This window comes from Somniosus microcephalus, unplaced genomic scaffold (assembly GCF_052327205.1).
Source record: "Somniosus microcephalus isolate GS21.2 unplaced genomic scaffold, FLI_Smic_1.0 unresolved_chr5, whole genome shotgun sequence".
NCBI classification, from domain to species: domain Eukaryota; kingdom Metazoa; phylum Chordata; class Chondrichthyes; order Squaliformes; family Somniosidae; genus Somniosus; species Somniosus microcephalus.
The window spans coordinates 465246-534679 of record NW_028225183.1 but is presented as its reverse complement, the minus strand read 5'-3'; the positions used below and the strand labels follow the sequence as shown (position 1 = coordinate 534679).

Below are 69434 nucleotides of genomic sequence, written 5' to 3'. Positions count from 1 at the left end.
CGTGCGGTGATAAAGAAGGCTCTGGCTGCCAAAGGCGTCGATGTGCTGAAGCTCCGGTCCCAGATCAATTTAAGTGTCAAGAGGACAGTGTTAAACGGCTTCCTGGAGCAGACCAAGGGCACGGGCGCCACGGGTTCCTTCAGGCTCGCTAAGAAGGAATCCCAGTGGAAAGAGGGAAAGAAGGTGAAGAAACCAGCAGCCAAGAAATCTGCAGTAACGAAACCAGCAGCCAAGAAATCTCCAGCCAAGAAGTCTGCAGTAAAGAAACCAGCGGCCAAGAAATCTCCAGCCAAGATACCTGCAGCCAAGAAACCAGCAACCAAGAAATCGCCAGCCAAAAAACCAGCAGCCAAGAAACCAGCAGCCAAGAAATCTCCAGCCAATAAACCAGCAGCCAAGAAAAGGAGCGCCAAGAAGGCATCAACGTCACAAAAGACAGCGAAAGCGGCGGCTGGGAAGAAGACGGCGGTGAAGAAGACTAAGAGCCCCAAGAAGGCCACAGGCGGAATGGTGAAGGCAGCCAAGAAGGTGGAAAAACCCAAGGCCAATCCCAAATCAGCAAAGTCTCAGAAAGCAGCGACCAAAAGAAAATTAAAAGGACAACTTGTAAACATCTGAACACAAAGGCTCTTTTCAGAGCCACCCATGTCTTTCCAAAAAGAGCTGATCACAGAATCAGGTGATCCATGTCCTGGGGCCGGGCTCAGATTCCCGATTGAAATAATTTCAAATGAACCCCGGCTCCCTGGTGTAGGGGTTTCGCAAAATCCCTCAGCCCCGAAGATCAGGAAATATTAATCCACATCGTGGACGAAGACTTTGCGTGATTTAAATTGCCTCTGGGTTGGACAATGTTTTAAAACATACCCAGAATCGCAGGGGGGCTGCGTTGAGCTGGGAGGCGCATGGTGAACACCAGAATCGAGGAACTTTGTGGGAAAAATTCGCACACTCTTTAAGACAGCACATTTTATTTAAAAAATGTAGTCTTGAGTTTTGAACTGTGTAAATTGCCCAGGGCATAAAAAATGGCTGAACAGGAACAGAATTTTGAGAAGGAAAAAGGACAGACAGGCCATTAGCATTTGAATGGGTCCCGAGCTGTCAATCACCCTGTGGTATTGGGCGGGTCAGGTAACCTACAAGCTGTTTGTTTACAGAAACTGCTGCAAGAATGTTTACACAAGGAAGTAACCACTTGAGACTGCAGTTTCAGTGACCACAATGGGTTTCTGTTTACATAGTGATACAACCCCATTCAAACCCATCAGGATGAATGAAGACACATTCAAAACCCCTGCAGTTTTATCGACAGCCATCACAGATAATGGCAACTTTATTCAAACCCATCCCAGACAAGTGGATGGTTTGGATCCCTTTGTTTTAGCCCAGAAAGCTCCGGATGTGGGCGGGAACATTTCGGCCCCAAAATTGGGGTATATAGAGGTAGGTTCTCGGAGGCATCTCTCTCTCTCTCTCGCCTGCCTCCGTGTGCCTTCTACAGCGTGGGAGTCTGTCCGAAGAAGTAAGAACACCAGCGGTATACTTTTAAAACACTGGGGTGTTTCTTTACTTCAGGACAGTGAAGATCTCGTGGGGCACGGAGCTGGCATTATAGTGGTGAGCATACATTTTTCTGGCCTTCCACAAGGCAACTTAGGGTAGGCTTAGGGGTGGGGGTCAAGTGGTGATTTCGTTAAGAATTGTTATTTTAGTCGTTTTCCCTCGTTGTGTCCGTTTTTCCCCCCTCCCCTATTTAAGCCATTTTAATGTGATTACTTTAATCGTGTGGTGTAGTTTCTTTAGTTTAATAAAATTTGACTTTCTCTCATCCAGACCATTTGTCCGTTTTAATATATCATTAATTATAAGTTCCTCCAGTCAGAACTGGAAGGGGTGGTTTAGCGATTCGAAACCGCTGACTGGAATTGGTCACAGGTGAAGGCAAAGGCTGCCTGACCAGGTAAATTACCGTAAACCAGGTAAAGGAAGGTAAATTACCATAAACCAGGTAAAGGATGCCCCCCTACACTGCTGACTCGCTGACATTCGCTGGACCCACCCCTCCCCCAGTGTCTGCAATAAAACACAGTGTTACGGGGCGCTGTGGGTGCCCGTGTGTCACGCAGCACAAAAGCCCACTCAGAGTCCGGAAAGTACCTTCAACACAAATTTATTACAAGTTAACAGGGGAACTCCTATCCATAGACAGATGTTCCCCGATTGTTACAATCCATTGCCTTTGATACAGTTTTTGCTCTAAGTCGTGGCTTACATCAGACAGTTGGCTTCGGGTGCAAACTCTTGCGACGCTTGTGCACATTCTGACCTTTACATTAGTCTTGTGACCCCATACATTATCTTCACCTCATTCCTTAATTAGTAACTAATGGTTTGGGTACCTTACTCAATTCGTTACTCAGAGTATGACCATTTGACCACATTACACCACACTTCCCTCTGGGACATGTACAAAACAAATCTTTATATGGTTGGATGTATGCTCGGTTCCTTGATTCCCTTATTTTTAACTAATGAGCCCCTTTCTCCCTTTTAACCCTTTCAGTCCCCCCTTTTGGTCCTGATTAATTCCTTTTAATCATTGACCAACCCAATTATTTCTCCTATTATGGTGTCCTGCCGGGGTGGTGATCAAATCCAACCCATTGGGTCACCTTGTTTATATAATCATGTTATCCTGATTTCTATGCCTCCTACATCTTTACCATCTGCATATTATCCATCCACTTACATAGGTTTTAATCATTAAGTTTATTAGTACTATACATCCGTTAAGCAGTTCTTTCTCCCAAGCCTTCGCTCGTTCATAGTAATAGTCCGTCTGCTCGATGGGAATCTGCCCAGGAGGTTTCTGCAACAATCACCACCGAACAGCACACATTGCTATTTTATCAAGGCTGTGTACATTTCTTCCATCTCCTTTCTACGTTTTTTACAGGCGGTGCATGCTGCTATTCCTAGTCCTATTGCCAAAGCCAATTGTACTATCACTAATATGTGAGAAGTAATGCAGATCCATGGGTGGATGTTGACATTCATCCCCCAATCCCACAGCTTCTTATACCATGGGACTTCCTGTAGTTCTACTTCTATGTTCCTTTCTAGTTCCCCAAGATCCTTTTGCAACCTTACGTATTGTTTCACCATTTTACTTAAGCCCTCTTTTATCTCTTGCATATCCTCTTGCAGGCGAGTTATCGGAGCCCCCACCGGGTCTTCATAATTGACCAATTCGTCCATTAAACTATCTGGCACATTTAGTTTCATTTCTTCCCTTGAGTGCACATACACCAATCTGGATCTTTGGTGTGAAGCAGAAGTTAGGCATTGTGATCACACATACAAGGTTACTATCTTGGTACTCAGCCTCTGTGGTGGCTATACAATACTCCCCTCTGCCTCTATATCCCAAGCGGGTGTAATGGTGACTGACATGTGAAACTTCCAACATGCACCTCTCTGTCTTATTGTAGCTGCACTCATCCTTAGGGCCTTCTCCTACCGGATGCGGGTGTATCGTAAGCACACCTCTCCCATGGCATCCGTTTAGGGAGACTCCTCTTACAGTACCATTCTTCCTGATGGCATAGGTATCAATTGGATAGTATCGGAGGTATGTCTCACCCTTCACTAGGCCTATGTTTGTTACCTGGTATCGTGGGTGTGGAGCCATGTCTAGTCTCACCATTGGTATCATGAGTACCATGCCAATCATTGCTGTCACTTCTGCTTCGCATTTTTGCACACTGGATATACTCTAGTCATCCCCTTGAGGGTACAAGCACTGAGAGGGCCTGGATTCTGGCTCAGGCCATAGAGCTGTGTGCTGTTAATCCAGTCTGGTACCTCACCCCGCTGTATCTGTGCCAGATTATGTCTTAACCGTCCGGTGGTCCATTGGCCACAGGCATGGCATGAGCCTCTCCCTACATCATTTTTGCCTGTTACTCATCTCTATGGCTTAATTTGTTGATAGTGCTGGCATGGTCTTCTTCAACTTTGATTCCTTTGAGTAATTTCCTTATCGTATGTCCTCCCAACTCTGATTCTTGTTGGACCAAACCGGTTTCTTTCTCTAAAATCTGTTGTATTACCCTTTTTAATTGTTCCACACTACTCTGGACTCCTTATATATCTAGGGCATTAATGAATGACGTCCCGTATTTATTCCCATGAGTACATCATTTCCTAAGCCCCTCTTAATTCTTTGGTGGATGCAGCATGTCCCCTGAAACCAGTAGCCCCTGTTGCATCAGCAGCTTGGTTAATTACATCCCTTACCATATATGCATATAACTTTCTAACTTTAGTAAATCTTTCACAATATCCTGGCCATTGTAGCATGGTTAAGTTCATTAGTACCGGTACAATTTCATGTCTCACATTATCATACAATTGCTCTCCCTTGGTAAATAACACCAGTCCATTTTTGGGCCCAGGCGTCAATTTCGGACACCTTTGTTCTTCAGGTGTCATTGTGATTGGGGGTATTGTTGGTTTTAGGGTTACTTCTTGTGGTGTGATCCCTGTTGTTGTTGGTTGTGGTGCTGTAACAGTTCCTCGTGGAGTCTCCACTAGGGGATCTTAACTTGCAGTCCATTTCTTCCAGCCCGTTATTTGGACTTACAAGTGTTAGCATCAGAGTCGTTATAATAATCCATCTCACTGGATCCATGTTTATCTGTAATTTAAACCGAGGTCGGGTCATCTTCTGAGCTCTTTCCCCTAGAGGAGAGGGTGGAATGGGGCTTTTTAGTGTTAAACACATTATTTGACCCTTATGTCTCTGGGTCCTCCGGTTCCTGCGGATTTAAGGTTACTGGTTTCACCTGGGTCCAGTGTTTCCAACTGGTCCCTCCTTTTTCTTTGATACATACACTGGTTAATGTTTTGTATGCAATCTCATATGGACCTCCCCACCGTGCACCTAACCCCTTTTTATGCCAGATTTCCTTTTCACCCTTACTTTCTTCTTTTTGGACCTGGGCTATATCTATTGTACCTTTCACTGTCTGCAGGCTAGCCATTTGCTGTTCTGGTTGGTAGCACGGTGGCATAGTGGGCAGCACGGTGGCATAGTGGTTAGCACTGTTGCCTCACAGCGCCAGGGACCCGGGTTCGTATCCAGCCTCGGGCGACTGTCTGTGTGGAGTTTGCACATTCTCCCCGTGTTTGCGTGGGTTTACTCCGGGTGCTCCGGTTTCCTCCCACAGTCCAAAGATGTGCGGGTTAGGTTGATTGGCTATGATAAATTGACCCTTAGTGTTAGGGGGATTAAATACGTGGGGTTACGGGGATAGGGTGGGATATGTATTGGTGTAGGGGTTACGGGGATCGGGTGGGATATGTGTCGGTGCAGGCTCGATGGGCCAAAATGGCCTCTATCTGCACTGTGTGGTTTCTGTGATTTCTGTGATTTCATGTGCAGCCAAATTTGCTGCCTCGTCTGCCTGGTGATTACCTTCAATGTCCTTATCCCATACCCCTCTAAGGAACTGATGTGCGTTTACTTTAATTATGGTTACTTCTTCGGGTAATTCCACTGCTTCCTGTAGAGCTTTTACCCATTCTAAATTCTTCACTGGTTCACCGGTGGTCCCTATGTATCCACGATTGGCCCATGCTGTCATATAATCATGCACTATCCCAAAGGCGTACCGACTATCAGTATAAATGTTAACTCTTTTTCCTTGGCTAACCCTATGTCCAAGATATTGAACCTCTTTCCTTGCCACCTGGGCCTTCCCCGGCAATGCCTTCAATCCTGTTTTCTGCAGGGCTCCCAAGGTTTTGGCTAATGTTACCAGGTGATCCGTTATATTCTCCAAGGCTAATAGTATATCATCTACATACTGGAGGATAGTAAATCTTTCGGCAGTCAAGTCTATTCCTTCCACAATTTGTGCCATTGCCTTGTGGAATATTGCAGGGCTATTGTGGAATCCCTGTGGCAATTGGGTCCATGTATATTGTTTCCCGCCCACTGTAAAGGCTAATTTATTCTGGGCCGTCTGATCAATTGGTATACTCCAAAAACCATTCACTATATCCAATACTGTAAAGACTTTGGGTTCCGGAGGTATCTCGTACATTATCGTGTTTGGGTTGCTTACTATGGGATCAATTTTGGGTGTTACCTTGTTTAAAGCGGTATAATCTATCGTCATTCGGTGTGATGCATCTGGCTTTTTAACTGGCCATACCGGACTATTAGTGGTTGACTCAATTTGCTTTATTATACCTGTTTCTTCCAGCGTCTTTACTATTTCTTGGATTGCTTCCTCAGCTTCCTTTTTATAGGGTACTGTTTATGTGCCCTTTATTCTTCTCCTGGTATAGCAATGGGATCCATTTTTAATCTACCACAATCTTGCTTAGTCTTAGCCCAGACTCCCGGGAATAGGCTACAAATTAGTTCCCCAGCATTGGTTTTGTCCCATTGTTGCATCATTTGGGTGGCTGCTGCCACCCGGGCATGTGCTTTAAGACCCAGCCATGGTCTTCCCATCTCATTTTCCCACCTGATTGAATGTTCTCGAGGCCTTAAAACTATTTCTAACACCCTTCGGATATCCATTCCTAGGATTGTTCCTTCCGGGTTGGGGCATACCCAAAATTGCACTGGCACCAATCCTCCCAGCATTTCTACCTCGCTTTGTTTTCCTATCAATTTTCTATCCCCCACTCCACCAATTATTATTGTATTCTTATTTGTGGGTAATTTAATGTCGGTTATCGATACTTTGGCTCCTGTATCTATTAACATTTGGCGCTGCCTGCCCCCTAACCGTCCATTAATATACATTCATGGCGCCTCTGTCCCAACTCCGGGGGTTGCCCAGCCTCACTTTGAATGCATCGCTCTCCTCACCAACTGGACTACCTCGTCCTCGCTCCATCCTTGCGAGGGGCTATTCCCTAGGGCTCCAGTTTTCTGCCAAGGGGCTTTTCCTTCCGCACCTCCCCCCTTAGCCCAACACATTTCCCTTGTGTGGCCCTTTCTTCCACAATTCCTGCATTCTTCTGACCTCCTTCCACTTTCTGTTTCCATTTTCTTAGGGCAATCCTTAACCTGGTGGCCTTCTTTTCTGCATCCGTAGCATTGTCTTCCTGTACCTGATGCGGCCGCCACTCTCCCCTCTTTTTTTGCCCCTCTATCCTTATTTTTATTTTCTATTTCTCCTGCCCACTTAATTACTTTGGCATAATCCTTTCCCACTGGGAGTCCTAATTTCAGAACCTCCTGATGTTCTGGTCCTAATCCTTCTTTTAGAATTCGGAGGAATACTTCATCATCCTGAATATTCTGTACTTGTCATTCACATATTTCACAACTGACTCCCCTTTCTCCTGTCTTCAGCTTAAAATTATTCCCCAGTTATTATCTCCTTCACCCAGTTTCTCTTTTACCTGAGCCATAAAGTGCCTAATGCGGTTTGACCTTTCTCCCTGATCACTTTTCGTCCATATCCCATCCCTATAGTCTCCGGGCAGTTGCTCCAAATATGTCCCTGGTAATTTTGCTCTTACCATAACATGGACATCTTTCTCATGGAGGCTATGGACCATTATCATCTGTTCCAGTTTTTTCCAAAATTCCGTATTAGCACGTGTGGGTTTCAGTTCTGGCAATTGATCCAGAACCATTTTTTAACTCCATGGGGTTAAAAGGCCTATGATCTTCCACCATTCTGGTGGTTTCAGTAGGTTTTGCGTCTGCGCCTGCCTCGGCTGGTGGTGGAGTTTTTACTGTCACATGCCGACGACGGACTGGGGCAACCCTAGCTTCTTCTATTGCCTCCTTTTCTTCCTGACTATATTTGAATTCTTCTAATGAGGGATAGGCAGGGGGCTGACCTAGAGGTAATTCCGGGTTGCGTTCAACCACCCAGGACCATTTATCCTCAGGGTCTCCTGTATTAATGGCCTCCAATAAATGCTGTGCCATACCTTTTACTTGGGCTGCCTCTACCTGCTTCTTTAATAATTCTACCTGTCGTGTTAACTGCTGTATTTGTTCTTTCAGTTGTTTTTCTAGGTCTTCCTTATCCTTCATTGTTTTACGTAGGTCCTTACACCTCTCTTTCCATTTTTGTTTCTTTTCTCCCCGTCTTTTCCCTATGGCTAAACATACTACTATCACTTTTTCTTCTTTATTTCCTTTTTCTGCCTGCCACCATTGTTCTTGATATAGCTCTTTAGCGTTTTCATCAAACCCATGTTTTTCCATTTTCTTTAATATTCCCATGTTTTTCCACAAGTACCTCATCGGGGGTTTTACATCTTACTCCTTCTTTCAGTGGCTTCAGTTGCTTACGTGCCTCTGGCACTGTTACCTTTGCGGTCACCATCCCTCTTTCTTGGGTTTCGACTGGCTTCACAATCCCATGATCACGGCTTACGTTCACTATGCCCTTTTAACCCCTGGCCGTCACGTGGGGCTACTGTCATCTTAATTTCGGCTCAGGCTGGGTGTCTGAGATATGCCCTGTCACCCGATCTTGTCGATCAACCAGCTTCTGCCCAACTTTCTTTCCTGCTTATGGCTTCCACCTATCTGGTGTCCCTATTTTAGTTACAGTTCCTCGTAACTTTTACAACGGTCCTTTTCACCCATCAGTCACTCCCTCTAAGAGTACCTGACACTCATGCATGCACTTCCCCGTAAGTCAGTTTTTCTGCTTCCCTTTTCCCACCAGTTGTCTTTATGCTGTAAAGCACGTTCTGGACTCCTCCCTTATTTTCAGATTCTTTTGATCTCAAGTGGCGGTGTTCCATTAATGGACTGCTCGGGTTTCCCCCGATGTTCCCGGAGCCACTGGCAGGTCCTGCCAACTACGCCAAGTTGTTACGGGGAGCCGTGGGTGCCCGTATGTCACGCAACACAAAAGCCCACTCAGAATCTGGAAAGCACCTTCAGCACAATTTTATTACAAGTTAACAGGGGAACACCTATCCGTGGACTTTGCCTTTTATACAGTTTTTGCTCTAAGTCGTGGCTTACATCAGAAAGTTGGCTTTGGTGCAAATTCTTGCGACCCGTGTGCACATTCTAACTGTTTCCATTAGTCTTAGGACCCCATACGTTATCTTCACCTCATTCCTTAATTAGTAACTAATGGTTTGTTTACCTTACACAATTCGTAACTGAGAGTTTGACCATTTGACCACATTTCAACATACTTCCCTCTGGGACATGTACAAAACACTCTTTGTATGGTTGGATGCATTCTCAGTTACTTAATTCCCTTATTTTTAGCTAATGAGCCCCTTTCTCCCTTTTAACCCTTTCAGTAAAGCTCCATCTATATTGCCCCACCAAACACACCCAGGGCAGATACAGCACGGGTTAGATACAGAGTGAAGCTCCCTCTACACTGACCCATCAAAAACTCCCAGTGCAGGTACAGCACAGATGAGATACAGAGTAAAGCTCCCTCTACACTGTACCATCAAACACTCCCAGAGCAGGTACAGCACAGGTCAGCTACAGAGTAAAGCTCCCTCAACACTGTCCCATCAAACACTCCCAGGGCAGGTACAGCACAGGTTAGTGTAGTGTATGTACCTTTAAGAGGAACTATGTTTTTTTGAAGCCCCTGTGTACTGTAGTACCGGTAGTGACCACTCGGGTATATAAGCCTGTATAGCGTCTTGTATAGTTAGTTCACCTCCAGACTTTGTTCAGTAAAAACTTGTTAAATCAACTCCTGCATTCCGTGTCTCCATTAACACACAGATTCAACAGTTAGATTGAGAGAAAAGCTCCCTCTACACTGTCCCGCCAAACACTCCCAGGGCAGGTAGAGCATGGGTTAGATACAGAGTAAAGTTCCCTCTGCACTGTTCCATCTACACTCCCAGGGCTTGTCCAGCACTGGTTAGATAAAGAGTAAAGCTCGCTCTACACTGTCCCATCAAACACTGCTAGGGCAGGTACAGCATGGGTTAGATACAGAGTAAAGCTCCCTCTACACATTCCCATCAAACACTACCAGGGCAGGTGCTGCCCGGGTTCAATACAGAGTAAATCTCCATCTACACGGCCCCATCAAACACTCACAGAGCAGGAACAGCACGGGATAGATACGGAGTAAAGCTCCATTTACACTGTCTATTCAAACACTCCCAGGGCAGGTACAGCATGCGTTAGATACAGAGTACAGCTCCCTCAACACTGTCCCATAAAAAATTCCAAGTCCAGGTACAGCACGGGTTAGACACAGTGTAAAGCTCCCTCTGCACTGATCCATGAAACAATCCCAGGGCAGGTACAGCACGGCATAGATACAGAGTAAAGCTCCCTCCACACTGTCCCATCAAACAGTCCCAAGGCAGGTACAGCACGGTTTAGATGCAGTGCAAAGCTCCATCTAGACTGCCCCATCAAACACTCACAGGAGAGGTACAGCACGGGTTAGATACAGAGTAAATCTCCCTCTACACTGTGCCATCAAACACTCCCAGGGCACGTATGGCATGTGGTAGATACAGAGTAAAACTCCCTCGACACTATCTCATCAAGCATTTCCATTGCAGGTCCAAAACGGTGTTAGATACAAAGTAAACCCCCCTCTACACTGTCCCATTAAACACTCCCAGGGCAGGTACAGCACGGGTTAGATACTGAGTAAAGCTCCATCTACACTGTCCCATCAAACACTCCCAGGGCAGGAACATCACATGTTTGATACAGAGTAAATCACGATCTACACAATCGCGTTAGACTCTCCTAGGGCAGGTACAGCACGGGTTAGATACAGAGTAAAGCTCCCTCTACACTCTCCCATCAAACACTTCCAGGGCAGGTAAAGCACGGGTTAGATGCAAAGTAAACCTCCCTCTACACTGTCCCATCAAACACTCCTAGGGCAGGTACAGCACGGGTTAGATACAGAGTAAAGCTCCCTCTACACTCTCCCATCAAACACTTCCAGGGCAGGTAAAGCACGGGTTAGATGCAAAGTAAACCTCCCTCTACACTCTCCCATTAAACACTCCCAGGGCAGGTACAGCACGGGATAGATACAGAATAAAACACCCGCTACATTGTCAAATCAAACACTCCCAGGGCAGGTACAGCACGGGTTAGATACAGAGTAAAGCTCACTCTACACTGTACCATGAAACACTCCCAGGGCAGGAACAGCACGGGTTTGATACAGAGTAAAGCTACCGCCACACAATCGCGTCAAACTGTCCTCGGGCAGGTGCAGCACGAGTTAGATACAGAGTAACGCTCCCTCTACGCTGTCCCATCAAACACTCCCGGGGCAGGTACAGCAAATGGTAGTTAAAGAGTAAATCTCCATCTACATTGTCCCATCTCATACTCCCAGTGCAGTTACAGCACTGGTTAGGTACATAGCAAAGCTCCCTCTACACTGTCCCATCAAACACTCCCAGGGCAGGTACAGCACGGGTTAGATACAGAGTTAAGCTCCCTCTGCACTGACCCATCAAACACTCCCAGGGCAGGTACAGCACGGGTTCGATACAGAGTAAAGCTCCCTCTACACTGACCCCACAAACACTCCCATGGCAGGTGCATACGCTGGTTAGATACAGAGTAAAGCTACATCTACACTGTCCAATCAAAAACTCCCAAGGCGTGTTTGCAGGCTGACATGGCTGCACGATGTCACAAGGACACTCTGTATTACGACACCGACAATGGGACACACACAAAATGACACACAGGAATCCGGAATGGGTGTTTCTGGCCACACAAATGGAGGGACAGAGAAAGACACTGAAGAAACCAAAGAGAGAGAGAGACAGACAGAGCGATTAACACGAGGCAGAGACAGAGACTGAGGGAAAACCGAGGCTGCGAGAGAAACAGAGAGGGAGGTAGACAGCCAGGGAAACGGAGACTGAGATGAAGAGAGAGACTTGCATGATGGTGCGTTCTGCTGTGCAAAGAAATTCCCTGTAGTTCCCTGTTTCTAAAATTGTTCCCTCCTGTGTAAAGATGATCGCTGCTGATTATAGATTTTCCCTGTTGTTTAGAGATTTTGTCTGCTTTGTAAAGATGTCCGCTATTGAGTAATGTGTTTCCTGTTGTGTAAAGGTTCTCCGTGTTGTGTAACGGGGTTCCGTTTTGTGTGAAGGTATTGCCTGTTGTGTAAAGGCCAAGAGCACCATCTGGTGCTGGCGACACGGCGCTGCAGGAATGCGTTGAGAGAAAGGGGAAGGCCAAGGCTGCTCCAAGTTTGAAGCATTTGCAGCTTATGTTGGTGCGAATAAAATGTTTTGAAAGTTGTGTTGCAGGTTCTTGTGTTTTTTGCAAGAAGGAAGTTGCTGTAAGTAAAGCATAAATTGTGATAACAAAACCTGACGCACTGAGCCTGAAATTTATCATAATTTAAGAGAAGAGAACAATAGGAAACATTTGCCCTCCTAATCACAACTTCCCCAGACTAATGGTATGAAAAACACATTTGACTCTCATCCTGAAGTCAGAGTCCAGATCCCCTCCCCACCCTTTTCGTTTGCAGAATGGATCTTCTCTTAACCATGTCTTAATGTAACTTTCGCTGTCTGGATAGGTTCGATTGACAAAAAGATACTGGTGTTAAATTAATTGGATTGCAGCACAGGAACAAATGGGAGGTGCTGTTGAACCGGCAAGATTGGAAGGGCGAACGGGGAAACGACGGAGAGATGACAGCAATGGGGGGCGCGGTCGATAGATTGCAAGAAATGGAAGAAAGAGTAAACGTGGTGTACATCTGAATAAGTGAGAGGCAGCAGGTGTGGGGACGAGTGAGTGAACGGTCTGAACTCAGTTGGTTGGGTGACGGTGTTTGTAGTGTTCGGTGCGGGGTTCGGGCCAATTATGGAGCAGAGGAAATTCTGCGATTCGGATCTAGCCTGTCAATAGCAACTGAAGGAAAAGGTGACCCAAAACCGGCATGCCTGCCTGGTTTACTGCTGGTGGTGAAGCGACGAAATTTATAAATGTCGCAATATCTGGCAGCGGTGGGATTCGAACCCACGCCCCCGAAGAGACTGGAGCCTTAATCCAGCGCCTTAGACCGCTCGGCCACGCTACCACATCAGTGCGTTAAGGAATCTGAAACTAGTGACTGGTGATTGAAATGTGCCTGGTCTTGTAAATAGCAGGGGAAACAAAAGGAAATTAAATTCGTGGACGGCAAACTCACTTCTGATGCAACCCACTATATCAGAAGCAGCTACGTGTTCACAAGGCAACACTAATAAATAAAAGTTTGCTGCAACACACCCATTGTAAATTTCATTCAAAATTTATCCCTGTTGTGTGTTGCAAGCAGGAAGTTGGTGTAAGTAAAGTGTGATAAAATTAAGTGCGTTGGATTGGGGTAGCAATAGAGCATTTTATTGTTGGTGTATATAAGAATGCAACTAGCAGAAGAAGGCTTCACGATCAATCGACCTCTGGGTTATGGGACCAGCACGCTTCCGCTGCTACACTCTGCTGTCGGTTAACAAACAATCCCGGCTGGTGCTTAGGTTCCGATGCCCCACAGTGCTGTGTGTTAGCGAGACAAATTTCAGCATCCAGCCTGTGTTGAAAACTATAGCATGGCCCTGAAACCGCCCAGAGACCCGGACCCCGCAGCACCCGTGTTTGCAGGCTGACATGGCTGCACGATGTCACAAGGACACTCTGTATTACGACACCGACAATGGGACACACACAAAATGACACACAGGAATCCGGAAAGGGTGTTTCTGGCCACACAAATGGAGGGACAGAGAAAGACACTGAAGAAACCAAAGAGAGAGAGAGACAGACAGAGCGATTAACACGAGGCAGAGACAGAGACTGAGGGAAAACCGAGACTGCGAGGGAAACAGAGAGGGAGGTAGACAGCCAGGGAAACGGAGACTGAGATGAAGAGAGAGACTTGCATGAAGGTGCGTTCTGCTGTGCAAAGAAATTCCCTGTAGTTCCCTGTTTCTAAAATTGTTCCCTCCTGTGTAAAGATGATCGCTGCTGATTATAGATTTTCCCTGTTGTTTAGAGATTTTGTCTGCTTTGTAAAGATGTCCGCTATTGAGTAATGTGTTTGCTGTTGTGTAAAGGTTCTCCGTGTTGTGTAACGGGGTTCCGTTTTGTGTGAAGGTATTGCCTGTTGTGTAAAGGCCAAGAGCACCATCTGGTGCTGACGACACGGCGCTGCAGGAATGCGTTGAGAGAAAGGGTAAGGCCAAGGCTGCTCCAAGTTTGCAGCATTTGCAGCTTATGTTGGTGCGAATAAAGTGTTTTGAAAGTTGTGTTGCAGGTTCTTGTGTTTTTTGCAAGAAGGAAGTTGCTGTAAGTAAAGCATAAATTGTGATAACAAAACCTGACGCACTGAGCCTGAAATTTATCATAATTTAAGAGAAGAGAACAATAGGAAAAATTTGCCCTCCTAATCACAACTTCCCCAGACTAATGGTATGAAAAACACATCTGACTCTCATCCTGAAGTCAGAGTCCAGATCCCCTCCCCACCCTTTTCTTTTGCAGAATGGATCTTCTCTTAACCATGTCTTAATGTAACTTTCGCTGTCTGGATAGGTTCGGTTGACAAAAAGATACTGGTGTTAAATTAATTGGATTGCAGCACAGGAACAAATGGGAGGTGCTGTTGAACCGGCAAGATTGGAAGGGCGAACGGGGAAACGACGGAGAGATGACAGCAATGGGGGGCGCGGTCGATAGATTGCAAGAAATGGAAGAAAGAGTAAACGTGGTGCACATCTGAATAAGTGAGAGGCAGCAGGTGTGGGGACGAGTGAGTGAACGGTCTGAATTCAGTTGGTTTGGTGAAGGTGTTTGTAGTGTTCGGTGCGGGGTTCAGGCCAATTTATGGAGCACAGGAAATTCTGCGATTCGGATCAGCCTGTCAATAGCAACTGAAGGAAAAGGTGACCCAAAACCGGCATGCCTGCCTGGTTTACTGCTGGTGGTGAAGCGACGAAATTTATAAATGTCGCAATATCTGGCAGCGGTGGGATTCGAACCCACGCCCCCGAAGAGACTGGAGCCTTAGTCTAGCGCCTTAGACCGCTCGGCCACGCTACCACGTCAGTGCGCTAAGCAATCTGAAACTAGTGACTGGTGATTGAAATGTGGCCTGGTCTTGTAAATAGCAGGGGAAACAAACGGAAATTAAATTCGTGGACGGCAAACTCACTTCTGATGCAACCCACTATATCAGAAGCAGCTACGTGTTCACAAGGCAACACTAATAAATAAAAGTTTGCTGCAACACACCCATTGTAAATTTCATTCAAAATTTATCCCTGTTGTGTGTTGCAAGCAGGAAGTTGGTGTAAGTAAAGTGTGATAAAATTAAGTGCGTTGGATTGGGGTAGCAATAGAGCATTTTATTGTTGGTGTATATAAGAATGCAACTAGCAGAAGAAGGCTTCACGATCAATCGACCTCTGGGTTATGGGACAAGCACGCTTCCGCTGCTACACTCTGCTGTCGGTTAGCAAACAATCCCGGCTGGTGCTTAGGTTCCGATGCCCCACAGTGCTGTGTGTTAGCGAGACAAATTTCAGCATCCAGCCTGTGTTGAAAACTATAGCATGGCCCTGAAACCGCCCAGAGACCCGGACCCCGCAGCACCCGTGTTTGCAGGCTGACATGGCTGCACGATGTCACAAGGACAATCTGTATTACCACACCGACAATGGGACACACACAAAATGACACACAGGAATCCGGAAAGGGTGTTTCTGGCCACACAAATGGAGGGACAGAGAAAGACACTGAAGAAACCAAAGAGAGAGAGAGACAGACAGAGCGATTAACACGAGGCAGAGACAGAGACTGAGGGAAAACCGAGACTGCGAGGGAAACAGAGAGGGAGGTAGACAGCCAGGGAAACGGAGACTGAGATGAAGAGAGAGACTTGCATGAAGGTGCGTTCTGCTGTGCAAAGAAATTCCCTGTAGTTCCCTGTTTCTAAAATTGTTCCCTCCTGTGTAAAGATGATCGCTGCTGATTATAGATTTTCCCTGTTGTTTAGAGATTTTGTCTGCTTTGTAAAGATGTCCGCTATTGAGTAATGTGTTTGCTGTTGTGTAAAGGTTCTCCGTGTTGTGTAACGGGCTTCCGTTTTGTGTGAAGGTATTGCCTGTTGTGTAAAGGCCAAGAGCACCATCTGGTGCTGACGACACGGCGCTGCAGGAATGCGTTGAGAGAAAGGGTAAGGCCAAGGCTGCTCCAAGTTTGCAGCATTTGCAGCTTATGTTGGTGCGAATAAAGTGTTTTGAAAGTTGTGTTGCAGGTTCTTGTGTTTTTTGCAAGAAGGAAGTTGCTGTAAGTAAAGCATAAATTGTGATAACAAAACCTGACGCACTGAGCCTGAAATTTATCATAATTTAAGAGAAGAGAACAATAGGAAAAATTTGCCCTCCTAATCACAACTTCCCCAGACTAATGGTATGAAAAACACATCTGACTCTCATCCTGAAGTCAGAGTCCAGATCCCCTCCCCACCCTTTTCTTTTGCAGAATGGATCTTCTCTTAACCATGTCTTAATGTAACTTTCGCTGTCTGGATAGGTTCGGTTGACAAAAAGATACTGGTGTTAAATTAATTGGATTGCAGCACAGGAACAAATGGGAGGTGCTGTTGAACCGGCAAGATTGGAAGGGCGAACGGGGAAACGACGGAGAGATGACAGCAATGGGGGGCGCGGTCGATAGATTGCAAGAAATGGAAGAAAGAGTAAACGTGGTGTACATCTGAATAAGTGAGAGGCAGCAGGTGTGGGGACGAGTGAGTGAACGGTCTGAATTCAGTTGGTTGGGTGATGGTGTTTGTAGTGTTCGGTGCGGGGTTCAGGCCAATTATGGAGCAGAGGAAATTCTGCGATTCGGATCAGCCTGTCAATAGCAACTGAAGGAAAAGGTGACCCAAAACCGGCATGCCTGCCTGGTTTACTGCTGGTGGTGAAGCGACGAAATTTATAAATGTCGCAATATCTGGCAGCGGTGCGATTCGAACCCACGCCCCCGAAGAGACTGGAGCCTTAGTCCAGCGCCTTAGACCGCTCGGCCACGCTACCACGTCAGTGCATTAAGGAATCTGAAACTAGTGACTGGTGATTGAAATGTGGCCTGCTCTTGTAAATAGCAGGGGAAACAAAAGGAAATTAAATTCGTGGACGGCAAACTCACTTCTGATGCAACCCACTATATCAGAAGCAGCTACGTGTTCACAAGGCAACACTAATAAATAAAAGTTTGCTGCAACACACCCATTGTAAATTTCATTCAAAATTTATCCCTGTTGTGTGTTGCAAGCAGGAAGTTGGTGTAAGTAAAGTGTGATAAAATTAAGTGCGTTTGATTGGGGTAGCAATAGAGCATTTTATTGTTGGTGTATATAAGAATGCAACTAGCAGAAGAAGGCTTACGATCAATCGACCTCTGGGTTATGGGACCAGCACGCTTCCGCTGCTACACTCTGCTGTCGGTTAACAAACAATCCCGGCTGGTGCTTAGGTTCCGATGCCCCACAGTGCTGTGTGTTAGCGAGACAAATTTCAGCATCCAGCCTGTGTTGAAAACTATAGCATGGCCCTGAAACCGCCCAGAGACCCGGACACCGCAGCACCCGTGTTTGCAGGCTGACATGGCTGCACGATGTCACAAGGACACTCTGTATTACGACACCGACAATGGGACACACACAAAATGACACACAGGAGTCCGGAAAGGGTGTTTCTGGCCACACAAATGGAGGGACAGAGAAAGACACTGAAGAAACCAAAGAGAGAGAGAGACAGACAGAGCGATTAACACGAGGCAGAGACAGAGACTGAGGGAAAACCGAGGCTGCGAGAGAAACAGAGAGGGAGGTAGACAGCCAGGGAAACGGAGACTGAGATGAAGAGAGAGACTTGCATGAAGGTGCGTTCTGCTGTGCAAAGAAATTCCCTGTAGTGTAAAGATGTTCCCTGTTATATAAAATTGTTCCCTCCTGTGTAAAGATGATCGCTGCTGATTATAGATTTTCCCTGTTGTTTAGAGATTTTGTCTGCTTTGTAAAGATGTCCGCTATTGAGTAATGTGTTTGCTGTTGTGTAAAGGTTCTCCGTGTTGTGTAACGGGCTTCCGTTTTGTGTGAAGGTATTGCCTGTTGTGTAAAGGCCAAGAGCACCATCTGGTGCTGGCGACCCGGCGCTGCAGGAATGCGTTGAGAGAAAGGGTAAGGCCAAGGCTGCTCCAAGTTTGCAGCATTTGCAGCTTATGTTGGTGCGAATAAAGTGTTTTGAAAGTTGTGTTGCAGGTTCTTGTGTTTTTTGCAAGAAGGAAGTTGCTGTAAGTAAAGCATAAATTGTGATAACAAAACCTGACGCACTGAGCCTGAAATTTATCATAATTTAAGAGAAGAGAACAATAGGAAAAATTTGCCCTCCTAATCACAACTTCCCCAGACTAATGGTATGAAAAACACATCTGACTCTCATCCTGAAGTCAGAGTCCAGATCCCCTCCCCACCCTTTTCGTTTGCAGAATGGATCTTCTCTTAACCATGTCTTAATGTAACTTTCGCTGTCTGGATAGGTTCGATTGACAAAAAGATACTGGTGTTAAATTAATTGGATTGCAGCACAGGAACAAATGGGAGGTGCTGTTCAACCGGCAAGATTGGAAGGGCGAACGGGGAAACGACGGAGAGATGGTGGGTGCGAGAGTGACAGCAATGGGGGGGGCGCGGTCGATAGATTGCAAGAAATGGAAGAAAGAGTAAACGTGGTGTGCATCTGAATAAGTGAGAGGCAGCAGGTGTGGGGACGAGTGAGTGAACGGTCTGAATTCAGTTGGTTGGGTGTTCGGTGCGGGGTTCAGGCCAATTATGGAGCAGAGGAAATTCTGCGATTCGGATCAGCCTGTCAATAGCAACTGAAGGAAAAGGTGACCCAAAACCGGCATGCCTGCCTGGTTTACTGCTGGTGGTGAAGCGACGAAATTTATAAATGTCGCAATATCTGGCAGCGGTGCGATTCGAACCCACGCCCCCGAAGAGACTGGAGCCTTAATCCAGCGCCTTAGACCGCTCGGCCACGCTACCACGTCAGTGCGCTAAGGAATCTGAAACTAGTGACTGGTGATTGAAATGTGGCCTGGTCTTGTAAATAGCAGGGGAAACAAACGGAAATTAAATTCGTGGACGGCAAACTCACTTCTGATGCAACCCACTATATCAGAAGCAGCTACGTGTTCACAAGGCAACACTAATAAATAAAAGTTTGCTGCAACACACCCATTGTAAATTTCATTCAAAATTTATCCCTGTTGTGTGTTGCAAGCAGGAAGTTGGTGTAAGTAAAGTGTGATAAAATTAAGTGCGTTGGATTGGGGTAGCAATAGAGCATTTTATTGTTGGTGTATATAAGAATGCAACTAGCAGAAGAAGGCTTCACGATCAATCGACCTCTGGGTTATGGGACAAGCACGCTTCCGCTGCTACACTCTGCTGTCGGTTAGCAAACAATCCCGGCTGGTGCTTAGGTTCCGATGCCCCACAGTGCTGTGTGTTAGCGAGACAAATTTCAGCATCCAGCCTGTGTTGAAAACTATAGCATGGCCCTGAAACCGCCCAGAGACCCGGACCCCGCAGCACCCGTGTTTGCAGGCTGACATGGCTGCACGATGTCACAAGGACACTCTGTATTACCACACCGACAATGGGACACACACAAAATGACACACAGGAATCCGGAAAGGGTGTTTCTGGCCACACAAATGGAGGGACAGAGAAAGACACTGAAGAAACCAAAGAGAGAGAGAGACAGACAGAGCGATTAACACGAGGCAGAGACAGAGACTGAGGGAAAACCGAGACTGCGAGGGAAACAGAGAGGGAGGTAGACAGCCAGGGAAACGGAGACTGAGATGAAGAGAGAGACTTGCATGAAGGTGCGTTCTGCTGTGCAAAGAAATTCCCTGTAGTTCCCTGTTTCTAAAATTGTTCCCTCCTGTGTAAAGATGATCGCTGCTGATTATAGATTTTCCCTGTTGTTTAGAGATTTTGTCTGCTTTGTAAAGATGTCCGCTATTGAGTAATGTGTTTGCTGTTGTGTAAAGGTTCTCCGTGTTGTGTAACGGGCTTCCGTTTTGTGTGAAGGTATTGCCTGTTGTGTAAAGGCCAAGAGCACCATCTGGTGCTGACGACACGGCGCTGCAGGAATGCGTTGAGAGAAAGGGTAAGGCCAAGGCTGCTCCAAGTTTGCAGCATTTGCAGCTTATGTTGGTGCGAATAAAGTGTTTTGAAAGTTGTGTTGCAGGTTCTTGTGTTTTTTGCAAGAAGGAAGTTGCTGTAAGTAAAGCATAAATTGTGATAACAAAACCTGACGCACTGAGCCTGAAATTTATCATAATTTAAGAGAAGAGAACAATAGGAAAAATTTGCCCTCCTAATCACAACTTCCCCAGACTAATGGTATGAAAAACACATCTGACTCTCATCCTGAAGTCAGAGTCCAGATCCCCTCCCCACCCTTTTCTTTTGCAGAATGGATCTTCTCTTAACCATGTCTTAATGTAACTTTCGCTGTCTGGATAGGTTCGGTTGACAAAAAGATACTGGTGTTAAATTAATTGGATTGCAGCACAGGAACAAATGGGAGGTGCTGTTGAACCGGCAAGATTGGAAGGGCGAACGGGGAAACGACGGAGAGATGACAGCAATGGGGGGCGCGGTCGATAGATTGCAAGAAATGGAAGAAAGAGTAAACGTGGTGTACATCTGAATAAGTGAGAGGCAGCAGGTGTGGGGACGAGTGAGTGAACGGTCTGAATTCAGTTGGTTGGGTGACGGTGTTTGTAGTGTTCGGTGCGGGGTTCAGGCCAATTATGGAGCAGAGGAAATTCTGCGATTCGGATCAGCCTGTCAATAGCAACTGAAGGAAAAGGTGACCCAAAACCGGCATGCCTGCCTGGTTTACTGCTGGTGGTGAAGCGACGAAATTTATAAATGTCGCAATATCTGGCAGCGGTGCGATTCGAACCCACGCCCCCGAAGAGACTGGAGCCTTAATCCAGCGCCTTAGACCGCTCGGCCACGCTACCACGTCAGTGCATTAAGGAATCTGAAACTAGTGACTGGTGATTGAAATGTGGCCTGCTCTTGTAAATAGCAGGGGAAACAAAAGGAAATTAAATTCGTGGACGGCAAACTCACTTCTGATGCAACCCACTATATCAGAAGCAGCTACGTGTTCACAAGGCAACACTAATAAATAAAAGTTTGCTGCAACACACCCATTGTAAATTTCATTCAAAATTTATCCCTGTTGTGTGTTGCAAGCAGGAAGTTGGTGTAAGTAAAGTGTGATAAAATTAAGTGCGTTTGATTGGGGTAGCAATAGAGCATTTTATTGTTGGTGTATATAAGAATGCAACTAGCAGAAGAAGGCTTACGATCAATCGACCTCTGGGTTATGGGACCAGCACGCTTCCGCTGCTACACTCTGCTGTCGGTTAACAAACAATCCCGGCTGGTGCTTAGGTTCCGATGCCCCACAGTGCTGTGTGTTAGCGAGACAAATTTCAGCATCCAGCCTGTGTTGAAAACTATAGCATGGCCCTGAAACCGCCCAGAGACCCGGACACCGCAGCACCCGTGTTTGCAGGCTGACATGGCTGCACGATGTCACAAGGACACTCTGTATTACGACACCGACAATGGGACACACACAAAATGACACACAGGAGTCCGGAAAGGGTGTTTCTGGCCACACAAATGGAGGGACAGAGAAAGACACTGAAGAAACCAAAGAGAGAGAGAGACAGACAGAGCGATTAACACGAGGCAGAGACAGAGACTGAGGGAAAACCGAGGCTGCGAGAGAAACAGAGAGGGAGGTAGACAGCCAGGGAAACGGAGACTGAGATGAAGAGAGAGACTTGCATGAAGGTGCGTTCTGCTGTGCAAAGAAATTCCCTGTAGTGTAAAGATGTTCCCTGTTATATAAAATTGTTCCCTCCTGTGTAAAGATGATCGCTGCTGATTATAGATTTTCCCTGTTGTTTAGAGATTTTGTCTGCTTTGTAAAGATGTCCGCTATTGAGTAATGTGTTTGCTGTTGTGTAAAGGTTCTCCGTGTTGTGTAACGGGCTTCCGTTTTGTGTGAAGGTATTGCCTGTTGTGTAAAGGCCAAGAGCACCATCTGGTGCTGGCGACCCGGCGCTGCAGGAATGCGTTGAGAGAAAGGGTAAGGCCAAGGCTGCTCCAAGTTTGCAGCATTTGCAGCTTATGTTGGTGCGAATAAAGTGTTTTGAAAGTTGTGTTGCAGGTTCTTGTGTTTTTTGCAAGAAGGAAGTTGCTGTAAGTAAAGCATAAATTGTGATAACAAAACCTGACGCACTGAGCCTGAAATTTATCATAATTTAAGAGAAGAGAACAATAGGAAAAATTTGCCCTCCTAATCACAACTTCCCCAGACTAATGGTATGAAAAACACATCTGACTCTCATCCTGAAGTCAGAGTCCAGATCCCCTCCCCACCCTTTTCGTTTGCAGAATGGATCTTCTCTTAACCATGTCTTAATGTAACTTTCGCTGTCTGGATAGGTTCGATTGACAAAAAGATACTGGTGTTAAATTAATTGGATTGCAGCACAGGAACAAATGGGAGGTGCTGTTCAACCGGCAAGATTGGAAGGGCGAACGGGGAAACGACGGAGAGATGGTGGGTGCGAGAGTGACAGCAATGGGGGGGGCGCGGTCGATAGATTGCAAGAAATGGAAGAAAGAGTAAACGTGGTGTGCATCTGAATAAGTGAGAGGCAGCAGGTGTGGGGACGAGTGAGTGAACGGTCTGAATTCAGTTGGTTGGGTGTTCGGTGCGGGGTTCAGGCCAATTATGGAGCAGAGGAAATTCTGCGATTCGGATCAGCCTGTCAATAGCAACTGAAGGAAAAGGTGACCCAAAACCGGCATGCCTGCCTGGTTTACTGCTGGTGGTGAAGCGACGAAATTTATAAATGTCGCAATATCTGGCAGCGGTGCGATTCGAACCCACGCCCCCGAAGAGACTGGAGCCTTAATCCAGCGCCTTAGACCGCTCGGCCACGCTACCACGTCAGTGCGCTAAGGAATCTGAAACTAGTGACTGGTGATTGAAATGTGGCCTGGTCTTGTAAATAGCAGGGGAAACAAACGGAAATTAAATTCGTGGACGGCAAACTCACTTCTGATGCAACCCACTATATCAGAAGCAGCTACGTGTTCACAAGGCAACACTAATAAATAAAAGTTTGCTGCAACACACCCATTGTAAATTTCATTCAAAATTTATCCCTGTTGTGTGTTGCAAGCAGGAAGTTGGTGTAAGTAAAGTGTGATAAAATTAAGTGCGTTGGATTGGGGTAGCAATAGAGCATTTTATTGTTGGTGTATATAAGAATGCAACTAGCAGAAGAAGGCTTCACGATCAATCGACCTCTGGGTTATGGGACAAGCACGCTTCCGCTGCTACACTCTGCTGTCGGTTAGCAAACAATCCCGGCTGGTGCTTAGGTTCCGATGCCCCACAGTGCTGTGTGTTAGCGAGACAAATTTCAGCATCCAGCCTGTGTTGAAAACTATAGCATGGCCCTGAAACCGCCCAGAGACCCGGACCCCGCAGCACCCGTGTTTGCAGGCTGACATGGCTGCACGATGTCACAAGGACACTCTGTATTACCACACCGACAATGGGACACACACAAAATGACACACAGGAATCCGGAAAGGGTGTTTCTGGCCACACAAATGGAGGGACAGAGAAAGACACTGAAGAAACCAAAGAGAGAGAGAGACAGACAGAGCGATTAACACGAGGCAGAGACAGAGACTGAGGGAAAACCGAGACTGCGAGGGAAACAGAGAGGGAGGTAGACAGCCAGGGAAACGGAGACTGAGATGAAGAGAGAGACTTGCATGAAGGTGCGTTCTGCTGTGCAAAGAAATTCCCTGTAGTTCCCTGTTTCTAAAATTGTTCCCTCCTGTGTAAAGATGATCGCTGCTGATTATAGATTTTCCCTGTTGTTTAGAGATTTTGTCTGCTTTGTAAAGATGTCCGCTATTGAGTAATGTGTTTGCTGTTGTGTAAAGGTTCTCCGTGTTGTGTAACGGGCTTCCGTTTTGTGTGAAGGTATTGCCTGTTGTGTAAAGGCCAAGAGCACCATCTGGTGCTGACGACACGGCGCTGCAGGAATGCGTTGAGAGAAAGGGTAAGGCCAAGGCTGCTCCAAGTTTGCAGCATTTGCAGCTTATGTTGGTGCGAATAAAGTGTTTTGAAAGTTGTGTTGCAGGTTCTTGTGTTTTTTGCAAGAAGGAAGTTGCTGTAAGTAAAGCATAAATTGTGATAACAAAACCTGACGCACTGAGCCTGAAATTTATCATAATTTAAGAGAAGAGAACAATAGGAAAAATTTGCCCTCCTAATCACAACTTCCCCAGACTAATGGTATGAAAAACACATCTGACTCTCATCCTGAAGTCAGAGTCCAGATCCCCTCCCCACCCTTTTCTTTTGCAGAATGGATCTTCTCTTAACCATGTCTTAATGTAACTTTCGCTGTCTGGATAGGTTCGGTTGACAAAAAGATACTGGTGTTAAATTAATTGGATTGCAGCACAGGAACAAATGGGAGGTGCTGTTGAACCGGCAAGATTGGAAGGGCGAACGGGGAAACGACGGAGAGATGACAGCAATGGGGGGCGCGGTCGATAGATTGCAAGAAATGGAAGAAAGAGTAAACGTGGTGTACATCTGAATAAGTGAGAGGCAGCAGGTGTGGGGACGAGTGAGTGAACGGTCTGAATTCAGTTGGTTGGGTGACGGTGTTTGTAGTGTTCGGTGCGGGGTTCAGGCCAATTATGGAGCAGAGGAAATTCTGCGATTCGGATCAGCCTGTCAATAGCAACTGAAGGAAAAGGTGACCCAAAACCGGCATGCCTGCCTGGTTTACTGCTGGTGGTGAAGCGACGAAATTTATAAATGTCGCAATATCTGGCAGCGGTGCGATTCGAACCCACGCCCCCGAAGAGACTGGAGCCTTAATCCAGCGCCTTAGACCGCTCGGCCACGCTACCACGTCAGTGCATTAAGGAATCTGAAACTAGTGACTGGTGATTGAAATGTGGCCTGCTCTTGTAAATAGCAGGGGAAACAAAAGGAAATTAAATTCGTGGACGGCAAACTCACTTCTGATGCAACCCACTATATCAGAAGCAGCTACGTGTTCACAAGGCAACACTAATAAATAAAAGTTTGCTGCAACACACCCATTGTAAATTTCATTCAAAATTTATCCCTGTTGTGTGTTGCAAGCAGGAAGTTGGTGTAAGTAAAGTGTGATAAAATTAAGTGCGTTTGATTGGGGTAGCAATAGAGCATTTTATTGTTGGTGTATATAAGAATGCAACTAGCAGAAGAAGGCTTACGATCAATCGACCTCTGGGTTATGGGACCAGCACGCTTCCGCTGCTACACTCTGCTGTCGGTTAACAAACAATCCCGGCTGGTGCTTAGGTTCCGATGCCCCACAGTGCTGTGTGTTAGCGAGACAAATTTCAGCATCCAGCCTGTGTTGAAAACTATAGCATGGCCCTGAAACCGCCCAGAGACCCGGACACCGCAGCACCCGTGTTTGCAGGCTGACATGGCTGCACGATGTCACAAGGACACTCTGTATTACGACACCGACAATGGGACACACACAAAATGACACACAGGAGTCCGGAAAGGGTGTTTCTGGCCACACAAATGGAGGGACAGAGAAAGACACTGAAGAAACCAAAGAGAGAGAGAGACAGACAGAGCGATTAACACGAGGCAGAGACAGAGACTGAGGGAAAACCGAGGCTGCGAGAGAAACAGAGAGGGAGGTAGACAGCCAGGGAAACGGAGACTGAGATGAAGAGAGAGACTTGCATGAAGGTGCGTTCTGCTGTGCAAAGAAATTCCCTGTAGTGTAAAGATGTTCCCTGTTATATAAAATTGTTCCCTCCTGTGTAAAGATGATCGCTGCTGATTATAGATTTTCCCTGTTGTTTAGAGATTTTGTCTGCTTTGTAAAGATGTCCGCTATTGAGTAATGTGTTTGCTGTTGTGTAAAGGTTCTCCGTGTTGTGTAACGGGCTTCCGTTTTGTGTGAAGGTATTGCCTGTTGTGTAAAGGCCAAGAGCACCATCTGGTGCTGGCGACCCGGCGCTGCAGGAATGCGTTGAGAGAAAGGGTAAGGCCAAGGCTGCTCCAAGTTTGCAGCATTTGCAGCTTATGTTGGTGCGAATAAAGTGTTTTGAAAGTTGTGTTGCAGGTTCTTGTGTTTTTTGCAAGAAGGAAGTTGCTGTAAGTAAAGCATAAATTGTGATAACAAAACCTGACGCACTGAGCCTGAAATTTATCATAATTTAAGAGAAGAGAACAATAGGAAAAATTTGCCCTCCTAATCACAACTTCCCCAGACTAATGGTATGAAAAACACATCTGACTCTCATCCTGAAGTCAGAGTCCAGATCCCCTCCCCACCCTTTTCGTTTGCAGAATGGATCTTCTCTTAACCATGTCTTAATGTAACTTTCGCTGTCTGGATAGGTTCGATTGACAAAAAGATACTGGTGTTAAATTAATTGGATTGCAGCACAGGAACAAATGGGAGGTGCTGTTCAACCGGCAAGATTGGAAGGGCGAACGGGGAAACGACGGAGAGATGGTGGGTGCGAGAGTGACAGCAATGGGGGGGGCGCGGTCGATAGATTGCAAGAAATGGAAGAAAGAGTAAACGTGGTGTGCATCTGAATAAGTGAGAGGCAGCAGGTGTGGGGACGAGTGAGTGAACGGTCTGAATTCAGTTGGTTGGGTGTTCGGTGCGGGGTTCAGGCCAATTATGGAGCAGAGGAAATTCTGCGATTCGGATCAGCCTGTCAATAGCAACTGAAGGAAAAGGTGACCCAAAACCGGCATGCCTGCCTGGTTTACTGCTGGTGGTGAAGCGACGAAATTTATAAATGTCGCAATATCTGGCAGCGGTGGGATTCGAACCCACGCCCCCGAAGAGACTGGAGCCTTAGTCCAGCGCCTTAGACCGCTCGGCCACGCTACCACGTCAGTGCGCTAAGGAATCTGAAACTAGTGACTGGTGATTGAAATGTGGCCTGGCCTTGTAAATAGCAGGGGAAACAAAAGGAAATTAAATTCGTGGACGGCAAACTCACTTCTGATGCAACCCACTATATCAGAAGCAGCTACGTGTTCACAAGGCAACATTAATAAATAAAAGTTTGCTGCAACACACCCATTGTAAATTTCATTCAAAATTTATCCCTGTTGTGTGTTGCAAGCAGGAAGTTGGTGTAAGTAAAGTGTGATAAAATTAAGTGCGTTTGATTGGGGTAGCAATAGAGCATTTTATTGTTGGTGTATATAAGAATGCAACTAGCAGAAGAAGGCTTACGATCAATCGACCTCTGGGTTATGGGACCAGCACGCTTCCGCTGCTACACTCTGCTGTCGGTTAACAAACAATCCCGGCTGGTGCTTAGGTTCCGATGCCCCACAGTGCTGTGTGTTAGCGAGACAAATTTCAGCATCCAGCCTGTGTTGAAAACTATAGCATGGCCCTGAAACCGCCCAGAGACCCGGACCCCGCAGCGCCCGTGTTTGCAGGCTGACATGGCTGCACGATGTCACAAGGACACTCTGTATTACGACACCGACAATGGGACACACACAAAATGACACACAGGAATCCGGAAAGGGTGTTTCTGGCCACACAAATGGAGGGACAGAGAAAGACACTGAGGAAACCAAAGAGAGAGAGAGACAGACAGAGCGATTAACACGAGGCAGAGACAGAGACTGAGGGAAAACCGAGACTGCGACAGAAACAGAGAGGGAGGTAGACAGCCAGGGAAACGGAGACTGAGATGAAAAGAGAGACTTGCATGATGGTGCGTTCTGCTGTGCAAAGAAATTCCCTGTAGTGTAAAGATGTTCCCTGTTATATAAAATTGTTCCCTCCTGTGTAAAGATGATCGCTGCTGATTATAGATTTTCCCTGTTGTTTAGAGATTTTGTCTGCTTTGTAAAGATGTCCGCTATTGAGCAATGTGTTTCCTGTTGTGTAAAGGTTCTCCGTGTTGTGTAACGGGGTTCCGTTTTGTGTGAAGGTATTGCCTGTTGGGTAAAGGCCAAGAGCACCATCTGGTGCTGGCGACACGGCGCTGCAGGAATGCGTTGAGAGAAAGGGGAAGGCCAAGGCTGCTCCAAGTTTGAAGCATTTGCAGCTTGTGTTGGTGCGAATAAAGTGTTTTGAAAGTTGTGTTGCAGGTTCTTGTGTTTTTTGCAAGAAGGAAGTTGCTGTAAGTAAAGCATAAATTGTGATAACAAAACCTGACGCACTGAGCCTGAAATTTATCATAATTTAAGAGAAGAGAACAATAGGAAAAATTTGCCCTCCTAATCACAACTTCCCCAGACTAATGGTATGAAAAACACATCTGACTCTCATCCTGAAGTCAGAGTCCAGATCCCCTCCCCACCCTTTTCGTTTGCAGAATGGATCTTCTCTTAACCATGTCTTAATGTAACTTTCGCTGTCTGGATAGGTTCGATTGACAAAAAGATACTGGTGTTAAATTAATTGGATTGCAGCACAGGAACAAATGGGAGGTGCTGTTCAACCGGCAAGATTGGAAGGGCGAACGGGGAAACGACGGAGAGATGACAGCAATGGGGGGCGCGGTCGATAGATTGCAAGAAATGGAAGAAAGAGTAAACGTGGTGTACATCTGAATAAGTGAGAGGCAGCAGGTGTGGGGACGAGTGAGTGAACGGTCTGAATTCAGTTGGTTGGGTGACGGTGTTTGTAGTGTTCGGTGCGGGGTTCGGGCCAATTATGGAGCAGAGGAAATTCTGCGATTCGGATCAGCCTGTCAATAGCAACTGAAGGAAAAGGTGACCCAAAACCGGCATGCCTGCCTGGTTTACTGCTGGTGGTGAAGCGACGAAATTTATAAATGTCGCAATATCTGGCAGCGGTGCGATTCGAACCCAGGCCCCCGAAGAGACTGGAGCCTTAATCCAGCGCCTTAGACCGCTCGGCCACGCTACCACGTCAGTGCATTAAGGAATCTGAAACTAGTGACTGGTGATTGAAATGTGGCCTGCTCTTGTAAATAGCAGGGGAAACAAAAGGAAATTAAATTCGTGGACGGCAAACTCACTTCTGATGCAACCCACTATATCAGAAGCAGCTACGTGTTCACAAGGCAACACTAATAAATAAAAGTTTGCTGCAACACACCCATTGTAAATTTCATTCAAAATTTATCCCTGTTGTGTGTTGCAAGCAGGAAGTTGGTGTAAGTAAAGTGTGATAAAATTAAGTGCGTTTGATTGGGGTAGCAATAGAGCATTTTATTGTTGGTGTATATAAGAATGCAACTAGCAGAAGAAGGCTTACGATCAATCGACCTCTGGGTTATGGGACCAGCACGCTTCCGCTGCTACACTCTGCTGTCGGTTAACAAACAATCCCGGCTGGTGCTTAGGTTCCGATGCCCCACAGTGCTGTGTGTTAGCGAGACAAATTTCAGCATCCAGCCTGTGTTGAAAACTATAGCATGGCCCTGAAACCGCCCAGAGACCCGGACACCGCAGCACCCGTGTTTGCAGGCTGACATGGCTGCACGATGTCACAAGGACACTCTGTATTACGACACCGACAATGGGACACACACAAAATGACACACAGGAGTCCGGAAAGGGTGTTTCTGGCCACACAAATGGAGGGACAGAGAAAGACACTGAAGAAACCAAAGAGAGAGAGAGACAGACAGAGCGATTAACACGAGGCAGAGACAGAGACTGAGGGAAAACCGAGGCTGCGAGAGAAACAGAGAGGGAGGTAGACAGCCAGGGAAACGGAGACTGAGATGAAGAGAGAGACTTGCATGAAGGTGCGTTCTGCTGTGCAAAGAAATTCCCTGTAGTGTAAAGATGTTCCCTGTTATATAAAATTGTTCCCTCCTGTGTAAAGATGATCGCTGCTGATTATAGATTTTCCCTGTTGTTTAGAGATTTTGTCTGCTTTGTAAAGATGTCCGCTATTGAGTAATGTGTTTGCTGTTGTGTAAAGGTTCTCCGTGTTGTGTAACGGGCTTCCGTTTTGTGTGAAGGTATTGCCTGTTGTGTAAAGGCCAAGAGCACCATCTGGTGCTGGCGACCCGGCGCTGCAGGAATGCGTTGAGAGAAAGGGTAAGGCCAAGGCTGCTCCAAGTTTGCAGCATTTGCAGCTTATGTTGGTGCGAATAAAGTGTTTTGAAAGTTGTGTTGCAGGTTCTTGTGTTTTTTGCAAGAAGGAAGTTGCTGTAAGTAAAGCATAAATTGTGATAACAAAACCTGACGCACTGAGCCTGAAATTTATCATAATTTAAGAGAAGAGAACAATAGGAAAAATTTGCCCTCCTAATCACAACTTCCCCAGACTAATGGTATGAAAAACACATCTGACTCTCATCCTGAAGTCAGAGTCCAGATCCCCTCCCCACCCTTTTCGTTTGCAGAATGGATCTTCTCTTAACCATGTCTTAATGTAACTTTCGCTGTCTGGATAGGTTCGATTGACAAAAAGATACTGGTGTTAAATTAATTGGATTGCAGCACAGGAACAAATGGGAGGTGCTGTTCAACCGGCAAGATTGGAAGGGCGAACGGGGAAACGACGGAGAGATGGTGGGTGCGAGAGTGACAGCAATGGGGGGGGCGCGGTCGATAGATTGCAAGAAATGGAAGAAAGAGTAAACGTGGTGTGCATCTGAATAAGTGAGAGGCAGCAGGTGTGGGGACGAGTGAGTGAACGGTCTGAATTCAGTTGGTTGGGTGTTCGGTGCGGGGTTCAGGCCAATTATGGAGCAGAGGAAATTCTGCGATTCGGATCAGCCTGTCAATAGCAACTGAAGGAAAAGGTGACCCAAAACCGGCATGCCTGCCTGGTTTACTGCTGGTGGTGAAGCGACGAAATTTATAAATGTCGCAATATCTGGCAGCGGTGGGATTCGAACCCACGCCCCCGAAGAGACTGGAGCCTTAATCCAGCGCCTTAGACCGCTCGGCCACGCTACCACGTCAGTGCATTAAGGAATCTGAAACTAGTGACTGGTGATTGAAATGTGGCCTGGCCTTGTAAATAGCAGGGGAAACAAAAGGAAATTAAATTCGTGGACGGCAAACTCACTTCTGATGCAACCCACTATATCAGAAGCAGCTACGTGTTCACAAGGCAACATTAATAAATAAAAGTTTGCTGCAACACACCCATTGTAAATTTCATTCAAAATTTATCCCTGTTGTGTGTTGCAAGCAGGAAGTTGGTGTAAGTAAAGTGTGATAAAATTAAGTGCGTTTGATTGGGGTAGCAATAGAGCATTTTATTGTTGGTGTATATAAGAATGCAACTAGCAGAAGAAGGCTTACGATCAATCGACCTCTGGGTTATGGGACCAGCACGCTTCCGCTGCTACACTCTGCTGTCGGTTAACAAACAATCCCGGCTGGTGCTTAGGTTCCGATGCCCCACAGTGCTGTGTGTTAGCGAGACAAATTTCAGCATCCAGCCTGTGTTGAAAACTATAGCATGGCCCTGAAACCGCCCAGAGACCCGGACCCCGCAGCGCCCGTGTTTGCAGGCTGACATGGCTGCACGATGTCACAAGGACACTCTGTATTACGACACGGACAATGGGACACACACAAAATGACACACAGGAATCCGGAAAGGGTGTTTCTGGCCACACAAATGGAGGGACAGAGAAAGACAGTGAAGAAACCAAAGAGAGAGAGAGACAGACAGAGCGATTAACACGAGGCAGAGACAGAGACTGAGGGAAAACCGAGACTGCGAGAGAAACAGAGAGGGAGGTAGACAGCCAGGGAAACGGAGACTGAGATGAAGAGAGAGACTTGCATGAAGGTGCGTTCTGCTGTGCAAAGAAATTCCCTGTAGTGTAAAGATGTACCCTGTTATATAAAATTGTTCCCTCCTGTGTAAAGATGATCGCTGCTGATTATAGATTTTCCCTGTTGTTTAGAGATTTTGTCTGCTTTGTAAAGATGTCCGCTATTGAGTAATGTGTTTCCTGTTGTGTAAAGGTTCTCCGTGTTGTGTAACGGGGTTCCGTTTTGTGTGAAGGTATTGCCTGTTGTGTAAAGGCCAAGAGCACCATCTGGTGCTGGCGACACGGCGCTGCAGGAATGCGTTGAGAGAAAGGGTAAGGCCAAGGCTGCTCCAAGTTTGCTGCATTTGCAGCTTATGTTGGTGCGAATAAAGTGTTTTGAAAGTTGTGTTGCAGGTTCTTGTGTTTTTTGCAAGAAGGAAGTTGCTGTAAGTAAAGCATAAATTGTGATAACAAAACCTGACGCACTGAGCCTGAAATTTATCATAATTTAAGAGAAGAGAACAATAGGAAAAATTTGCCCTCCTAATCACAACTTCCCCAGACTAATGGTATGAAAAACACATCTGACTCTCATCCTGAAGTCAGAGTCCAGATCCCCTCCCCACCCTTTTCTTTTGCAGAATGGATCTTCTCTTAACCATGTCTTAATGTAACTTTCGCTGTCTGGATAGGTTCGATTGACAAAAAGATACTGGTGTTAAATTAATTGGATTGCAGCACAGGAAGGTGCTGTTCAACCGGCAAGATTGGAAGGGCGAACGGGGAAAGGACGGAGAGATGGTGGGTGCGAGAGTGACAGCAATGGGGGGCGCGGTCGATAGATTGCAAGAAATGGAAGAAAGAGTAAACGTGGTGTACATCTGAATAAGTGAGAGGCAGCAGGTGTGGGGACGAGTGAGTGAACGGTCTGAATTCAGTTGGTTGGGTGTTCGGTGCGGGGTTCAGGCCAATTATGGAGCAGAGGAAATTCTGCGATTCGGATCAGCCTGTCAATAGCAACTGAAGGAAAAGGTGACCCAAAACCGGCATGCCTGCCTGGTTTACTGCTGGTGGTGAAGCGACGAAATTTATAAATGTCGCAATATCTGGCAGCGGTGGGATTCGAACCCACGCCCCCGAAGAGACTGGAGCCTTAGTCCAGCGCCTTAGACCGCTCGGCCACGCTACCACGTCAGTGCGCTAAGGAATCTGAAACTAGTGACTGGTGATTGAAATGTGGCCTGGTCTTGTCAATTGCAGGGGAAACAAAAGGAAATTAAATTCGTGGACGGCAAACTCACTTCTGATGCAACCCACTATATCAGAAGCAGCTACGTGTTCACAAGGCAACACTAATAAATAAAAGTTTGCTGCAGCACACCCATTGTAAATTTCATTCAAAATTTATCCCTCTTGTGTGTTGCAAGCAGGAAGTTGGTGTAAGTAAAGTGTGATAAAATTAAGTGCGTTGGATTGGGGTAGCAATAGAGCATTTTATTGTTGGTGTATATAAGAATGCAACTAGCAGAAGAAGGCTTACGATCAATCGACCTCTGGGTTATGGGACCAGCACGCTTCCGCTGCTACACTCTGCTGTCGGTTAGCAAACAATCCCGGCTGGTGCTTAGGTTCCGATGCCCCACAGTGCTGTGTGTTAGCGAGACAAATTTCAGCATCCAGCCTGTGTTGAAAACTATAGCATGGCCCTGAAACCGCCCAGAGACCCGGACCCCGCAGCACCCGTGTTTGCAGGCTGACATGGCTGCACGATGTCACAAGGACACTCTGTATTACGACACCGACAATGGGACACACACAAAATGACACACAGGAATCCGGAAAGGGTGTTTCTGGCCACACAAATGGAGGGACAGAGAAAGACAGTGAAGAAACCAAAGAGAGAGAGAGACAGACAGAGCGATTAACACGAGGCAGAGACAGAGACTGAGGGAAAACCGAGACTGCGAGAGAAACAGAGAGGGAGGTAGACAGCCAGGGAAACGGAGACTGAGATGAAGAGAGAGACTTGCATGAAGGTGCGTTCTGCTGTGCAAAGAAATTCCCTGTAGTGTAAAGATGTTCCCTGTTATATAAAATTGTTCCCTCCTGTGTAAAGATGATCGCTGCTGATTATAGATTTTCCCTGTTGTTTAGAGATTTTGTCTGCTTTGTAAAGATGTCCGCTATTGAGTAATGTGTTTGCTGTTGTGTAAAGGTTCTCCGTGTTGTGTAACGGGCTTCCGTTTTGTGTGAAGGTATTGCCTGTTGTGTAAAGGCCAAGAGCACCATCTGGTGCTGGCGACCCGGCGCTGCAGGAATGCGTTGAGAGAAAGGGTAAGGCCAAGGCTGCTCCAAGTTTGCAGCATTTGCTGCTTATGTTGGTGCGAATAAAGTGTTTTGAAAGTTGTGTTGCAGGTTCTTGTGTTTTTTGCAAGAAGGAAGTTGCTGTAAGTAAAGCATAAATTGTGATAACAAAACCTGACGCACTGAGCCTGAAATTTATCATAATTTAAGAGAAGAGAACAATAGGAAAAATTTGCCCTCCTAATCACAACTTCCCCAGACTAATGGTATGAAAAACACATCTGACTCTCATCCTGAAGTCAGAGTCCAGATCCCCTCCCCACCCTTTTCGTTTGCAGAATGGATCTTCTCTTAACCATGTCTTAATGTAACTTTCGCTGTCTGGATAGGTTCGATTGACAAAAAGATACTGGTGTTAAATTAATTGGATTGCAGCACAGGAACAAATGGGAGGTGCTGTTCAACCGGCAAGATTGGAAGGGCGAACGGGGAAACGACGGAGAGATGGTGGGTGCGAGAGTGACAGCAATGGGGGGGCGCGGTCGATAGATTGCAAGAAATGGAAGAAAGAGTAAACGTGGTGTGCATCTGAATAAGTGAGAGGCAGCAGGTGTGGGGACGAGTGAGTGAACGGTCTGAATTCAGTTGGTTGGGTGTTCGGTGCGGGGTTCAGGCCAATTATGGAGCAGAGGAAATTCTGCGATTCGGATCAGCCTGTCAATAGCAACTGAAGGAAAAGGTGACCCAAAACCGGCATGCCTGCCTGGTTTACTGCTGGTGGTGAAGCGACGAAATTTATAAATGTCGCAATATCTGGCAGCGGTGGGATTCGAACCCACGCCCCCGAAGAGACTGGAGCCTTAATCCAGCGCCTTAGACCGCTCGGCCACGCTACCACGTCAGTGCGCTAAGGAATCTGAAACTAGTGACTGGTGATTGAAATGTGGCCTGCTCTTGTAAATAGCAGGGGAAACAAAAGGAAATTAAATTCGTGGACGGCAAACTCACTTCTGATGCAACCCACTATATCAGAAGCAGCTACGTGTTCACAAGGCAACGCTAATAAATAAAAGTTTGCTGCAACACACCCATTGTAAATTTCATTCAAAATTTATCCCTGTTGTGTGTTGCAAGCAGGAAGTTGGTGTAAGTAAAGTGTGATAAAATTAAGTGCGTTGGATTGGGGTAGCAATAGAGCATTTTATTGTTGGTGTATATAAGAATGCAACTAGCAGAAGAAGGCTTACGATCAATCGACCTCTGGGTTATGGGACCAGCACGCTTCCGCTGCTACACTCTGCTGTCGGTTAACAAACAATCCCGGCTGGTGCTTAGGTTCCGATGCCCCACAGTGCTGTGTGTTAGCGAGACAAATTTCAGCATCCAGCCTGTGTTGAAAACTATAGCATGGCCCTGAAACCGCCCAGAGACCCGGACCCCGCAGCACCCGTGTTTGCAGGCTGACATGGCTGCACGATGTCACAAGGACACTCTGTATTACGACACGGACAATGGGACACACACAAAATGACACACAGGAATCCGGAAAGGGTGTTTCTGGCCACACAAATGGAGGGACAGAGAAAGACAGTGAAGAAACCAAAGAGAGAGAGAGACAGACAGAGCGATTAACACGAGGCAGAGACAGAGACTGAGGGAAAACCGAGACTGCGAGAGAAACAGAGAGGGAGGTAGACAGCCAGGGAAACGGAGACTGAGATGAAGAGAGAGACTTGCATGAAGGTGCGTTCTGCTGTGCAAAGAAATTCCCTGTAGTGTAAAGATGTACCCTGTTATATAAAATTGTTCCCTCCTGTGTAAAGATGATCGCTGCTGATTATAGATTTTCCCTGTTGTTTAGAGATTTTGTCTGCTTTGTAAAGATGTCCGCTATTGAGTAATGTGTTTCCTGTTGTGTAAAGGTTCTCCGTGTTGTGTAACGGGGTTCCGTTTTGTGTGAAGGTATTGCCTGTTGTGTAAAGGCCAAGAGCACCATCTGGTGCTGGCGACACGGCGCTGCAGGAATGCGTTGAGAGAAAGGGTAAGGCCAAGGCTGCTCCAAGTTTGCTGCATTTGCAGCTTATGTTGGTGCGAATAAAGTGTTTTGAAAGTTGTGTTGCAGGTTCTTGTGTTTTTTGCAAGAAGGAAGTTGCTGTAAGTAAAGCATAAATTGTGATAACAAAACCTGACGCACTGAGCCTGAAATTTATCATAATTTAAGAGAAGAGAACAATAGGAAAAATTTGCCCTCCTAATCACAACTTCCCCAGACTAATGGTATGAAAAACACATCTGACTCTCATCCTGAAGTCAGAGTCCAGATCCCCTCCCCACCCTTTTCTTTTGCAGAATGGATCTTCTCTTAACCATGTCTTAATGTAACTTTCGCTGTCTGGATAGGTTCGATTGACAAAAAGATACTGGTGTTAAATTAATTGGATTGCAGCACAGGAAGGTGCTGTTCAACCGGCAAGATTGGAAGGGCGAACGGGGAAAGGACGGAGAGATGGTGGGTGCGAGAGTGACAGCAATGGGGGGCGCGGTCGATAGATTGCAAGAAATGGAAGAAAGAGTAAACGTGGTGTACATCTGAATAAGTGAGAGGCAGCAGGTGTGGGGACGAGTGAGTGAACGGTCTGAATTCAGTTGGTTGGGTGTTCGGTGCGGGGTTCAGGCCAATTATGGAGCAGAGGAAATTCTGCGATTCGGATCAGCCTGTCAATAGCAACTGAAGGAAAAGGTGACCCAAAACCGGCATGCCTGCCTGGTTTACTGCTGGTGGTGAAGCGACGAAATTTATAAATGTCGCAATATCTGGCAGCGGTGGGATTCGAACCCACGCCCCCGAAGAGACTGGAGCCTTAGTCCAGCGCCTTAGACCGCTCGGCCACGCTACCACGTCAGTGCGCTAAGGAATCTGAAACTAGTGACTGGTGATTGAAATGTGGCCTGCTCTTGTAAATAGCAGGGGAAACAAAAGGAAATTAAATTCGTGGACGGCAAACTCACTTCTGATGCAACCCACTATATCAGAAGCAGCTACGTGTTCACAAGGCAACGCTAATAAATAAAAGTTTGCTGCAACACACCCATTGTAAATTTCATTCAAAATTTATCCCTCTTGTGTGTTGCAAGCAGGAAGTTGGTGTAAGTAAAGTGTGATAAAATTAAGTGCGTTGGATTGGGGTAGCAATAGAGCATTTTATTGTTGGTGTATATAAGAATGCAACTAGCAGAAGAAGGCTTACGATCAATCGACCTCTGGGTTATGGGACCAGCACGCTTCCGCTGCTACACTCTGCTGTCGGTTAGCAAACAATCCCGGCTGGTGCTTAGGTTCCGATGCCCCACAGTGCTGTGTGTTAGCGAGACAAATTTCAGCATCCAGCCTGTGTTGAAAACTATAGCATGGCCCTGAAACCGCCCAGAGACCCGGACCCCGCAGCACCCGTGTTTGCAGGCTGACATGGCTGCACGATGTCACAAGGACACTCTGTATTACGACACGGACAATGGGACACACACAAAATGACACACAGGAATCCGGAAAGGGTGTTTCTGGCCACACAAATGGAGGGACAGAGAAAGACAGTGAAGAAACCAAAGAGAGAGAGAGACAGACAGAGCGATTAACACGAGGCAGAGACAGAGACTGAGGGAAAACCGAGACTGCGAGAGAAACAGAGAGGGAGGTAGACAGCCAGGGAAACGGAGACTGAGATGAAGAGAGAGACTTGCATGAAGGTGCGTTCTGCTGTGCAAAGAAATTCCCTGTAGTGTAAAGATGTTCCCTGTTATATAAAATTGTTCCCTCCTGTGTAAAGATGATCGCTGCTGATTATAGATTTTCCCTGTTGTTTAGAGATTTTGTCTGCTTTGTAAAGATGTCCGCTATTGAGTAATGTGTTTGCTGTTGTGTAAAGGTTCTCCGTGTTGTGTAACGGGCTTCCGTTTTGTGTGAAGGTATTGCCTGTTGTGTAAAGGCCAAGAGCACCATCTGGTGCTGGCGACCCGGCGCTGCAGGAATGCGTTGAGAGAAAGGGTAAGGCCAAGGCTGCTCCAAGTTTGCAGCATTTGCTGCTTATGTTGGTGCGAATAAAGTGTTTTGAAAGTTGTGTTGCAGGTTCTTGTGTTTTTTGCAAGAAGGAAGTTGCTGTAAGTAAAGCATAAATTGTGATAACAAAACCTGACGCACTGAGCCTGAAATTTATCATAATTTAAGAGAAGAGAACAATAGGAAAAATTTGCCCTCCTAATCACAACTTCCCCAGACTAATGGTATGAAAAACACATCTGACTCTCATCCTGAAGTCAGAGTCCAGATCCCCTCCCCACCCTTTTCGTTTGCAGAATGGATCTTCTCTTAACCATGTCTTAATGTAACTTTCGCTGTCTGGATAGGTTCGATTGACAAAAAGATACTGGTGTTAAATTAATTGGATTGCAGCACAGGAACAAATGGGAGGTGCTGTTCAACCGGCAAGATTGGAAGGGCGAACGGGGAAACGACGGAGAGATGGTGGGTGCGAGAGTGACAGCAATGGGGGGGCGCGGTCGATAGATTGCAAGAAATGGAAGAAAGAGTAAACGTGGTGTGCATCTGAATAAGTGAGAGGCAGCAGGTGTGGGGACGAGTGAGTGAACGGTCTGAATTCAGTTGGTTGGGTGTTCGGTGCGGGGTTCAGGCCAATTATGGAGCAGAGGAAATTCTGCGATTCGGATCAGCCTGTCAATAGCAACTGAAGGAAAAGGTGACCCAAAACCGGCATGCCTGCCTGGTTTACTGCTGGTGGTGAAGCGACGAAATTTATAAATGTCGCAATATCTGGCAGCGGTGGGATTCGAACCCACGCCCCCGAAGAGACTGGAGCCTTAATCCAGCGCCTTAGACCGCTCGGCCACGCTACCACGTCAGTGCGCTAAGGAATCTGAAACTAGTGACTGGTGATTGAAATGTGGCCTGCTCTTGTAAATAGCAGGGGAAACAAAAGGAAATTAAATTCGTGGACGGCAAACTCACTTCTGATGCAACCCACTATATCAGAAGCAGCTACGTGTTCACAAGGCAACACTAATAAATAAAAGTTTGCTGCAACACACCCATTGTAAATTTCATTCAAAATTTATCCCTGTTGTGTGTTGCAAGCAGGAAGTTGGTGTAAGTAAAGTGTGATAAAATTAAGTGCGTTGGATTGGGGTAGCAATAGAGCATTTTATTGTTGGTGTATATAAGAATGCAACTAGCAGAAGAAGGCTTACGATCAATCGACCTCTGGGTTATGGGACCAGCACGCTTCCGCTGCTACACTCTGCTGTCGGTTAACAAACAATCCCGGCTGGTGCTTAGGTTCCGATGCCCCACAGTGCTGTGTGTTAGCGAGACAAATTTCAGCATCCAGCCTGTGTTGAAAACTATAGCATGGCCCTGAAACCGCCCAGAGACCCGGACCCCGCAGCACCCGTGTTTGCAGGCTGACATGGCTGCACGATGTCACAAGGACACTCTGTATTACGACACGGACAATGGGACACACACAAAATGACACACAGGAATCCGGAAAGGGTGTTTCTGGCCACACAAATGGAGGGACAGAGAAAGACAGTGAAGAAACCAAAGAGAGAGAGAGACAGACAGAGCGATTAACACGAGGCAGAGACAGAGACTGAGGGAAAACCGAGACTGCGAGAGAAACAGAGAGGGAGGTAGACAGCCAGGGAAACGGAGACTGAGATGAAGAGAGAGACTTGCATGAAGGTGCGTTCTGCTGTGCAAAGAAATTCCCTGTAGTGTAAAGATGTACCCTGTTATATAAAATTGTTCCCTCCTGTGTAAAGATGATCGCTGCTGATTATAGATTTTCCCTGTTGTTTAGAGATTTTGTCTGCTTTGTAAAGATGTCCGCTATTGAGTAATGTGTTTCCTGTTGTGTAAAGGTTCTCCGTGTTGTGTAACGGGGTTCCGTTTTGTGTGAAGGTATTGCCTGTTGTGTAAAGGCCAAGAGCACCATCTGGTGCTGGCGACACGGCGCTGCAGGAATGCGTTGAGAGAAAGGGTAAGGCCAAGGCTGCTCCAAGTTTGCTGCATTTGCAGCTTATGTTGGTGCGAATAAAGTGTTTTGAAAGTTGTGTTGCAGGTTCTTGTGTTTTTTGCAAGAAGGAAGTTGCTGTAAGTAAAGCATAAATTGTGATAACAAAACCTGACGCACTGAGCCTGAAATTTATCATAATTTAAGAGAAGAGAACAATAGGAAAAATTTGCCCTCCTAATCACAACTTCCCCAGACTAATGGTATGAAAAACACATCTGACTCTCATCCTGAAGTCAGAGTCCAGATCCCCTCCCCACCCTTTTCTTTTGCAGAATGGATCTTCTCTTAACCATGTCTTAATGTAACTTTCGCTGTCTGGATAGGTTCGATTGACAAAAAGATACTGGTGTTAAATTAATTGGATTGCAGCACAGGAAGGTGCTGTTCAACCGGCAAGATTGGAAGGGCGAACGGGGAAAGGACGGAGAGATGGTGGGTGCGAGAGTGACAGCAATGGGGGGCGCGGTCGATAGATTGCAAGAAATGGAAGAAAGAGTAAACGTGGTGTACATCTGAATAAGTGAGAGGCAGCAGGTGTGGGGACGAGTGAGTGAACGGTCTGAATTCAGTTGGTTGGGTGTTCGGTGCGGGGTTCAGGCCAATTATGGAGCAGAGGAAATTCTGCGATTCGGATCAGCCTGTCAATAGCAACTGAAGGAAAAGGTGACCCAAAACCGGCATGCCTGCCTGGTTTACTGCTGGTGGTGAAGCGACGAAATTTATAAATGTCGCAATATCTGGCAGCGGTGGGATTCGAACCCACGCCCCCGAAGAGACTGGAGCCTTAATCCAGCGCCTTAGACCGCTCGGCCACGCTACCACGTCAGTGCGCTAAGGAATCTGAAACTAGTGACTGGTGATTGAAATGTGGCCTGCTCTTGTAAATAGCAGGGGAAACAAAAGGAAATTAAATTCGTGGACGGCAAACTCACTTCTGATGCAACCCACTATATCAGAAGCAGCTACGTGTTCACAAGGCAACGCTAATAAATAAAAGTTTGCTGCAACACACCCATTGTAAATTTCATTCAAAATTTATCCCTCTTGTGTGTTGCAAGCAGGAAGTTGGTGTAAGTAAAGTGTGATAAAATTAAGTGCGTTGGATTGGGGTAGCAATAGAGCATTTTATTGTTGGTGTATATAAGAATGCAACTAGCAGAAGAAGGCTTACGATCAATCGACCTCTGGGTTATGGGACCAGCACGCTTCCGCTGCTACACTCTGCTGTCGGTTAGCAAACAATCCCGGCTGGTGCTTAGGTTCCGATGCCCCACAGTGCTGTGTGTTAGCGAGACAAATTTCAGCATCCAGCCTGTGTTGAAAACTATAGCATGGCCCTGAAACCGCCCAGAGACCCGGACCCCGCAGCACCCGTGTTTGCAGGCTGACATGGCTGCACGATGTCACAAGGACACTCTGTATTACGACACCGACAATGGGACACACACAAAATGACACACAGGAATCCGGAAAGGGTGTTTCTGGCCACACAAATGGAGGGACAGAGAAAGACACTGAAGAAACCAAAGAGAGAGAGAGACAGACAGAGCGATTAACACGAGGCAGAGACAGAGACTGAGGGAAAACCGAGACTGCGAGAGAAACAGAGAGGGAGGTAGACAGCCAGGGAAACGGAGACTGAGATGAAGAGAGAGACTTGCATGAAGGTGCGTTCTGCTGTGCAAAGAAATTCCCTGTAGTGTAAAGATGTTCCCTGTTATATAAAATTGTTCCCTCCTGTGTAAAGATGATCGCTGCTGATTATAGATTTTCCCTGTTGTTTAGAGATTTTGTCTGCTTTGTAAAGATGTCCGCTATTGAGTAATGTGTTTGCTGTTGTGTAAAGGTTCTCCGTGTTGTGTAACGGGCTTCCGTTTTGTGTGAAGGTATTGCCTGTTGTGTAAAGGCCAAGAGCACCATCTGGTGCTGGCGACACGGCGCTGCAGGAATGCGTTGAGAGAAAGGGTAAGGCCAAGGCTGCTCCAAGTTTGCAGCATTTGCAGCTTATGTTGGTGCGAATAAAGTGTTTTGAAAGTTGTGTTGCAGGTTCTTGTGTTTTTTGCAAGAAGGAAGTTGCTGTAAGTAAAGCATAAATTGTGATAACAAAACCTGACGCACTGAGCCTGAAATTTATCATAATTTAAGAGAAGAGAACAATAGGAAAAATTTGCCCTCCTAATCACAACTTCCCCAGACTAATGGTATGAAAAACACATCTGACTCTCATCCTGAAGTCAGAGTCCAGATCCCCTCCCCACCCTTTTCGTTTGCAGAATGGATCTTCTCTTAACCATGTCTTAATGTAACTTTCGCTGTCTGGATAGGTTCGATTGACAAAAAGATACTGGTGTTAAATTAATTGGATTGCAGCACAGGAACAAATGGGAGGTGCTGTTCAACCGGCAAGATTGGAAGGGCGAACGGGGAAACGACGGAGAGATGGTGGGTGCGAGAGTGACAGCAATGGGGGGGCGCGGTCGATAGATTGCAAGAAATGGAAGAAAGAGTAAACGTGGTGTGCATCTGAATAAGTGAGAGGCAGCAGGTGTGGGGACGAGTGAGTGAACGGTCTGAATTCAGTTGGTTGGGTGTTCGGTGCGGGGTTCAGGCCAATTATGGAGCAGAGGAAATTCTGCGATTCGGATCAGCCTGTCAATAGCAACTGAAGGAAAAGGTGACCCAAAACCGTCATGCCTGCCTGGTTTACTGCTGGTGGTGAAGCGACGAAATTTATAAATGTCGCAATATCTGGCAGCGGTGGGATTCGAACCCACGCCCCCGAAGAGACTGGAGCCTTAATCCAGCGCCTTAGACCGCTCGGCCACGCTACCACGTCAGTGCGCTAAGGAATCTGAAACTAGTGACTGGTGATTGAAATGTGGCCTGCTCTTGTAAATAGCAGGGGAAACAAAAGGAAATTAAATTCGTGGACGGCAAACTCACTTCTGATGCAACCCACTATATCAGAAGCAGCTACGTGTTCACAAGGCAACGCTAATAAATAAAAGTTTGCTGCAACACACCCATTGTAAATTTCATTCAAAATTTATCCCTGTTGTGTGTTGCAAGCAGGAAGTTGGTGTAAGTAAAGTGTGATAAAATTAAGTGCGTTGGATTGGGGTAGCAATAGAGCATTTTATTGTTGGTGTATATAAGAATGCAACTAGCAGAAGAAGGCTTACGATCAATCGACCTCTGGGTTATGGGACCAGCACGCTTCCGCTGCTACACTCTGCTGTCGGTTAACAAACAATCCCGGCTGGTGCTTAGGTTCCGATGCCCCACAGTGCTGTGTGTTAGCGAGACAAATTTCAGCATCCAGCCTGTGTTGAAAACTATAGCATGGCCCTGAAACCGCCCAGAGACCCGGACCCCGCAGCACCCGTGTTTGCAGGCTGACATGGCTGCACGATGTCACAAGGACACTCTGTATTACGACACGGACAATGGGACACACACAAAATGACACACAGGAATCCGGAAAGGGTGTTTCTGGCCACACAAATGGAGGGACAGAGAAAGACAGTGAAGAAACCAAAGAGAGAGAGAGACAGACAGAGCGATTAACACGAGGCAGAGACAGAGACTGAGGGAAAACCGAGACTGCGAGAGAAACAGAGAGGGAGGTAGACAGCCAGGGAAACGGAGACTGAGATGAAGAGAGAGACTTGCATGAAGGTGCGTTCTGCTGTGCAAAGAAATTCCCTGTAGTGTAAAGATGTACCCTGTTATATAAAATTGTTCCCTCCTGTGTAAAGATGATCGCTGCTGATTATAGATTTTCCCTGTTGTTTAGAGATTTTGTCTGCTTTGTAAAGATGTCCGCTATTGAGTAATGTGTTTCCTGTTGTGTAAAGGTTCTCCGTGTTGTGTAACGGGGTTCCGTTTTGTGTGAAGGTATTGCCTGTTGTGTAAAGGCCAAGAGCACCATCTGGTGCTGGCGACACGGCGCTGCAGGAATGCGTTGAGAGAAAGGGTAAGGCCAAGGCTGCTCCAAGTTTGCTGCATTTGCAGCTTATGTTGGTGCGAATAAAGTGTTTTGAAAGTTGTGTTGCAGGTTCTTGTGTTTTTTGCAAGAAGGAAGTTGCTGTAAGTAAAGCATAAATTGTGATAACAAAACCTGACGCACTGAGCCTGAAATTTATCATAATTTAAGAGAAGAGAACAATAGGAAAAATTTGCCCTCCTAATCACAACTTCCCCAGACTAATGGTATGAAAAACACATCTGACTCTCATCCTGAAGTCAGAGTCCAGATCCCCTCCCCACCCTTTTCTTTTGCAGAATGGATCTTCTCTTAACCATGTCTTAATGTAACTTTCGCTGTCTGGATAGGTTCGATTGACAAAAAGATACTGGTGTTAAATTAATTGGATTGCAGCACAGGAAGGTGCTGTTCAACCGGCAAGATTGGAAGGGCGAACGGGGAAAGGACGGAGAGATGGTGGGTGCGAGAGTGACAGCAATGGGGGGCGCGGTCGATAGATTGCAAGAAATGGAAGAAAGAGTAAACGTGGTGTACATCTGAATAAGTGAGAGGCAGCAGGTGTGGGGACGAGTGAGTGAACGGTCTGAATTCAGTTGGTTGGGTGTTCGGTGCGGGGTTCAGGCCAATTATGGAGCAGAGGAAATTCTGCGATTCGGATCAGCCTGTCAATAGCAACTGAAGGAAAAGGTGACCCAAAACCGGCATGCCTGCCTGGTTTACTGCTGGTGGTGAAGCGACGAAATTTATAAATGTCGCAATATCTGGCAGCGGTGGGATTCGAACCCACGCCCCCGAAGAGACTGGAGCCTTAGTCCAGCGCCTTAGACCGCTCGGCCACGCTACCACGTCAGTGCGCTAAGGAATCTGAAACTAGTGACTGGTGATTGAAATGTGGCCTGGTCTTGTCAATTGCAGGGGAAACAAAAGGAAATTAAATTCGTGGACGGCAAACTCACTTCTGATGCAACCCACTATATCAGAAGCAGCTACGTGTTCACAAGGCAACACTAATAAATAAAAGTTTGCTGCAGCACACCCATTGTAAATTTCATTCAAAATTTATCCCTCTTGTGTGTTGCAAGCAGGAAGTTGGTGTAAGTAAAGTGTGATAAAATTAAGTGCGTTGGATTGGGGTAGCAATAGAGCATTTTATTGTTGGTGTATATAAGAATGCAACTAGCAGAAGAAGGCTTACGATCAATCGACCTCTGGGTTATGGGACCAGCACGCTTCCGCTGCTACACTCTGCTGTCGGTTAGCAAACAATCCCGGCTGGTGCTTAGGTTCCGATGCCCCACAGTGCTGTGTGTTAGCGAGACAAATTTCAGCATCCAGCCTGTGTTGAAAACTATAGCATGGCCCTGAAACCGCCCAGAGACCCGGACCCCGCAGCACCCGTGTTTGCAGGCTGACATGGCTGCACGATGTCACAAGGACACTCTGTATTACGACACCGACAATGGGACACACACAAAATGACACACAGGAATCCGGAAAGGGTGTTTCTGGCCACACAAATGGAGGGACAGAGAAAGACACTGAAGAAACCAAAGAGAGAGAGAGACAGACAGAGCGATTAACACGAGGCAGAGACAGAGACTGAGGGAAAACCGAGACTGCGAGAGAAACAGAGAGGGAGGTAGACAGCCAGGGAAACGGAGACTGAGATGAAGAGAGAGACTTGCATGAAGGTGCGTTCTGCTGTGCAAAGAAATTCCCTGTAGTGTAAAGATGTTCCCTGTTATATAAAATTGTTCCCTCCTGTGTAAAGATGATCGCTGCTGATTATAGATTTTCCCTGTTGTTTAGAGATTTTGTCTGCTTTGTAAAGATGTCCGCTATTGAGTAATGTGTTTGCTGTTGTGTAAAGGTTCTCCGTGTTGTGTAACGGGCTTCCGTTTTGTGTGAAGGTATTGCCTGTTGTGTAAAGGCCAAGAGCACCATCTGGTGCTGGCGACACGGCGCTGCAGGAATGCGTTGAGAGAAAGGGTAAGGCCAAGGCTGCTCCAAGTTTGCAGCATTTGCAGCTTATGTTGGTGCGAATAAAGTGTTTTGAAAGTTGTGTTGCAGGTTCTTGTGTTTTTTGCAAGAAGGAAGTTGCTGTAAGTAAAGCATAAATTGTGATAACAAAACCTGACGCACTGAGCCTGAAATTTATCATAATTTAAGAGAAGAGAACAATAGGAAAAATTTGCCCTCCTAATCACAACTTCCCCAGACTAATGGTATGAAAAACACATCTGACTCTCATCCTGAAGTCAGAGTCCAGATCCCCTCCCCACCCTTTTCGTTTGCAGAATGGATCTTCTCTTAACCATGTCTTAATGTAACTTTCGCTGTCTGGATAGGTTCGATTGACAAAAAGATACTGGTGTTAAATTAATTGGATTGCAGCACAGGAACAAATGGGAGGTGCTGTTCAACCGGCAAGATTGGAAGGGCGAACGGGGAAACGACGGAGAGATGGTGGGTGCGAGAGTGACAGCAATGGGGGGGCGCGGTCGATAGATTGCAAGAAATGGAAGAAAGAGTAAACGTGGTGTGCATCTGAATAAGTGAGAGGCAGCAGGTGTGGGGACGAGTGAGTGAACGGTCTGAATTCAGTTGGTTGGGTGTTCGGTGCGGGGTTCAGGCCAATTATGGAGCAGAGGAAATTCTGCGATTCGGATCAGCCTGTCAATAGCAACTGAAGGAAAAGGTGACCCAAAACCGGCATGCCTGCCTGGTTTACTGCTGGTGGTGAAGCGACGAAATTTATAAATGTCGCAATATCTGGCAGCGGTGGGATTCGAACCCACGCCCCCGAAGAGACTGGAGCCTTAATCCAGCGCCTTAGACCGCTCGGCCACGCTACCACGTCAGTGCGCTAAGGAATCTGAAACTAGTGACTGGTGATTGAAATGTGGCCTGCTCTTGTAAATAGCAGGGGAAACAAAAGGAAATTAAATTCGTGGACGGCAAACTCACTTCTGATGCAACCCACTATATCAGAAGCAGCTACGTGTTCACAAGGCAACGCTAATAAATAAAAGTTTGCTGCAACACACCCATTGTAAATTTCATTCAAAATTTATCCCTGTTGTGTGTTGCAAGCAGGAAGTTGGTGTAAGTAAAGTGTGATAAAATTAAGTGCGTTGGATTGGGGTAGCAATAGAGCATTTTATTGTTGGTGTATATAAGAATGCAACTAGCAGAAGAAGGCTTACGATCAATCGACCTCTGGGTTATGGGACCAGCACGCTTCCGCTGCTACACTCTGCTGTCGGTTAACAAACAATCCCGGCTGGTGCTTAGGTTCCGATGCCCCACAGTGCTGTGTGTTAGCGAGACAAATTTCAGCATCCAGCCTGTGTTGAAAACTATAGCATGGCCCTGAAACCGCCCAGAGACCCGGACCCCGCAGCACCCGTGTTTGCAGGCTGACATGGCTGCACGATGTCACAAGGACACTCTGTATTACGACACGGACAATGGGACACACACAAAATGACACACAGGAATCCGGAAAGGGTGTTTCTGGCCACACAAATGGAGGGACAGAGAAAGACAGTGAAGAAACCAAAGAGAGAGAGAGACAGACAGAGCGATTAACACGAGGCAGAGACAGAGACTGAGGGAAAACCGAGACTGCGAGAGAAACAGAGAGGGAGGTAGACAGCCAGGGAAACGGAGACTGAGATGAAGAGAGAGACTTGCATGAAGGTGCGTTCTGCTGTGCAAAGAAATTCCCTGTAGTGTAAAGATGTACCCTGTTATATAAAATTGTTCCCTCCTGTGTAAAGATGATCGCTGCTGATTATAGATTTTCCCTGTTGTTTAGAGATTTTGTCTGCTTTGTAAAGATGTCCGCTATTGAGTAATGTGTTTCCTGTTGTGTAAAGGTTCTCCGTGTTGTGTAACGGGGTTCCGTTTTGTGTGAAGGTATTGCCTGTTGTGTAAAGGCCAAGAGCACCATCTGGTGCTGGCGACACGGCGCTGCAGGAATGCGTTGAGAGAAAGGGTAAGGCCAAGGCTGCTCCAAGTTTGCTGCATTTGCAGCTTATGTTGGTGCGAATAAAGTGTTTTGAAAGTTGTGTTGCAGGTTCTTGTGTTTTTTGCAAGAAGGAAGTTGCTGTAAGTAAAGCATAAATTGTGATAACAAAACCTGACGCACTGAGCCTGAAATTTATCATAATTTAAGAGAAGAGAACAATAGGAAAAATTTGCCCTCCTAATCACAACTTCCCCAGACTAATGGTATGAAAAACACATCTGACTCTCATCCTGAAGTCAGAGTCCAGATCCCCTCCCCACCCTTTTCTTTTGCAGAATGGATCTTCTCTTAACCATGTCTTAATGTAACTTTCGCTGTCTGGATAGGTTCGATTGACAAAAAGATACTGGTGTTAAATTAATTGGATTGCAGCACAGGAAGGTGCTGTTCAACCGGCAAGATTGGAAGGGCGAACGGGGAAAGGACGGAGAGATGGTGGGTGCGAGAGTGACAGCAATGGGGGGCGCGGTCGATAGATTGCAAGAAATGGAAGAAAGAGTAAACGTGGTGTACATCTGAATAAGTGAGAGGCAGCAGGTGTGGGGACGAGTGAGTGAACGGTCTGAATTCAGTTGGTTGGGTGTTCGGTGCGGGGTTCAGGCCAATTATGGAGCAGAGGAAATTCTGCGATTCGGATCAGCCTGTCAATAGCAACTGAAGGAAAAGGTGACCCAAAACCGGCATGCCTGCCTGGTTTACTGCTGGTGGTGAAGCGACGAAATTTATAAATGTCGCAATATCTGGCAGCGGTGGGATTCGAACCCACGCCCCCGAAGAGACTGGAGCCTTAGTCCAGCGCCTTAGACCGCTCGGCCACGCTACCACGTCAGTGCGCTAAGGAATCTGAAACTAGTGACTGGTGATTGAAATGTGGCCTGGTCTTGTCAATTGCAGGGGAAACAAAAGGAAATTAAATTCGTGGACGGCAAACTCACTTCTGATGCAACCCACTATATCAGAAGCAGCTACGTGTTCACAAGGCAACACTAATAAATAAAAGTTTGCTGCAGCACACCCATTGTAAATTTCATTCAAAATTTATCCCTCTTGTGTGTTGCAAGCAGGAAGTTGGTGTAAGTAAAGTGTGATAAAATTAAGTGCGTTGGATTGGGGTAGCAATAGAGCATTTTATTGTTGGTGTATATAAGAATGCAACTAGCAGAAGAAGGCTTACGATCAATCGACCTCTGGGTTATGGGACCAGCACGCTTCCGCTGCTACACTCTGCTGTCGGTTAGCAAACAATCCCGGCTGGTGCTTAGGTTCCGATGCCCCACAGTGCTGTGTGTTAGCGAGACAAATTTCAGCATCCAGCCTGTGTTGAAAACTATAGCATGGCCCTGAAACCGCCCAGAGACCCGGACCCCGCAGCACCCGTGTTTGCAGGCTGACATGGCTGCACGATGTCACAAGGACACTCTGTATTACGACACCGACAATGGGACACACACAAAATGACACACAGGAATCCGGAAAGGGTGTTTCTGGCCACACAAATGGAGGGACAGAGAAAGACACTGAAGAAACCAAAGAGAGAGAGAGACAGACAGAGCGATTAACACGAGGCAGAGACAGAGACTGAGGGAAAACCGAGACTGCGAGAGAAACAGAGAGGGAGGTAGACAGCCAGGGAAACGGAGACTGAGATGAAGAGAGAGACTTGCATGAAGGTGCGTTCTGCTGTGCAAAGAAATTCCCTGTAGTGTAAAGATGTTCCCTGTTATATAAAATTGTTCCCTCCTGTGTAAAGATGATCGCTGCTGATTATAGATTTTCCCTGTTGTTTAGAGATTTTGTCTGCTTTGTAAAGATGTCCGCTATTGAGTAATGTGTTTGCTGTTGTGTAAAGGTTCTCCGTGTTGTGTAACGGGCTTCCGTTTTGTGTGAAGGTATTGCCTGTTGTGTAAAGGCCAAGAGCACCATCTGGTGCTGGCGACACGGCGCTGCAGGAATGCGTTGAGAGAAAGGGTAAGGCCAAGGCTGCTCCAAGTTTGCAGCATTTGCAGCTTATGTTGGTGCGAATAAAGTGTTTTGAAAGTTGTGTTGCAGGTTCTTGTGTTTTTTGCAAGAAGGAAGTTGCTGTAAGTAAAGCATAAATTGTGATAACAAAACCTGACGCACTGAGCCTGAAATTTATCATAATTTAAGAGAAGAGAACAATAGGAAAAATTTGCCCTCCTAATCACAACTTCCCCAGACTAATGGTATGAAAAACACATCTGACTCTCATCCTGAAGTCAGAGTCCAGATCCCCTCCCCACCCTTTTCTTTTGCAGAATGGATCTTCTCTTAACCATGTCTTAATGTAACTTTCGCTGTCTGGATAGGTTCGATTGACAAAAAGATACTGGTGTTAAATTAATTGGATTGCAGCACAGGAACAAATGGGAGGTGCTGTTGAACCGGCAAGATTGGAAGGGCGAACGGGGAAACGACGGAGTGCGAGAGTGACAGCAATGGGGGGCGCGGTCGATAGATTGCAAGAAATGGAAGAAAGAGTAAACGTGGTGTACATCTGAATAAGTGAGAGGCAGCAGGTGTGGAGACGAGTGAGTGAACGGTCTGAATCCAGTTGGTTGGGTGACGGTGTTTGTAGTGTTCGGTGCGGGGTTCGGGCCAATTATGGAGCAGAGGAAATTCTGCGATTCGGATCAGCCTGTCAATAGCAACTGAAGGAAAAGGTGACCCAAAACCGGCACGCCTGCCTGGTTTACTGCTGGTGGTGAAGCGACGAAATTTATAAATGTCGCAATATCTGGCAGCGGTGGGATTCGAACCCACGCCCCCGAAGAGACTGGAGCCTTAATCCAGCGCCTTAGACCGCTCGGCCACGCTACCACGTCAGTGCGCTAAGGAATCTGAAACTAGTGACTGGTGATTGAAATGTGGCCTGGTCTTGTAAATAGCAGGGGAAACAAAAGGAAATTAAATTCGTGGACGGCAAACTCACTTCTGATGCAACCCACTATATCAGAAGCAGCTACGTGTTCACAAGGCAACACTAATAAATAAAAGTTTGCTGCAACACACCCGTTCTAAATTTCATTCAAAATTTATCCCTGTTGTGTATTGCAAGCAGGAAGTTGGTGTAAGTAAAGTGTGATAAAATTAAGTGCGTTTGATTGGGGTAGCAATAGAGCATTTTATTGTTGGTGTATATAAGAATGCAACTAGCAGAAGAAGGCTTACGATCAATCGACCTCTGGGTTATGGGACCAGCACGCTTCCGCTGCTACACTCTGCTGTCGGTTAGCAAACAATCCCGGCTGGTGCTTAGGTTCCGATGCCCCACAGTGCTGTGTGTTAGCGAGACAAATTTCAGCATCCAGCCTGTGTTGAAAACTATAGCATGGCCCTGAAACCGCCCAGAGGCCCGGACCCCGCAGCACCCGTGTTTGCAGGCTGACATGGCTGCACGATGTCACAAGGACACTCTGTATTACGACACCGACAATGGGACACACACAAAATGACACACAGGAATCCGGAAAGGGTGTTTCTGGCCACACAAATGGAGGGACAGAGAAAGACACTGAAGAAACCAAAGAGAGAGGGAGACAGACAGAGCGATTAACACGAGGCAGAGACAGAGACTGAGGGAAAACCGAGACTGCGAGAGAAACAGAGAGGGAGGTAGACAGCCAGGGAAACGGAGACTGAGATGAAGAGAGAGACTTGCATGAAGGTGCGTTCTGCTGTGCAAAGAAATTCCCTGTAGTGTAAAGATGTTCCCTGTTATATAAAATTGTTCCCTCCTGTGTAAAGATGATCGCTGCTGATTACAGATTTTCCCTGTTGTTTAGAGATTTTGTCTGCTTTGTAAAGATGTCCGCTATTGAGTAATGTGTTTGCTGTTGTGTAAAGGTTCTCCGTGTTGTGTAACGGGCTTCCGTTTTGTGTGAAGATATTGCCTGTTGTGTAAAGGCCAAGAGCACCATCTGGTGCTGGCGACCCGGCGCTGCAGGAATGCGTTGAGAGAAAGGGTAAGGCCAAGGCTGCTCCAAGTTTGCAGCATTTGCAGCTTATGTTGGTGCGAATAAAGTGTTTTGAAAGTTGTGTTGCAGGTTCTTGTGTTTTTTGCAAGAAGGAAGTTGCTGTAAGTAAAGCATAAATTGTGATAACAAAACCTGACGCACTGAGCCTGAAATTTATCATAATTTAAGAGAAGAGAACAATAGGAAAAATTTGCCCTCCTAATCACAACTTCCCCAGACTAATGGTATGAAAAACACATCTGACTCTCATCCTGAAGTCAGAGTCCAGATCCCCTCCCCACCCTTTTAGTTTGCAGAATGGATCTTCTCTTAACCATGTCTTAATGTAACTTTCGCTGTCTGGATAGGTTCGATTGACAAAAAGATACTGGTGTTAAATTAATTGGATTGCAGCACAGGAACAAATGGGAGGTGCTGTTGAACCGGCAAGATTGGAAGGGCGAACGGGGAAACGACGGAGAGATGGTGGGTGCGAGAGTGACAGCAATGGGGGGCGCGGTCGATAGATTGCAAGAAATGGAAGAAAGAGTAAACGTGGTGCACATCTGAATAAGTGAGAGGCAGCAGGTGTGGGGACGAGTGAGTGAACGGTCTGAATCCAGTTGGTTGGGTGACGGTGTTTGAAGTGTTCGGCCAATTATGTAGCAGAGGAAATTCTGCGATTCGGATCAGCCTGTCAATAGCAACTGAAGGAAAAGGTGACCCAAAACCGGCATGCCTGCCTGGTTTACTGCTGGTGGTGAAGCGACGAAATTTATAAATGCCGCAATATCTGGCAGCGGTGGGATTCGAACCCACGCCCCCGAAGAGACTGGAGCCTTAATCCAGCGCCTTAGACCGCTCGGCCACGCTACCACGTCAGTGCGCTAAGGAATCTGAAACTAGTGACTGGTGATTGAAATGTGGCCTGGTCTTGTAAATAGCAGGGGAAACAAACGGAAATTAAATTCGTGGACGGCAAACTCACTTCTGATGCAACCCACTATATCAGAAGCAGCTACGTGTTCACAAGGCAACGCTAATAAATAAAAGTTTGCTGCAACACACCCATTGTAAATTTCATTCAAAATTTATCCCTGTTGTGTGTTGCAAGCAGGAAGTTGGTGTAAGTAAAGTGTGATAAAATTAAGTGCGTTTGATTGGGGTAGCAATAGAGCATTTTATTGTTGGTGTATATAAGAATGCAACTCGCAGAAGAAGGCTTACGATCAATCGACCTCTGGGTTATGGGACCAGCACGCTTCCGCTGCTACACTCTGCTGTCGGTTAACAAACAATCCCGGCTGGTGCTTAGGTTCCGATGCCCCACAGTGCTGTGTGTTAGCGAGACAAATTTCAGCATCCAGCCTGTGTTGAAAACTATAGCACGGCCCTGAAACCGCCCAGAGACCCGGACCCCGCAGCACCCGTGTTTGCAGGCTGACATGGCTGCACGATGTCACAAGGACACTCTGTATTACGACACCGACAATGGGACACACACAAAATGACACACAGGAATCCGGAAAGGGTGTTTCTGGCCACACAAATGGAGGGACAGAGAAAGACACTGAAGGAACCAAAGAGAGAGAGAGACAGACAGAGCGATTAACACGAGGCAGAGACAGAGACTGAGGGAAAACCGAGACTGCGAGAGAAACAGAGAGGGAGGTAGACAGCCAGGGAAACGGAGACTGAGATGAAGAGAGAGACTTGCATGATGGTGCGTTCTGCTGTGCAAAGAAATTCCCTGTAGTGTAAAGTTGTTCCCTGTTATATAAAATTGTTCCCTCCTGTGTAAAGATGATCGCTGCTGATTATAGATTTTCCCTGTTGTTTAGAGATTTTGTCTGCTTTGTAAAGATGTCCGCTATTGAGTAATGTGTTTGCTGTTGTGTAAAGGTTCTCCGTGTTGTGTAACGGGCTTCCGTTTTGTGTGAAGGTATTGCCTGTTGTGTAAAGGCCAAGAGCACCATCTGGTGCTGGCGACCCGGCGCTGCAGGAATGCGTTGAGAGAAAGGGTAAGGCCAAGGCTGCTCCAAGTTTGCAGCATTTGCAGCTTATGTTGGTGCGAATAAAGTGTTTTGAAAGTTGTGTTGCAGGTTCTTGTGTTTTTTGCAAGAAGGAAGTTGCTGTAAGTAAAGCATAAATTGTGATAACAAAACCTGACGCACTGAGCCTGAAATTTATCATAATTTAAGAGAAGAGAACAATAGGAAAAATTTGCCCTCCTAATCACAACTTCCCCAGACTAATGGTATGAAAAACACATCTGACTCTCATCCTGAAGTCAGAGTCCAGATCCCCTCCCCACCCTTTTAGTTTGCAGAATGGATCTTCTCTTAACCATGTCTTAATGTAACTTTCGCTGTCTGGATAGGTTCGATTGACAAAAAGATACTGGTGTTAAATTAATTGGATTGCAGCACAGGAACAAATGGGAGGTGCTGTTGAACCGGCAAGATTGGAAGGGCGAACGGGGAAACGACGGAGAGATGGTGGGTGCGAGAGTGACAGCAATGGGGGGCGCGGTCGATAGATTGCAAGAAATGGAAGAAAGAGTAAACGTGGTGCACATCTGAATAAGTGAGAGGCAGCAGGTGTGGGGACGAGTGAGTGAACGGTCTGAATCCAGTTGGTTGGGTGACGGTGTTTGAAGTGTTCGGCCAATTATGTAGCAGAGGAAATTCTGCGATTCGGATCAGCCTGTCAATAGCAACTGAAGGAAAAGGTGACCCAAAACCGGCATGCCTGCCTGGTTTACTGCTGGTGGTGAAGCGACGAAATTTATAAATGCCGCAATATCTGGCAGCGGTGGGATTCGAACCCACGCCCCCGAAGAGACTGGAGCCTTAATCCAGCGCCTTAGACCGCTCGGCCACGCTACCACGTCAGTGCGCTAAGGAATCTGAAACTAGTGACTGGTGATTGAAATGTGGCCTGGTCTTGTAAATAGCAGGGGAAACAAACGGAAATTAAATTCGTGGACGGCAAACTCACTTCTGATGCAACCCACTATATCAGAAGCAGCTACGTGTTCACAAGGCAACGCTAATAAATAAAAGTTTGCTGCAACACACCCATTGTAAATTTCATTCAAAATTTATCCCTGTTGTGTGTTGCAAGCAGGAAGTTGGTGTAAGTAAAGTGTGATAAAATTAAGTGCGTTTGATTGGGGTAGCAATAGAGCATTTTATTGTTGGTGTATATAAGAATGCAACTCGCAGAAGAAGGCTTACGATCAATCGACCTCTGGGTTATGGGACCAGCACGCTTCCGCTGCTACACTCTGCTGTCGGTTAACAAACAATCCCGGCTGGTGCTTAGGTTCCGATGCCCCACAGTGCTGTGTGTTAGCGAGACAAATTTCAGCATCCAGCCTGTGTTGAAAACTATAGCACGGCCCTGAAACCGCCCAGAGACCCGGACCCCGCAGCACCCGTGTTTGCAGGCTGACATGGCTGCACGATGTCACAAGGACACTCTGTATTACGACACCGACAATGGGACACACACAAAATGACACACAGGAATCCGGAAAGGGTGTTTCTGGCCACACAAATGGAGGGACAGAGAAAGACACTGAAGGAACCAAAGAGAGAGAGAGACAGACAGAGCGATTAACACGAGGCAGAGACAGAGACTGAGGGAAAACCGAGACTGCGAGAGAAACAGAGAGGGAGGTAGACAGCCAGGGAAACGGAGACTGAGATGAAGAGAGAGACTTGCATGATGGTGCGTTCTGCTGTGCAAAGAAATTCCCTGTAGTGTAAAGTTGTTCCCTGTTATATAAAATTGTTCCCTCCTGTGTAAAGATGATCGCTGCTGATTATAGATTTTCCCTGTTGTTTAGAGATTTTGTCTGCTTTGTAAAGATGTCCGCTATTGAGTAATGTGTTTGCTGTTGTGTAAAGGTTCTCCGTGTTGTGTAACGGGCTTCCGTTTTGTGTGAAGGTATTGCCTGTTGTGTAAAGGCCAAGAGCACCATCTGGTGCTGGCGACCCGGCGCTGCAGGAATGCGTTGAGAGAAAGGGTAAGGCCAAGGCTGCTCCAAGTTTGCAGCATTTGCAGCTTATGTTGGTGCGAATAAAGTGTTTTGAAAGTTGTGTTGCAGGTTCTTGTGTTTTTTGCAAGAAGGAAGTTGCTGTAAGTAAAGCATAAATTGTGATAACAAAACCTGACGCACTGAGCCTGAAATTTATCATAATTTAAGAGAAGAGAACAATAGGAAAAATTTGCCCTCCTAATCACAACTTCCCCAGACTAATGGTATGAAAAACACATCTGACTCTCATCCTGAAGTCAGAGTCCAGATCCCCTCCCCACCCTTTTAGTTTGCAGAATGGATCTTCTCTTAACCATGTCTTAATGTAACTTTCGCTGTCTGGATAGGTTCGATTGACAAAAAGATACTGGTGTTAAATTAATTGGATTGCAGCACAGGAACAAATGGGAGGTGCTGTTGAACCGGCAAGATTGGAAGGGCGAACGGGGAAACGACGGAGAGATGGTGGGTGCGAGAGTGACAGCAATGGGGGGCGCGGTCGATAGATTGCAAGAAATGGAAGAAAGAGTAAACGTGGTGCACATCTGAATAAGTGAGAGGCAGCAGGTGTGGGGACGAGTGAGTGAACGGTCTGAATCCAGTTGGTTGGGTGACGGTGTTTGAAGTGTTCGGCCAATTATGTAGCAGAGGAAATTCTGCGATTCGGATCAGCCTGTCAATAGCAACTGAAGGAAAAGGTGACCCAAAACCGGCATGCCTGCCTGGTTTACTGCTGGTGGTGAAGCGACGAAATTTATAAATGCCGCAATATCTGGCAGCGGTGGGATTCGAACCCACGCCCCCGAAGAGACTGGAGCCTTAATCCAGCGCCTTAGACCGCTCGGCCACGCTACCACGTCAGTGCGCTAAGGAATCTGAAACTAGTGACTGGTGATTGAAATGTGGCCTGGTCTTGTAAATAGCAGGGGAAACAAACGGAAATTAAATTCGTGGACGGCAAACTCACTTCTGATGCAACCCACTATATCAGGAGAAGCTACGTGTTCACAAGGCAACGCTAATGAATAAAAGTTTGCTGCAACACACCCATTGTAAATTTCATTCAAAATTTATCCCTGTTGTGTGTTGCAAGCAGGAAGTTGGTGTAAGTAAAGTGTGATAAAATTAAGTGCGTTTGATTGGGGTAGCAATAGAGCATTTTATTGTTGGTGTATATAAGAATGCAACTCGCAGAAGAAGGCTTACGATCAATCGACCTCTGGGTTATGGGACCAGCACGCTTCCGCTGCTACACTCTGCTGTCGGTTAACAAACAATCCCGGCTGGTGCTTAGGTTCCGATGCCCCACAGTGCTGTGTGTTAGCGAGACAAATTTCAGCATCCAGCCTGTGTTGAAAACTATAGCACGGCCCTGAAACCGCCCAGAGACCCGGACCCCGCAGCACCCGTGTTTGCAGGCTGACATGGCTGCACGATGTCACAAGGACACTCTGTATTACGACACCGACAATGGGACACACACAAAATGACACACAGGAATCCGGAAAGGGTGTTTCTGGCCACACAAATGGAGGGACAGAGAAAGACACTGAAGGAACCAAAGAGAGAGAGAGACAGACAGAGCGATTAACACGAGGCAGAGACAGAGACTGAGGGAAAACCGAGACTGCGAGAGAAACAGAGAGGGAGGTAGACAGCCAGGGAAACGGAGACTGAGATGAAGAGAGAGACTTGCATGATGGTGCGTTCTGCTGTGCAAAGAAATTCCCTGTAGTGTAAAGTTGTTCCCTGTTATATAAAATTGTTCCCTCCTGTGTAAAGATGATCGCTGCTGATTATAGATTTTCCCTGTTGTTTAGAGATTTTGTCTGCTTTGTAAAGATGTCCGCTATTGAGTAATGTGTTTGCTGTTGTGTAAAGGTTCTCCGTGTTGTGTAACGGGCTTCCGTTTTGTGTGAAGGTATTGCCTGTTGTGTAAAGGCCAAGAGCACCATCTGGTGCTGGCGACCCGGCGCTGCAGGAATGCGTTGAGAGAAAGGGTAAGGCCAAGGCTGCTCCAAGTTTGCAGCATTTGCAGCTTATGTTGGTGCGAATAAAGTGTTTTGAAAGTTGTGTTGCAGGTTCTTGTGTTTTTTGCAAGAAGGAAGTTGCTGTAAGTAAAGCATAAATTGTGATAACAAAACCTGACGCACTGAGCCTGAAATTTATCATAATTTAAGAGAAGAGAACAATAGGAAAAATTTGCCCTCCTAATCACAACTTCCCCAGACTAATGGTATGAAAAACACATCTGACTCTCATCCTGAAGTCAGAGTCCAGATCCCCTCCCCACCCTTTTAGTTTGCAGAATGGATCTTCTCTTAACCATGTCTTAATGTAACTTTCGCTGTCTGGATAGGTTCGATTGACAAAAAGATACTGGTGTTAAATTAATTGGATTGCAGCACAGGAACAAATGGGAGGTGCTGTTGAACCGGCAAGATTGGAAGGGCGAACGGGGAAACGACGGAGAGATGGTGGGTGCGAGAGTGACAGCAATGGGGGGCGCGGTCGATAGATTGCAAGAAATGGAAGAAAGAGTAAACGTGGTGCACATCTGAATAAGTGAGAGGCAGCAGGTGTGGGGACGAGTGAGTGAACGGTCTGAATCCAGTTGGTTGGGTGACGGTGTTTGAAGTGTTCGGCCAATTATGTAGCAGAGGAAATTCTGCGATTCGGATCAGCCTGTCAATAGCAACTGAAGGAAAAGGTGACCCAAAACCGGCATGCCTGCCTGGTTTACTGCTGGTGGTGAAGCGACGAAATTTATAAATGCCGCAATATCTGGCAGCGGTGGGATTCGAACCCACGCCCCCGAAGAGACTGGAGCCTTAATCCAGCGCCTTAGACCGCTCGGCCACGCTACCACGTCAGTGCGCTAAGGAATCTGAAACTAGTGACTGGTGATTGAAATGTGGCCTGGTCTTGTAAATAGCAGGGGAAACAAACGGAAATTAAATTCGTGGACGGCAAACTCACTTCTGATGCAACCCACTATATCAGGAGAAGCTACGTGTTCACAAGGCAACACTAATGAATAAAAGTTTGCTGCAACACACCCATTGTAAATTTCATTCAAAATTTATCCCTGTTGTGTGTTGCAAGCAGGAAGTTGGTGTAAGTAAAGTGTGATAAAATTAAGTGCGTTTGATTGGGGTAGCAATAGAGCATTTTATTGTTGGTGTATATAAGAATGCAACTCGCAGAAGAAGGCTTACGATCAATCGACCTCTGGGTTATGGGACCAGCACGCTTCCGCTGCTACACTCTGCTGTCGGTTAACAAACAATCCCGGCTGGTGCTTAGGTTCCGATGCCCCACAGTGCTGTGTGTTAGCGAGACAAATTTCAGCATCCAGCCTGTGTTGAAAACTATAGCACGGCCCTGAAACCGCCCAGAGACCCGGACCCCGCAGCACCCGTGTTTGCAGGCTGACATGGCTGCACGATGTCACAAGGACACTCTGTATTACGACACCGACAATGGGACACACACAAAATGACACACAGGAATCCGGAAAGGGTGTTTCTGGCCACACAAATGGAGGGACAGAGAAAGACACTGAAGGAACCAAAGAGAGAGAGAGACAGACAGAGCGATTAACACGAGGCAGAGACAGAGACTGAGGGAAAACCGAGACTGCGAGAGAAACAGAGAGGGAGGTAGACAGCCAGGGAAACGGAGACTGAGATGAAGAGAGAGACTTGCATGATGGTGCGTTCTGCTGTGCAAAGAAATTCCCTGTAGTGTAAAGTTGTTCCCTGTTATATAAAATTGTTCCCTCCTGTGTAAAGATGATCGCTGCTGATTATAGATTTTCCCTGTTGTTTAGAGATTTTGTCTGCTTTGTAAAGATGTCCGCTATTGAGTAATGTGTTTGCTGTTGTGTAAAGGTTCTCCGTGTTGTGTAACGGGCTTCCGTTTTGTGTGAAGGTATTGCCTGTTGTGTAAAGGCCAAGAGCACCATCTGGTGCTGGCGACCCGGCGCTGCAGGAATGCGTTGAGAGAAAGGGTAAGGCCAAGGCTGCTCCAAGTTTGCAGCATTTGCAGCTTATGTTGGTGCGAATAAAGTGTTTTGAAAGTTGTGTTGCAGGTTCTTGTGTTTTTTGCAAGAAGGAAGTTGCTGTAAGTAAAGCATAAATTGTGATAACAAAACCTGACGCACTGAGCCTGAAATTTATCATAATTTAAGAGAAGAGAACAATAGGAAAAATTTGCCCTCCTAATCACAACTTCCCCAGACTAATGGTATGAAAAACACATCTGACTCTCATCCTGAAGTCAGAGTCCAGATCCCCTCCCCACCCTTTTAGTTTGCAGAATGGATCTTCTCTTAACCATGTCTTAATGTAACTTTCGCTGTCTGGATAGGTTCGATTGACAAAAAGATACTGGTGTTAAATTAATTGGATTGCAGCACAGGAACAAATGGGAGGTGCTGTTGAACCGGCAAGATTGGAAGGGCGAACGGGGAAACGACGGAGAGATGGTGGGTGCGAGAGTGACAGCAATGGGGGGCGCGGTCGATAGATTGCAAGAAATGGAAGAAAGAGTAAACGTGGTGCACATCTGAATAAGTGAGAGGCAGCAGGTGTGGGGACGAGTGAGTGAACGGTCTGAATCCAGTTGGTTGGGTGACGGTGTTTGAAGTGTTCGGCCAATTATGTAGCAGAGGAAATTCTGCGATTCGGATCAGCCTGTCAATAGCAACTGAAGGAAAAGGTGACCCAAAACCGGCATGCCTGCCTGGTTTACTGCTGGTGGTGAAGCGACGAAATTTATAAATGCCGCAATATCTGGCAGCGGTGGGATTCGAACCCACGCCCCCGAAGAGACTGGAGCCTTAATCCAGCGCCTTAGACCGCTCGGCCACGCTACCACGTCAGTGCGCTAAGGAATCTGAAACTAGTGACTGGTGATTGAAATGTGGCCTGGTCTTGTAAATAGCAGGGGAAACAAACGGAAATTAAATTCGTGGACGGCAAACTCACTTCTGATGCAACCCACTATATCAGGAGAAGCTACGTGTTCACAAGGCAACACTAATGAATAAAAGTTTGCTGCAACACACCCATTGTAAATTTCATTCAAAATTTATCCCTGTTGTGTGTTGCAAGCAGGAAGTTGGTGTAAGTAAAGTGTGATAAAATTAAGTGCGTTTGATTGGGGTAGCAATAGAGCATTTTATTGTTGGTGTATATAAGAATGCAACTCGCAGAAGAAGGCTTACGATCAATCGACCTCTGGGTTATGGGACCAGCACGCTTCCGCTGCTACACTCTGCTGTCGGTTAACAAACAATCCCGGCTGGTGCTTAGGTTCCGATGCCCCACAGTGCTGTGTGTTAGCGAGACAAATTTCAGCATCCAGCCTGTGTTGAAAACTATAGCACGGCCCTGAAACCGCCCAGAGACCCGGACCCCGCAGCACCCGTGTTTGCAGGCTGACATGGCTGCACGATGTCACAAGGACACTCTGTATTACGACACCGACAATGGGACACACACAAAATGACACACAGGAATCCGGAAAGGGTGTTTCTGGCCACACAAATGGAGGGACAGAGAAAGACACTGAAGGAACCAAAGAGAGAGAGAGACAGACAGAGCGATTAACACGAGGCAGAGACAGAGACTGAGGGAAAACCGAGACTGCGAGAGAAACAGAGAGGGAGGTAGACAGCCAGGGAAACGGAGACTGAGATGAAGAGAGAGACTTGCATGATGGTGCGTTCTGCTGTGCAAAGAAATTCCCTGTAGTGTAAAGTTGTTCCCTGTTATATAAAATTGTTCCCTCCTGTGTAAAGATGATCGCTGCTGATTATAGATTTTCCCTGTTGTTTAGAGATTTTGTCTGCTTTGTAAAGATGTCCGCTATTGAGTAATGTGTTTGCTGTTGTGTAAAGGTTCTCCGTGTTGTGTAACGGGCTTCCGTTTTGTGTGAAGGTATTGCCTGTTGTGTAAAGGCCAAGAGCACCATCTGGTGCTGGCGACCCGGCGCTGCAGGAATGCGTTGAGAGAAAGGGTAAGGCCAAGGCTGCTCCAAGTTTGCAGCATTTGCAGCTTATGTTGGTGCGAATAAAGTGTTTTGAAAGTTGTGTTGCAGGTTCTTGTGTTTTTTGCAAGAAGGAAGTTGCTGTAAGTAAAGCATAAATTGTGATAACAAAACCTGACGCACTGAGCCTGAAATTTATCATAATTTAAGAGAAGAGAACAATAGGAAAAATTTGCCCTCCTAATCACAACTTCCCCAGACTAATGGTATGAAAAACACATCTGACTCTCATCCTGAAGTCAGAGTCCAGATCCCCTCCCCACCCTTTTAGTTTGCAGAATGGATCTTCTCTTAACCATGTCTTAATGTAACTTTCGCTGTCTGGATAGGTTCGATTGACAAAAAGATACTGGTGTTAAATTAATTGGATTGCAGCACAGGAACAAATGGGAGGTGCTGTTGAACCGGCAAGATTGGAAGGGCGAACGGGGAAACGACGGAGAGATGGTGGGTGCGAGAGTGACAGCAATGGGGGGCGCGGTCGATAGATTGCAAGAAATGGAAGAAAGAGTAAACGTGGTGCACATCTGAATAAGTGAGAGGCAGCAGGTGTGGGGACGAGTGAGTGAACGGTCTGAATCCAGTTGGTTGGGTGACGGTGTTTGAAGTGTTCGGCCAATTATGTAGCAGAGGAAATTCTGCGATTCGGATCAGCCTGTCAATAGCAACTGAAGGAAAAGGTGACCCAAAACCGGCATGCCTGCCTGGTTTACTGCTGGTGGTGAAGCGACGAAATTTATAAATGCCGCAATATCTGGCAGCGGTGGGATTCGAACCCACGCCCCCGAAGAGACTGGAGCCTTAATCCAGCGCCTTAGACCGCTCGGCCACGCTACCACGTCAGTGCGCTAAGGAATCTGAAACTAGTGACTGGTGATTGAAATGTGGCCTGGTCTTGTAAATAGCAGGGGAAACAAACGGAAATTAAATTCGTGGACGGCAAACTCACTTCTGATGCAACCCACTATATCAGGAGAAGCTACGTGTTCACAAGGCAACACTAATGAATAAAAGTTTGCTGCAACACACCCATTGTAAATTTCATTCAAAATTTATCCCTGTTGTGTGTTGCAAGCAGGAAGTTGGTGTAAGTAAAGTGTGATAAAATTAAGTGCGTTTGATTGGGGTAGCAATAGAGCATTTTATTGTTGGTGTATATAAGAATGCAACTCGCAGAAGAAGGCTTACGATCAATCGACCTCTGGGTTATGGGACCAGCACGCTTCCGCTGCTACACTCTGCTGTCGGTTAACAAACAATCCCGGCTGGTGCTTAGGTTCCGATGCCCCACAGTGCTGTGTGTTAGCGAGACAAATTTCAGCATCCAGCCTGTGTTGAAAACTATAGCACGGCCCTGAAACCGCCCAGAGACCCGGACCCCGCAGCACCCGTGTTTGCAGGCTGACATGGCTGCACGATGTCACAAGGACACTCTGTATTACGACACCGACAATGGGACACACACAAAATGACACACAGGAATCCGGAAAGGGTGTTTCTGGCCACACAAATGGAGGGACAGAGAAAGACACTGAAGGAACCAAAGAGAGAGAGAGACAGACAGAGCGATTAACACGAGGCAGAGACAGAGACTGAGGGAAAACCGAGACTGCGAGAGAAACAGAGAGGGAGGTAGACAGCCAGGGAAACGGAGACTGAGATGAAGAGAGAGACTTGCATGATGGTGCGTTCTGCTGTGCAAAGAAATTCCCTGTAGTGTAAAGTTGTTCCCTGTTATATAAAATTGTTCCCTCCTGTGTAAAGATGATCGCTGCTGATTATAGATTTTCCCTGTTGTTTAGAGATTTTGTCTGCTTTGTAAAGATGTCCGCTATTGAGTAATGTGTTTGCTGTTGTGTAAAGGTTCTCCGTGTTGTGTAACGGGCTTCCGTTTTGTGTGAAGGTATTGCCTGTTGTGTAAAGGCCAAGAGCACCATCTGGTGCTGGCGACCCGGCGCTGCAGGAATGCGTTGAGAGAAAGGGTAAGGCCAAGGCTGCTCCAAGTTTGCAGCATTTGCAGCTTATGTTGGTGCGAATAAAGTGTTTTGAAAGTTGTGTTGCAGGTTCTTGTGTTTTTTGCAAGAAGGAAGTTGCTGTAAGTAAAGCATAAATTGTGATAACAAAACCTGACGCACTGAGCCTGAAATTTATCATAATTTAAGAGAAGAGAACAATAGGAAAAATTTGCCCTCCTAATCACAACTTCCCCAGACTAATGGTATGAAAAACACATCTGACTCTCATCCTGAAGTCAGAGTCCAGATCCCCTCCCCACCCTTTTAGTTTGCAGAATGGATCTTCTCTTAACCATGTCTTAATGTAACTTTCGCTGTCTGGATAGGTTCGATTGACAAAAAGATACTGGTGTTAAATTAATTGGATTGCAGCACAGGAACAAATGGGAGGTGCTGTTGAACCGGCAAGATTGGAAGGGCGAACGGGGAAACGACGGAGAGATGGTGGGTGCGAGAGTGACAGCAATGGGGGGCGCGGTCGATAGATTGCAAGAAATGGAAGAAAGAGTAAACGTGGTGCACATCTGAATAAGTGAGAGGCAGCAGGTGTGGGGACGAGTGAGTGAACGGTCTGAATCCAGTTGGTTGGGTGACGGTGTTTGAAGTGTTCGGCCAATTATGTAGCAGAGGAAATTCTGCGATTCGGATCAGCCTGTCAATAGCAACTGAAGGAAAAGGTGACCCAAAACCGGCATGCCTGCCTGGTTTACTGCTGGTGGTGAAGCGACGAAATTTATAAATGCCGCAATATCTGGCAGCGGTGGGATTCGAACCCACGCCCCCGAAGAGACTGGAGCCTTAATCCAGCGCCTTAGACCGCTCGGCCACGCTACCACGTCAGTGCGCTAAGGAATCTGAAACTAGTGACTGGTGATTGAAATGTGGCCTGGTCTTGTAAATAGCAGGGGAAACAAACGGAAATTAAATTCGTGGACGGCAAACTCACTTCTGATGCAACCCACTATATCAGGAGAAGCTACGTGTTCACAAGGCAACACTAATGAATAAAAGTTTGCTGCAACACACCCATTGTAAATTTCATTCAAAATTTATCCCTGTTGTGTGTTGCAAGCAGGAAGTTGGTGTAAGTAAAGTGTGATAAAATTAAGTGCGTTTGATTGGGGTAGCAATAGAGCATTTTATTGTTGGTGTATATAAGAATGCAACTCGCAGAAGAAGGCTTACGATCAATCGACCTCTGGGTTATGGGACCAGCACGCTTCCGCTGCTACACTCTGCTGTCGGTTAACAAACAATCCCGGCTGGTGCTTAGGTTCCGATGCCCCACAGTGCTGTGTGTTAGCGAGACAAATTTCAGCATCCAGCCTGTGTTGAAAACTATAGCACGGCCCTGAAACCGCCCAGAGACCCGGACCCCGCAGCACCCGTGTTTGCAGGCTGACATGGCTGCACGATGTCACAAGGACACTCTGTATTACGACACCGACAATGGGACACACACAAAATGACACACAGGAATCCGGAAAGGGTGTTTCTGGCCACACAAATGGAGGGACAGAGAAAGACACTGAAGGAACCAAAGAGAGAGAGAGACAGACAGAGCGATTAACACGAGGCAGAGACAGAGACTGAGGGAAAACCGAGACTGCGAGAGAAACAGAGAGGGAGGTAGACAGCCAGGGAAACGGAGACTGAGATGAAGAGAGAGACTTGCATGATGGTGCGTTCTGCTGTGCAAAGAAATTCCCTGTAGTGTAAAGTTGTTCCCTGTTATATAAAATTGTTCCCTCCTGTGTAAAGATGATCGCTGCTGATTATAGATTTTCCCTGTTGTTTAGAGATTTTGTCTGCTTTGTAAAGATGTCCGCTATTGAGTAATGTGTTTGCTGTTGTGTAAAGGTTCTCCGTGTTGTGTAACGGGCTTCCGTTTTGTGTGAAGGTATTGCCTGTTGTGTAAAGGCCAAGAGCACCATCTGGTGCTGGCGACCCGGCGCTGCAGGAATGCGTTGAGAGAAAGGGTAAGGCCAAGGCTGCTCCAAGTTTGCAGCATTTGCAGCTTATGTTGGTGCGAATAAAGTGTTTTGAAAGTTGTGTTGCAGGTTCTTGTGTTTTTTGCAAGAAGGAAGTTGCTGTAAGTAAAGCATAAATTGTGATAACAAAACCTGACGCACTGAGCCTGAAATTTATCATAATTTAAGAGAAGAGAACAATAGGAAAAATTTGCCCTCCTAATCACAACTTCCCCAGACTAATGGTATGAAAAACACATCTGACTCTCATCCTGAAGTCAGAGTCCAGATCCCCTCCCCACCCTTTTAGTTTGCAGAATGGATCTTCTCTTAACCATGTCTTAATGTAACTTTCGCTGTCTGGATAGGTTCGATTGACAAAAAGATACTGGTGTTAAATTAATTGGATTGCAGCACAGGAACAAATGGGAGGTGCTGTTGAACCGGCAAGATTGGAAGGGCGAACGGGGAAACGACGGAGAGATGGTGGGTGCGAGAGTGACAGCAATGGGGGGCGCGGTCGATAGATTGCAAGAAATGGAAGAAAGAGTAAACGTGGTGCACATCTGAATAAGTGAGAGGCAGCAGGTGTGGGGACGAGTGAGTGAACGGTCTGAATCCAGTTGGTTGGGTGACGGTGTTTGAAGTGTTCGGCCAATTATGTAGCAGAGGAAATTCTGCGATTCGGATCAGCCTGTCAATAGCAACTGAAGGAAAAGGTGACCCAAAACCGGCATGCCTGCCTGGTTTACTGCTGGTGGTGAAGCGACGAAATTTATAAATGCCGCAATATCTGGCAGCGGTGGGATTCGAACCCACGCCCCCGAAGAGACTGGAGCCTTAATCCAGCGCCTTAGACCGCTCGGCCACGCTACCACGTCAGTGCGCTAAGGAATCTGAAACTAGTGACTGGTGATTGAAATGTGGCCTGGTCTTGTAAATAGCAGGGGAAACAAACGGAAATTAAATTCGTGGACGGCAAACTCACTTCTGATGCAACCCACTATATCAGGAGAAGCTACGTGTTCACAAGGCAACACTAATGAATAAAAGTTTGCTGCAACACACCCATTGTAAATTTCATTCAAAATTTATCCCTGTTGTGTGTTGCAAGCAGGAAGTTGGTGTAAGTAAAGTGTGATAAAATTAAGTGCGTTTGATTGGGGTAGCAATAGAGCATTTTATTGTTGGTGTATATAAGAATGCAACTCGCAGAAGAAGGCTTACGATCAATCGACCTCTGGGTTATGGGACCAGCACGCTTCCGCTGCTACACTCTGCTGTCGGTTAGCAAACAATCCCGGCTGGTGCTTAGGTTCCGATGCCCCACAGTGCTGTGTGTTAGCGAGACAAATTTCAGCATCCAGCCTGTGTTGAAAACTATAGCATGGCCCTGAAACCGCCCAGAGACCCGGACCCCGCAGCACCCGTGTTTGCAGGCTGACATGGCTGCACGATGTCACAAGGACACTCTGTATTACGACACCGACAATGGGACACACACAAAATGACACACAGGAATCCGGAAAGGGTGTTTCTGGCCACACAAATGGAGGGACAGAGAAAGACACTGAAGAAACCAAAGAGAGAGAGAGAGACAGACAGAGCGATTAACACGAGGCAGAGACAGAGACTGAGGGAAAACCGAGATTGCGAGAGAAACAGAGAGGGAGGAAGACAGCCAGGGAAACGGAGACTGAGATGAAGAGAGAGACTTGCATGAAGGTGCGTTCTGCTGTGCAAAGAAATTCCCTGTAGTGTAAAGATGTTCCCTGTTATATAAAATTGTTCCCTCCTGTGTAAAGATGATCGCTGCTGATTATAGATTTTCCCTGTTGTTTAGAGATTTTGTCTGCTTTGTAAAGATGTCCGCTATTGATTAATGTGTTTGCTGTTGTGTAAAGGTTCTCCGTGTTGTGTAACGGGCTTCCGTTTTGTGTGAAGGTATTGCCTGTTGTGTAAAGGCCAAGAGCACCATCTGGTGCTGGCGACACGGCGCTGCAGGAATGCGTTGAGAGAAAGGGTAAGGCCAAGGCTGCTCCAAGTTTGCAGCATTTGCAGCTTATGTTGGTGCGAATAAAGTGTTTTGAAAGTTGTGTTGCAGGTTCTTGTGTTTTTTGCAAGAAGGAAGTTGCTGTAAGTAAAGCATAAATTGTGATAACAAAACCTGACGCACTGAGCCTGAAATTTATCATAATTTAAGAGAAGAGAACAATAGGAAAAATTTGCCCTCCTAATCACAACTTCCCCAGACTAATGGTATGAAAAACACATCTGACTCTCATCCTGAAGTCAGAGTCCAGATCCCCTCCCCACCCTTTTCGTTTGCAGAATGGATCTTCTCTTAACCATGTCTTAATGTAACTTTCGCTGTCTGGATAGGTTCGGTTGACAAAAAGATACTGGTGTTAAATTAATTGGATTGCAGCACAGGAACAAATGGGAGGTGCTGTTGAACCGGCAAGATTGGAAGGGCGAACGGGGAAACGACGGAGAGATGGTGGGTGCGCGAGTGACAGCAATGGGGGGCGCGGTCGATAGATTGCAAGAAATGGAAGAAAGAGTAAACGTGGTGTACATCTGAATAAGTGAGAGGCAGCAGGTGTGGAGACGAGTGAGTGAACGGTCTGAATTCAGTTGGTTTGGTGATGGTGTTTGTAGTGTTCGGTGCGGGGTTCGGGCCAATTATGGAGCAGAGGAAATTCTGCGATTCGGATCAGCCTGTCAATAGCAAGTGAAGGAAAAGGTGACCCAAAACCGGCATGCCTGCCTGGTTTACTGCTGGTGGTGAAGCGACGAAATTTATAAATGTCGCAATATCTGGCAGCGGTGGGATTCGAACCCACGCCCCCGAAGAGACTGGAGCCTTAATCCAGCGCCTTAGACCGCTCGGCCACGCTACCACGTCAGTGCGCTAAGGAATCTGAAACTAGTGACTGGTGATTGAAATGTGGCCTGGTCTTGTAAATAGCAGGGGAAACAAAAGGAAATTAAATTCGTGGACGGCAAACTC

General features: G+C 46.6%; 22 non-coding genes across 22 annotated transcripts; all 22 read right to left on the bottom strand.

Annotated features, from left to right (window-relative positions):
- Positions 1 to 12997: 12997 nt before the first annotated feature.
- Positions 12998 to 13079, bottom strand: trnal-aag (transfer RNA leucine (anticodon AAG)). Its single transcript has one exon. It is a non-coding gene; the product is annotated as a tRNA-Leu (tRNA).
- A 13954-nt stretch (positions 13080 to 27033) lies between these two features.
- trnal-aag (transfer RNA leucine (anticodon AAG)) lies at positions 27034 to 27115 on the bottom strand. Its single transcript has one exon. It is a non-coding gene; the product is annotated as a tRNA-Leu (tRNA).
- A 3940-nt stretch (positions 27116 to 31055) lies between these two features.
- Positions 31056 to 31137, bottom strand: trnal-aag (transfer RNA leucine (anticodon AAG)). Its single transcript has one exon. It is a non-coding gene; the product is annotated as a tRNA-Leu (tRNA).
- Positions 31138 to 33056: 1919 nt separating this feature from the next.
- Positions 33057 to 33138, bottom strand: trnal-aag (transfer RNA leucine (anticodon AAG)). Its single transcript has one exon. It is a non-coding gene; the product is annotated as a tRNA-Leu (tRNA).
- A 1929-nt stretch (positions 33139 to 35067) lies between these two features.
- On the bottom strand, positions 35068 to 35149 carry trnal-aag (transfer RNA leucine (anticodon AAG)). The gene has a single exon. It is a non-coding gene; the product is annotated as a tRNA-Leu (tRNA).
- A 1919-nt stretch (positions 35150 to 37068) lies between these two features.
- trnal-aag (transfer RNA leucine (anticodon AAG)) lies at positions 37069 to 37150 on the bottom strand. Its single transcript has one exon. It is a non-coding gene; the product is annotated as a tRNA-Leu (tRNA).
- Positions 37151 to 39079: 1929 nt separating this feature from the next.
- trnal-aag (transfer RNA leucine (anticodon AAG)) lies at positions 39080 to 39161 on the bottom strand. The gene has a single exon. It is a non-coding gene; the product is annotated as a tRNA-Leu (tRNA).
- Positions 39162 to 41080: 1919 nt separating this feature from the next.
- trnal-aag (transfer RNA leucine (anticodon AAG)) lies at positions 41081 to 41162 on the bottom strand. Its single transcript has one exon. It is a non-coding gene; the product is annotated as a tRNA-Leu (tRNA).
- Positions 41163 to 43091: 1929 nt separating this feature from the next.
- Positions 43092 to 43173, bottom strand: trnal-aag (transfer RNA leucine (anticodon AAG)). Its single transcript has one exon. It is a non-coding gene; the product is annotated as a tRNA-Leu (tRNA).
- A 1919-nt stretch (positions 43174 to 45092) lies between these two features.
- Positions 45093 to 45174, bottom strand: trnal-aag (transfer RNA leucine (anticodon AAG)). Its single transcript has one exon. It is a non-coding gene; the product is annotated as a tRNA-Leu (tRNA).
- A 1929-nt stretch (positions 45175 to 47103) lies between these two features.
- trnal-aag (transfer RNA leucine (anticodon AAG)) lies at positions 47104 to 47185 on the bottom strand. The gene has a single exon. It is a non-coding gene; the product is annotated as a tRNA-Leu (tRNA).
- Positions 47186 to 49104: 1919 nt separating this feature from the next.
- Positions 49105 to 49186, bottom strand: trnal-aag (transfer RNA leucine (anticodon AAG)). Its single transcript has one exon. It is a non-coding gene; the product is annotated as a tRNA-Leu (tRNA).
- Positions 49187 to 51119: 1933 nt separating this feature from the next.
- trnal-aag (transfer RNA leucine (anticodon AAG)) lies at positions 51120 to 51201 on the bottom strand. The gene has a single exon. It is a non-coding gene; the product is annotated as a tRNA-Leu (tRNA).
- A 1930-nt stretch (positions 51202 to 53131) lies between these two features.
- On the bottom strand, positions 53132 to 53213 carry trnal-aag (transfer RNA leucine (anticodon AAG)). Its single transcript has one exon. It is a non-coding gene; the product is annotated as a tRNA-Leu (tRNA).
- A 1930-nt stretch (positions 53214 to 55143) lies between these two features.
- On the bottom strand, positions 55144 to 55225 carry trnal-aag (transfer RNA leucine (anticodon AAG)). Its single transcript has one exon. It is a non-coding gene; the product is annotated as a tRNA-Leu (tRNA).
- A 1930-nt stretch (positions 55226 to 57155) lies between these two features.
- trnal-aag (transfer RNA leucine (anticodon AAG)) lies at positions 57156 to 57237 on the bottom strand. Its single transcript has one exon. It is a non-coding gene; the product is annotated as a tRNA-Leu (tRNA).
- Positions 57238 to 59167: 1930 nt separating this feature from the next.
- trnal-aag (transfer RNA leucine (anticodon AAG)) lies at positions 59168 to 59249 on the bottom strand. Its single transcript has one exon. It is a non-coding gene; the product is annotated as a tRNA-Leu (tRNA).
- Positions 59250 to 61179: 1930 nt separating this feature from the next.
- trnal-aag (transfer RNA leucine (anticodon AAG)) lies at positions 61180 to 61261 on the bottom strand. The gene has a single exon. It is a non-coding gene; the product is annotated as a tRNA-Leu (tRNA).
- A 1930-nt stretch (positions 61262 to 63191) lies between these two features.
- trnal-aag (transfer RNA leucine (anticodon AAG)) lies at positions 63192 to 63273 on the bottom strand. Its single transcript has one exon. It is a non-coding gene; the product is annotated as a tRNA-Leu (tRNA).
- A 1930-nt stretch (positions 63274 to 65203) lies between these two features.
- Positions 65204 to 65285, bottom strand: trnal-aag (transfer RNA leucine (anticodon AAG)). Its single transcript has one exon. It is a non-coding gene; the product is annotated as a tRNA-Leu (tRNA).
- A 1930-nt stretch (positions 65286 to 67215) lies between these two features.
- On the bottom strand, positions 67216 to 67297 carry trnal-aag (transfer RNA leucine (anticodon AAG)). Its single transcript has one exon. It is a non-coding gene; the product is annotated as a tRNA-Leu (tRNA).
- A 1945-nt stretch (positions 67298 to 69242) lies between these two features.
- On the bottom strand, positions 69243 to 69324 carry trnal-aag (transfer RNA leucine (anticodon AAG)). The gene has a single exon. It is a non-coding gene; the product is annotated as a tRNA-Leu (tRNA).
- Positions 69325 to 69434: the final 110 nt, after the last annotated feature.